The sequence below is a fragment of the Anarrhichthys ocellatus genome, unplaced genomic scaffold, assembly GCF_004355925.1.
Source record: "Anarrhichthys ocellatus isolate YVR2014 unplaced genomic scaffold, GSC_Weel_1.0 scaffold7, whole genome shotgun sequence".
Classification (NCBI taxonomy): domain Eukaryota; kingdom Metazoa; phylum Chordata; class Actinopteri; order Perciformes; family Anarhichadidae; genus Anarrhichthys; species Anarrhichthys ocellatus.
Window position 1 is genome coordinate 6,441,511 of NW_022280037.1, and position 68,417 is coordinate 6,509,927.

The 68,417-nt window shown below is 43.6% G+C and overlaps 3 protein-coding genes across 3 annotated transcripts in view; 1 reads left to right on the forward strand and 2 right to left on the reverse strand.

Moving 5' to 3' along the window:
- Positions 1–2,230: 2,230 nt before the first annotated feature.
- Positions 2,231–32,290, reverse strand: msrab (methionine sulfoxide reductase Ab). The gene is made up of 6 exons (XM_031846984.1): positions 31,920–32,290; positions 26,469–26,537; positions 26,184–26,303; positions 22,902–23,006; positions 12,317–12,423; positions 2,231–3,494 (listed from the first exon to the last, which is right to left on the reverse strand). Exons 1-6 carry the CDS (start codon positions 32,221–32,223, stop codon positions 3,321–3,323), a joined length of 879 nt encoding a protein of 292 aa, XP_031702844.1. The 5' UTR covers positions 32,224–32,290; the 3' UTR covers positions 2,231–3,320.
- A 17,183-nt stretch (positions 32,291–49,473) lies between these two features.
- ythdf2 (YTH N6-methyladenosine RNA binding protein F2) lies at positions 49,474–57,488 on the reverse strand. The gene is made up of 6 exons (XM_031847797.1): positions 57,285–57,488; positions 57,034–57,058; positions 55,808–55,887; positions 53,096–54,772; positions 51,374–51,439; positions 49,474–51,082 (listed from the first exon to the last, which is right to left on the reverse strand). The coding sequence occupies exons 1-6, from the start codon at positions 57,309–57,311 to the stop codon at positions 51,059–51,061; spliced, it is 1,899 nt and encodes a 632-aa protein (XP_031703657.1). The 5' UTR covers positions 57,312–57,488; the 3' UTR covers positions 49,474–51,058.
- A 6,937-nt stretch (positions 57,489–64,425) lies between these two features.
- Positions 64,426–68,417, forward strand: part of vgll2b (vestigial-like family member 2b) — a 5,433-nt gene continuing 1,441 nt past the window's right edge. The window contains exons 1-3 of the mRNA XM_031847743.1: positions 64,426–64,724; positions 65,147–65,492; positions 67,463–67,897. Of these exons, the coding sequence (XP_031703603.1) occupies positions 64,638–64,724; positions 65,147–65,492; positions 67,463–67,897 (868 nt within the window). The 5' untranslated portion in view covers positions 64,426–64,637. The remainder of the gene's footprint in view (positions 64,725–65,146; positions 65,493–67,462; positions 67,898–68,417) is intronic.

A 68,417-nucleotide genomic window follows, 5' to 3' on the forward strand; every position in this document is an offset into this window, starting at 1 on the left:
GTGATGCAAACACATCTGGCATCCGCAAAAACCCTGCACACAACTTTCATATCACCATGAGAGAAATGTAAAGGCCGTATAGAAAAGCAAGCTCAGTTTTGCCTGATGCTATCACACATGCAACAGAAGATGCACACACCCACACACACATATCCCATTGCGTGCCTACTACCTCTGCAATCTAGAAAAGTAATTATGTGAGGAACAGGACAAGAAGTCACAACAATTCTCCAGCTGGTAGGGCAGCACCAGAATACACCACTCTCTGCTATTGTTCCATTTATACAACTCACCAAATAATGCCGCGTTGGTGTCAAAAGAAACAAGTTATTTAGCGACATAGCAGCTATAGAGGAAAGGGTATTTAACAATGCTATTTCCAATGATGTTTACATACACGGTGCTTTATATACATATGGCAAGATCTATTAAAGACGTCAAGGGGAAGATAAATGAAAAGCTGTGAAAGGAGGACACAATAGAGAGCGTATCAGAGTGCAAGAAATTTGTGTGGGTGCACGTCTCTGCAAGGTGTCTTTGCGTGGGCGGTGCCTTTTGCATTAGGCGGCGGTACAGGACAGAGTTAGAGGTAGTGGTTGGGACGCGCGTGTGTGTGTGTGTGTGTGTGTGTGTGTGTGTGTGTGTGTGTGTGTGGGGGGGGGGGGGGGGGGTAAGAGTGCACAGTTCTTCTGATAAACAACCAACACCTCTTTCTCCATTTCAGCCGACTATTCCACAGTTCCAAGCGTTGTTCTCTCAAACCTATTCTCACATAGTTAGGCGAGAAAGGAAAACGCATGCTTGTAAGGGTATATAAGGTATCAAATGCATATACACAGTGGTGTTGGTGTGCCTGTGAGCTGCCTCCTCTCTTCAGGGTGACTGAGTATAGGCCAGTGAGAGGCATAGCAGCGAGCTGGAGCGGTATGCTCTTTGTGGCCAGCTGTGGGGCCATTAAAGGCCCATCTGCAGACAATAGGCTCTGTCTGAAGGGCACACACAGCCTGGTTCCTGTCCTGCCCTGCCTCACTGTGTTTGTGTATGGATGCGTATATGAGAGTACCATGCATTTCCATGCCCCATTTTAATCTATTACAAAGGAATACACAGAAAACATACACTTACTAGCCCATCTACTTAGCAGCTACTGCTAAATGTAAGTCTAATGGGTCTGCATTAAACATTGTAAAATGTCCACAGCAACTACATATAACAGACTCATAACCTTATAATTCTATAATGCTGTGCTTCACCGAGGCTGGCGTCTCTTGTTGAAGTCAAGACATAAACATATTTCACCGTGCGAGTCAAGCTTTCATACCATCCTCTTTTCAAAGCAGAGGAAATGAAGATCACTTTATTAAAAGGTTATCTCCTGTCACACACTTGCCAAAACACAACAGCATGCATATATATAGGCGGGCGCTGGAAAACAGCTAGCTGGCCCAACCACATACCACTCAGAGCGGTTCGATCAAGTAAGCCACAGCTTCACATGCCCTGACACATACACGCACGCACACACACACACACACGAGGCTGCTGCATGCAGACACATGCAAAAAATATCCGTCCCAATACTAAAATAGGCCTCGAGAGGTTGCACCTGCACCTGTGCCCTGGTCCACACCTACACACAGGTGTCAGGATGTGACACATACACACAGACAGAGAAAGAAAGATAGCAGAGAGGGAGGGGGAAAAACAAGAGCTGGGTGAATCACACGGCTGCGGTCGACCAAAAAGCTTTTTCTAGATACTATCTCCGTATTTTGGAGTCTAATGATGAGTGTGATTTTCATTTTTAAATAGACGTTCAGGCGTTTGATAATTTAAAAAAAAGTACAGCACACAATACGGTAATTCCTCAGTTCTCTCTGATATGTAATTATATAATGTATGACAGGACTTCTATACATAATTATGGGTTTGCGGGGAGTGGAGTGAGGGTTTAAGTAAAGTGTGTATCATATTGAATACTTGAGTGCCTCAAGTGTCTCATTCTGCAATCTAGAATGAGTGGAGTCTCTAATGGATGCAACTGTGTGTCACACTGAGTCATACCCATTTGTCCCTCAGTGGTATGGTCCATTCTCAAAACGGTCAGAAAAGGGGCGAGAAATAATCTAAACAGTGGCTTATCTTTAAAATATATATAAAGCTGCATTGGGCAGAAACATGCATGTTGGAACACAGCGTCACACACAAGCACATGCACGGTACATAAAGAAAAGGTTGAGATTGAATTTATTATTTCCAAAGTCAGACATTAACAAAATAAAGGCAGTATAAATTATTTTACATGGGCTAATCACTGTAAAATCTAAATAATAAGACTGCATTATTGTGCTTCACTTTTACTAAGCTACTGATTATAATAAGTAAGTAATAAGAAGTACTTTCACTCCGACAGTAAGTCTGGGCTCTGGCATAGTGTTCTGGTTTTAAAGGGATGTGAAAAGGTTGCTGAATAGTAAAACCATTAGGGTTGGTTGATTTTCTGCCAGTCAACCAACTTTGGAAGGCAAGAGTTTTTACATGATGAAAGAACACAATATACTACATGGAAGTGGATGCAACAAAAACATTCTACTGATGCTCTATGTTCTTTGAGAAACATTGCCACCTTGTGGCATCTGACTTTTGCTGCAGTCCAACAAGACACTGCAGCTCCAGCTGCACTACAACCTCAACTTTAATTCCCTTTTCATTCAATTTATTTAATTTTCCTTCCTGTCTTTTACAAATGGTTTTAATGCATTTTATGTCTTACGCAAAGCACTTTGTATTGCCTTTGTGTTTCACAGGTTCTATACAGAGAAAGTTGTTTTATATTCCAGATTATTGTCTTACGGTTTACAAATATTGTTTTTATAGATGTGTATTTTTTGAATATATGTACATATGTACATAGTAGTTATGTTCAGTCTTTGTCCAGGGGGTTGTCCTTGTTTTTAGCTGTATGTCTATTTGTATACACTGTTTATTTTCTATTTCATATGTACATACAGAGCAACGGCCGGAGTAAAATCCCTTTTATATGCACACACAGACTTGGCCAATAAAGCTAATTCTGACACTATATTCATTCTCCAGAGCTCACAGACAAATACACATATTGAAGCTTTGGTTATAAAAGTTTGCTAAAGCTTTGTAATGTATTTGCAATCTGACTAATATGTTATTGTGTCAGAAAATACTAATACACACCCTGAGTAATATAATTAACCAGTGTATCAAAAGGAAAAGATTAGGATTAGTCAAGGCCCAAATAACAGCCTTCAAAAATCCTCATCCTTTTCTTTCTCACCCCACATCCCTCACAGTTCCTCCTTCCTGGCTCCAATGGGACAAGAGACTCCGGTTCCTTTGAGGTTACAATAGCCATTAGGGACCTTCTTCAGATACTGCTGGTGATCGTCCTCAGCGTAGTAAAACAGCTGCCCCTCCCGGATCTCTGTGGTGATGCTACCGTAGCCTTTCTTATCCAGCTCCTAGAGACAAAATACAAAACACAACATCGTTTTTTAACCCATTTTTCAATGCATTTCATACACAGTGAAATGACAAAAGGTTATGAGATTAGATTTAAGGTGTGTTCACTTAAACTTGGAGATACAGAACTACTGGCCTCCTTAATCAACAGCAAAGCTGTTAAAGGTTGAAATCACTAAAACAGACCTATCTATGAGGAAAACATTCCACGTATGCAGTGTCTTCATATGCTCGGATGATTCTGCAGCCTGTCTCCGACCCCTCAGTCATGACATACATTCAGTACTACTTTCTCCGTTTTCTAAAACTTCCTAAAAAAGGTACACGCCTCTTTAAACGGTTGTTTTATTCTGTAGTGTATTGGATGTGAACTTTCAACTCACTAATACAGTAAAGAGTTTTTTCGCTCCACAGCTAGAAAGCAGGGTGATTGAGTGACAGAAGAAAGGAACATATTTTTCTTTCAGTAGTGCAGCTTGCCTCTGTGGCTGTCTCTGTGGGACAAAGCATCAAAGAGTATCCGCTCTCTTTGAGAACTCTTTAAGACACTTTCATACTTACACTTTTCTGAAATTCCTTGAGAAAAGGCTTCAAACACACAAAAAAAAGCACACTTGTACACATAGACAGACACACACACACACGCACATACACACACATTAATACCTCTGACAGATATATCGAATACCTGCTGAGCTGAGTGGTTTTCTCTATCTAATAACACAAGCACTCCTCTAGATCAGTGCTCCTGAGAGCTGACAAAACAACAAGTCTGAGGTGCACTGGGAGTATCTGAGGGCAACAAGTAACTTGCATGCAGCACTACATCTCAGAACTGTGTGCAGCACTGAGGAGCTGTGCTTTATGCGGGCGTCAATTGACAGGGTTCAGCAAGCACCATGAAATGTATCCAACCTTGGCTCAACCCGTTCTTATCAGCTTCTGCATAGGCACCCGTCTCTCTGCGTGATACTGTCATGGATGCTGCTGAAAACTTATGGATTCTTCATTCTTCTTGGGGTGATAAAACCTCAAAATGTATGGAGGTTAGCTTGAATTCCTGGAGGTGATGATGGAGGCGATTCAACGTTTTCAAGGCAGCAAAAAAGTATCAGAATGTCTTATCAAAGCTACTCAAAAGACTGCAGCATCGTCTGCATTTGCATTGCTGAAGGGTAATGTTCTTCATGTTCAAAATAAGTCTCATTCTTGTAAAATGTAGTGAAAGACACAGTTTTTATTTAAATCCTCGGGCATGGCAATGTAGGACTTGTGAAAAAAGCTCATGTTCCAATATGTACTCGTCACTTTTAAAGCTACATTAATCAATATTTAATATATTAAATGACTCAACTGGTGTGTAATGTAAAATGTGTTGCGTGTAGTGACGGAGCCACAGAATTATAACCCAACTTTGCAATTCTTCTGAGCAGGTTTTAGCTCATAGTTTTGGTTTTATGGAATCTCAATGTCACCGCTTTGGTCTACTCTCACTGCTCTCATTAACCCCGGTTCCAGCAGCAGCAGGCAGCTAATTTCAGTGAATAAGCTCTTATAAACCCACGGTATGCTACCTGCCCAGCACCAGATGGAAGACAGACAAATGTGGTGAACATAGTAGAACATAGTAGAACATTTAGCCATATATAGGATTGGATCAAGACCAGCCTCCAGGAAATCCCAGTGGTGTTCACCTGGTAACTGGAAATACCAGAGTATAATATTCACACCATGTTCCTACTTATTAAATTCAGTGACGCCTTGTGGCCTGTACGGATCACATCTGTATCAGTTGTTATGATTTTCCACTTATTTAATCAAGTTTTAAAGTTTAATTTGTCACCTACGTGTAACTATTAAATGTGAACCTTCCCATTCTTTAAATTTCAACTGTTGGTCAACCAGTCTCGAGCTGCAACCTACTTGATTACTTTTTAAAATGTATTAATCTACCAGTCATTTTGAATGGATTAGAGTTGATTATTGTCATCCTATAAAAATGTCAGAAAATAGAGAGAACTGCTCATCATAACTTCGTCATATTTGAGATGCTGCAAGCTATTTTTGTATTATTTTTGTAAAGGCAGTGTATAATTCTGTCCACATGGAGGCAGTGTGGTACAAGCAGTGTGTGTTTGTGCGAGTGTGTTGGAGGTGATGCAGTGGAGTCAGTAAATCAAAGCTCCGCGCCCCACAGAGAGGCTGAGGCAGCGGCTGACCTCCAAGTCCTCAGTGGCTGCCCGCTACAATGTGAGGGCTCTCATCTCCCTGCAGGAAGGACTCAACGTCCACTAACCAAACTACAGCCAGAACACCAACCTCACAAGCACGGACATATTTACCCCTTTCAAATGCACACTGTGTGCAGTCTGATACAGAAGAACCCATTTGTCCTGCCCACATCCAACAGCATTGTAGTGAACCAGCCAACACAAGCGTGGAATCTTTGTACATCGTGGCCTAATTAATCAGTCATCATCACAGAACCACTGTAGTAGCAAACCCTCCAGGGCAGAGGACGCTTCATGTGAGGAGAACACAACGTCCAAGAAAAGGTCTGCTATACCGAGCAAACGTACACCCCCGCCCTGACATCCCCGCACGGCTCCCTCGCTCTCCATCCAGCCCCTCTACAGCAGTCACAACACGGCGGCCATTTTAGATCTATAAATCAGAATGCATGGCGTCACACCACTGTGTATAACCTTATGTGGCTTCTCTCTCTCTCTCTCTCTCTCTCTCTCTCTCTCTCCCTCTCCCTCTCTCTCCCTCTCTCTCTCACACTGCAGCAGCAGCAGAGGAATGGAGGTAAGGATGTGGACTGTAAAAAATTCCAAAGATGGAGGAAAGAAAATTCTCGAGAGGAAGAGCAAACGGGATGTCCTCAAGTTGGGCATTTTGATGCTGGTGATGATGACGTTTAAATGACGGCTACATAGAGGGAGAGAAATGTGTTCCTCTGTGTTTGTGTATGCGTTTGTATGTATGAGTGAGTGTGTGTGAGGATTGAAATGAAGGGTCATGAATACAGAACACATAAGGTATAGTTCAGGGTGTGTGTGTGTGTGTGTGTGTGTGTGTGTGTGTAACTGTGGGGACACAAATCACGTCACGACATTTTGGGGAGTCACCTCCCATTTAGTGACAAAAAGTGGGACCCCCACAAGGTAAACCTTTACCTTATGGGGGTTAATACTTGGTTTTTGGTTACGGTTGGGATCAGTCATGAACTGCTTATGGTTAAATCGCCAGGGAATGAATGTAAGTCAATGCAATGTCCTCCTAAGTGACAAAAACGTGCGTGTGTGTGTGTGTGTGTGTTGTAAGGGCTGAGCTCACTCAGTCCAGTCAGCCCTTCCTTTCTTCACGCCTGTCGGAAAGACTCCCCTGTCAAAGGCATGGCTGAATGGGTGCATCTCTCTCTCTCTCCATCTCCCTCCATTGTTGACTCTCTTTCTTTCTTTCTTTCTTTCTTTCTTTCTTTCTCTCCCTCTCTCTCTCTCTCTCCCCCCCCCATCTGAGCACAGACCAAGGCTTCGTGCTACAAAGTCCTCCCTGCTCTCCAGCCAAGCGAGAGAGACCTCTCTCGCCATCACCATCGCCAGAGAGATGGCCTCGGGACACAAATAGGACGTGACACCCCGAGAGAGGGTGGAGGTGGAGGAGCAAGAGGAGGAGGAGGAAGAAAATGTACTCTCTCCTCTCATCCTACCCCACTGTCTTGTCTCTCTGTTTTTTCCCCTCGGAAGGCCTACGGCTGCAGAGTGGTGGGGAAGAGGCGCACATTGACATAGAGTTTGTGACACCCGATGACTCATGGTGAAGACATTTGAAGAGGAATATGACCTCAATTCAGTGATTTATGTAATCATCCCATCGTCCATTCCTGTTACTGATGTGTGTGTGTGGTTACCGCCTCATCGTCTATCTTATTATTCATTTTTTTCTTGGATTGAGATTGTTTATTGCAAGCAAAATTGCAATGCCTCGATATAAAAATATTACATCACATGCATTAAAATCCTACATTTGTAATTTTACTAGACTAGAAGAACAAAATGACCCATGAGGGAATTGAATGATGCCTATAAAAGTTATGTTGGAGAATTATTGGGAAATATCATTGCTGATGTATTAGTGTGTAAACAGCATTTCATATTGTAGTTTGTCTAAATTAAGCTAATTGTAGCCACATTATATACCGTTCTAATCTAGAATACTGCATAATATTTCATAAACTGATCACATGTATTGTATGTAAAATATTGATCCGACTACATCTGCCAAAGAAAGTAAAATTATGCAAAATATTCCCTGTGAAATGTATTAGAGTGTAAAGTACAAATTAAATTAAATGCATTAAGATCAAGTAGCTCAAAGTTGTACTTAAATAAAGCACTCAGAACTTAAATGTACTTCATTTTCAGAATACAAAGACAAGAAATGTGTGTAAATTACTACAAACTCTCAGTTGCACAGACCTAGAAACAATGTAAAAATCACTGCAGCTGCACACCTGAACGCTGGAGCACATGAAGCCCTTCAACATCTTAACAATTTAAATAGACTTTGAGTACTGCCAAAAGCAAAAGGTGCTCCGCGGAACAATGCCGGTAACAGATAAGACTGTGGCTCTGCCTGAACACACGTGAAGTAGGCTGACATGATACTTATCGACGAGTCACCACGCTTGCCCTCGATGACCTCACAGAGAGAGACGGAGCGATAGTGATGGAGAGAAGACGAAGGATCGGGACAGACGAGGAGAGAGGAAGAGACACAGAGATGGCGCAGAGACACGCAGGAAGAGATGAGGGAAGTAGAGGAGGGCAAGATAGATTATCCAGAGGCTGACGGAATGAAAACAGACCGTCGTGAGGCGATGAAAAAAAAATAGTCTGAAATAGAGACAAGATAACGCAGAGAAGTACATTGTGCTTCATGTTCCTGCAATGTTCTGTGAAATGCCATGTATGTAAAACATCCACGTACAGCACTGCGTGTGTGTGTGAGCCAAAGGATGCGTATTCCCTCTGTGTGTTCCGTCTGCACAGAGGATGAAGAGTTTATTTTTTTTTTCCCCGCCCTGCTCTGTTCATCGTTCTCTTTTTCAGCGCGGGTCAGGCATCCATTTTAGCTGGGCTCTAATCTTTAGTGAGCGCTCCTACATTTTGTGAGCGAGGAAGCCAACACTCCTACATTTTGAGAGGGTGAGAGCACGCGCGCACTTCGGCGCGTGTGCTCCTACATCGTTATTTTTTTGTTTTGTTTTATTTCAAGGGCAGACAACTAGTAGCTCAACATTTGAAGACTGTAAAAAAAAAAAAAAAATGCAGACTGCATTCTCGTGAAAAGCGATCGCCTTCAAACATTTCAGCTGCACTGTACTCGATATCTCAATACCAGCATCTCACTCAGGGATGGGCATTTACTTTCTGGCAATTAAAAAGTAATTTGTGAACAATATACATTTCACAATCTTCTATTAACGGTTAAATCTTAGCCAATACTACCGTGTAGTTTCGTGAGAAAGATGTCACGTTGCGATCGATCAGTTCGGCAAAAAGATTTCCGTGAAAAACACAGACAGACTTTAAAATGTGGGAGCTGGGGAAAAGCTGGATGGGTAAATCTGACGTTTGAAGACTTTTCAAAATGAAAGGACGTGAGCTTGTGTGACTTGAAGCCCGATTACAAAACCTGCTGATGCCGTGCCCCGTTTTAACAACCCCTGGGCTTCTCCTCAAGATTTGTAGCCCCAAACGACCCCCCCCCCCCCCCACTTCTTTTTTTTTTTCAGCCATCACCCCTGTGCACCCCCCTGCTTCCCCCTTTCAAGCTCATTAAGTTAGGATGCCTTATCAGAGGGCACACTCACCCCTCCAAGGCCCTACACATATGCATGTGCACTCACACACACGCAATATTCAAGCTGGCTGGATAAAAACTATTGTTCATACATGCACACACACTCATCTCTCTCTCACACACCCACATATACATATAAAGTATCTATATATATATATATATATATATATATATATAGAGCGAGAGAACCCCTGTTCCTCCATTTTTCTCTCCAAACCCTCACCCCCCTCCCCCCGCCCCCCACCGCCGCCCTGCACCCTCCACCCCCCTGCCCCCCCACCCCCCCCCCCCCGCCCCCCCCCCCCTTCCTCATCCAGCTCTGGGGAGACACATTTTAGCAGAGAAGGAAGGAGGGAGAGAAAGAGAGAAGGGGAAAAAGAGGAAGAGAGAGACGGGGGAGACAGAGGGAGAGAAAGAGATGCACTCCTCCTCTCTGCTCTGCTGCCACAGCGGCTTGGCTACAGAAGCCTTTGATGTTCTGCAAATTTCAAATTTCATTATAGAGAACCCCCTTCTCCTCTCCCCCCCTCCCTTTCCCCTCTCTCTCCTCCCCCTCTCTGCTCTCGCGCTTAAACAAGCTTTTCTGCCTGACTCTCCCACACCCCCACCCCCAATGCTGAAGTTAAGAAACTGAAAGCCCTGCAGAAGAGACTCTTCATATGGGTTAATTATTCATTGGGCTCTGCTTGTATGTGCCAAATGTATGTCTCCGTGTGTGTCTGTACGTACATGTGAGTGTGTGTGTGAGTCATGGGCTGGCAGTGGGGTGGAATCTGGATTTTGTGATGCCTGTCTTATCTGCGATCGTCTTGGATCGCCTCCACCCACGCTCTCTTGTCACTCTACCGAACATGCACTCACTTCTCCCGATAAGAGAGCACTGGCCTCTTAGGATAAAAACACACACAACCTCACGCGCACAGACGGACACACAGCAAGACCGTCCTCTGTAGAGATGCCATTTTCAAGCCCGGGCGTTCTTGAGACTCAGCATCAATGCGGCAAGGCAACCATTTCAGGGCAGGAAGCTGCCATTTTGGTTCAGAGCGTGTCAGCTGCTTTGAGAAGATATGTGTCCCAGTGGCCCTCAGATGAAACTGGGGTGCTACTGAAGTGGTTGACAGGTCGGTGGTGTCAGCAGCATTGGTGGGGAGAGAGAACGGGAGAACGAGGGAGAAGTCCGAGTGCTGTTTCGGCTTTGGATGTTCGTAAATGGGTGTGTTTTTTGAGTGTCTGCTGGAAACTGGGTTAAGATTCTCATTCTTTCTCTGGCATGGAGGTGAGAAGAAAATAATGCTTGATGAAAGACTTTTTTGAACCCGTGGCAGTTTATTCCGTATTCAGAGTTCAGCTATAGGGACGACGTACATTGTTATTTTCAGAAACGATTAGGCTACTAAATGAATACATTACATCAATTGTCAGTGAAACCATAAATATTAGAGGACAGTATTGTGATTCAAATGTTTTCAACACATGTACTGTATATGTACATCGATAGATATGTTTACCAGGGATTTAAGGGCATTGCACACTGTATTTCAGTTAAATATTGTAAGCTAATTAAATGATAATTGTAACATTCAATAATTAACAAATATTACATATCATATTATAATGTGTGTGTGTGTGTGTGTGTGTATGTGTCTGTGTGTGTGGTCAGTTGATAACCTGTCAGTTTCTCTGATCTGATTGCCTCCCTCTTTTTCCTTTTCTTTCCTCCATTCACCACCTTCCTGGTCTCAGCTGCCACTCCTCTTTCACCTCTGACCCCGGCCCAAGGCCAAGGTTGGGAGGTTGTCGCCATGGTAACACGAACAGCCCCGTGGCCCATGACTGCTGACCCCGGGATCCCTAAGTAACCGTGACGATCATAATTTGCTCCCCCTCCCCTCCCCGCCAGCTCGTCCATGGATTCCATTCAGAGAGGGGAGAGATGAACAAACGAAAGTGATGCAGGGATCAATGGATAGATGGACTAATGGAGGGACGGACGGACGGACAGATGGACGGACGAACAAAAGGGAGACGCGTGTGCCGCTGAAAGGACGAGCTTTGGAAATGAGTTTGGACAACCTATCGACCCTCTTCGTCTCATGCAGTTTAAGAAAGAGGGTGTCACCGATTGGATGGAGATCAACTTAACAGAGGTGGCTTTGCTTCACTAAACAGCATCAAACTCTAAGAGGTCACCACTCCAGAGACTGCTCTTTTATCCTTATTCAAATAAACTGGGACAACTTCAAACTACAGCTTAGCCTTGCTTAATGGCAAAGAAAAAACTTTGGTTTTTGGCCGTCACAAACTTGTTTTTTTTGGGGGTTTTTAGCAACCAAAAGTGACATGAGAGGGTGGAGAGGAGTACAACTGAATGCCGAAAAACATTTTCAAGCAACAAAACGGTTACAATTTAGTTCCATGAACTGAAAACACACTGTGAAAGGGTTAAAGTAGTATAAACAAGCGCGGACTGGACAACGTTGAGGCAGCGATCTGTCAATCATAAAGTAGCCACGCCCTAAAGGATATCCTTTACAGTCTATTTTACTCTAAATGGGATGATGATTTACTAAATGAACATCATACTGTATTGAACAAAACTTGTAACTAGCTACTTGCAATGCTGACTGAGGTAATAAAGTGAGAAGTAGGGTCATTTCTTCTCATAGACTTCTGTACGATCAGACTTCAGGAGTTGCTCCCTGATGGCTATCAGAAGGAATGCACTTCAAGGCACATGCGCATCGGCTTCACTTTTCAGAACCAGAGTTTGCCAACTGGTACCTCAACACTGAAGAGAATATTATGAAAAATGTTGCAATATTCATTATTATATTAACACTCTTTCAACAGATGCTAAAAGTTACTCTCCACTTGGTTTGGTTATATGCAACACCATGCTTGAGTAAGTGTCGTATTGAAACCTTCTGATGTGTATATGTGGGTATTATACCTGCTGGAAGGCTACTTTGCTCTTCAATGCAAGCTCCTGTTGAGTGGGGTTGGATGTGTAAATGGCTGAACGATACGGAGTACCACGGTCATTCTGCTGCCTCATTCCTGCGTAAACACACAAACATAAAGGGACAATCAGACACCACACAAATAAGCATAAGTACCACAACCACTACGGCAAAAAGTGTCATTTGCATTTAAAAGGTTTTCACAATTATGTCATCACCCTGCATCTTAAATTCATGAAGCCAAATGAATGTAAAGATCACAGCAGATTTGGGCTTTCATTAGGAAGGCCTGCGGTGTGTAGGTGTATGGGCTCATGTAGGTGGGTGTATTTTCTTCTTCTACGCATCCATGTGGCACTGTGAGAATTTTCATCAGCTTTACATCAGTGTGTTTGGAGGAGGCCCAGGCTCAGTGTACCTTGATTAGAAGGCCAAACAGCTGCCATTACTCCTGTGCTTTTCAGAGTCGACAATCCTGAGCTTTTTTTGGCATCCATGGACTCCTGTCTGTCTCTTACTCTCTCTCTCCCACTCAGCCTTTGTTTCTTCTCTTTACTGAAGACAAATCCTTGTCCTTCCTTGTCCAATCTTTGGCCTCCTGTTATGGGCTGGGGAGAGTGTCATGTGTGTGTGTGTTCCTCTGCTTCTGTCATGTGTGTGTGTGTGTTCTTCGATTTTTACAGCTTTGTCTTTCAGCCTGCAGGCAGCGACAGTGGCTTAGTTAATTTGAAGAACAGACCCCTCAAACTTTGCTTATTGGTCAGTGATTGCTGCAGATCAGTGGTTTATATCAAAGGCTCCGAAGTTAGCAACTGGTTTAAAACAGCTGTCGTGCTGCAACTGGAAAAGGGTTCCGAATACCGGTGAGAGTGAACCAAAATATGTTGATAACTGTAAAATAAAACCAAAACATTGGGCTGAACGATGCTAAAATGCTTCACAGAGCTGTGGGGTAAAACAGGGACTCCCTAAATTGCAATGTGCGGTTAGGGAGTTTGTGTGATGAAATGCTCTAACAGGAAAGGGAATTATGTCAAGCCTAACTATAAGAAGCTCAGATGACATGATGACAGATGATGAACAAAAACAACACTATTAACCAATCTGATGTGGCCACTGCCATGCCAGTTTAAGCTCGCCACATCTCTAGTGCTCAACCCCAAAGGATTTCCTCATGAGATAAGGTCTGTTGCCCATATAAGCATTAACATGTTTTACATTAACCACATAATGTGAGTGACACCTGTTAATATCTCTCTCTATGTTGTTTTCTATTTATATTGTGGGAGTAAACAGATTTTCACTGAACGTGCTGACAAGCTGAGGGCCACAATATTCTTGCATCTCCCTGACACAGCATATCTTTAGATTAAATGTTACCTTACATCATTGAGTGTCACAATCCGTGACAGTCTGTTCAAATATAATGGCTATAAGTATTCATCTGGTCTTCATTCAAATCAGTGTAGACAAGCAGACGTCGCCCGCTCTCCGACACACACTGAATGCCTCAGAGAATTTGCTCCACTGAAAGTGATAAAACAGTGCGTTTTGGAAATTACCCTGTTAAACGATATGTGTGCATATTAGTCTTTGTTCTGTGTAGAGCTTATTCTCTATCAAAAATACAATGTATTTTACATTTAAAATATTTCATATTTTGGTCTCACAGCATCGTGCCCCATTTGACAAACAGAAATACAGATTATAAAGACAACAAACATAAAGGCAACATCTGGGGAAGTATAGTTGTGATGGTGAGTAGCCGATAAAAGAGGGGTAAACATACTTTGTGGACAAGGTAAGGCATAGAGAACCATTCATTTCCAAGTGCATTAGCTTACATTATGCTATGAACATTATACGTGTCAGTAAATATATGAAGTCTTTGTGAAAGGTACACTATAAAACCTGAGCATACATTATAAGAGATGGAATCAATTAGGCCTATTATGATTATATTTAGCAGCATATGAGGGCACTTTGCTTGAGACATCCACGAGCCCTGGTATTATAAGGTGACCATTATTACCTGACCATTAGGACTTGCATTGAAGGCCATGTATCACATATGATAAACACAGATAGTCTCTGTTCACACATAAATGATGAAAACCAGTGCAATGAAGGTCATCGTAAACACTCGTTACAATAACACGCTTCCTTGGTGCCACCCATAGGACATGCAACCACAACTTTTCTACAAAGTGTAAAATACTTTGAATAACAAGCCCGCCTCCAAGTGTGGGTTGTGTGAGTTGAGTATGGGTCTATTAGAGAAAAAACAAAAAACGACAACGATGATCGTGTGACCGGTGGAATGCACGGAACTTGAATATTCGTGACGGCATGGTGGGAAAGGTTTGAACACGAAAAAAAATCATCAATGAATTTTCCCCTTTTCCACGAGTTGAAAAAGCATTTAGAGAAAAAAACCCAAAAAGAGAACATTTGCCTCTTTGCAGATTTTAAACGGTTTACAGCCGAACAACTTTTTCTCTCAAGAGGTCAGACATCAAATTTCACCAGTCACCATGACACAATCATTTTCTATTTAGTACTAATCAAAGAGTGGAAGCTGGTGGGAATGTCAATAGTTTTGCAGGTATTTGGTCACGAAAGTATTGAACAAAATGGAGATTGGGTGAGCCCGCTCGATGAGGAGTTGGTACTGCCAAAATGATTACAACTCATCACGAACGTCTGTACACAATTTCACGAGGATCTATCCAATGGCTATTGAGATATTACAGTCTGAACCAAAGCAGTGGACTGACCAACAATGCCATCCATAGCCACACGCTATGTGTGGCTAAAAACACCCCCGATATTCTACTATTTCGTAAACATACATTTTCCAATGTAAATTATTTCCATAAATGTTATCTTTATTGTGTCATTCACAAATCAACCCACTCTCTCATTAGTCTCCCTCTGCATCCATCTCTACCCTCACCCTCTTTCTCTCCATCTCTGCAGTGTTGGATGTCGGCCATCTTGCCCCCAGCGCTGTTGTTCAGTGACGAAGCTAATGGTGGCCCCTCCATCAAAGGCCACCGTGCCACTCTGCCATTGGCTTTCCACCAGAGCCTTTACTCTGATTGGCTGTCTGGCAGGGGTCTTGTAGCTTTGCTGCTCCCAATGACCTTCTATGCTGACCCAGAGGTTCTGACCATCTCAAACACACACAGACACACTAACTATGCTTGTGTATACCTGTGCAAGACGATGTATGGATAAAACATGCATTCATCTTGGGGGGGGGGGAATGTATATGATACAAACAATTGACTGCTGTAATTTGATTGACGCTATTTTACAGCAGAACAGAATAGAATTGATTTTTTACCTGGCAGGAAAGGTAGCTATATAGACAGTAAAGACGATAAAGGCTTTTCATCACAATGAAACGGTTAATGATATGGAATATCAAAGAAAAGTCAAGAGACAAACACCCTTGAGTGGTAGTAGCTGCTTCCCACACAAAGACAATTAACATTCATCACATCTTCAGAGATCCCTCCTCCATCGGACGAGGAGTTACTCCCCAATCAAAATATTAACACTATCCAAAATATCAGCCTAGGTTTTGACTGTAGTAAGTCCAAATTCATCCCCATAAGCATAGAGTCCTCAAAGAACTACAACGGCAACAAATACCACCCAAAGAAATCCCCCCCACCTGCCTTCAACGTCTCTCTCTTGCTCTCTCCATTTTTAACAGCCCCCTCCGTTATTTTCTCCATCCATCAAAGACGGCAGTAATTATTAATGAGAGCCTCCCTGTTCTTTCTGCATTATGCATGAGAGCCTTGCGTCTGAAAGCAGAGGGTAAAGGGGGGGTTGACAGAAGGGGAGGGTTTTGGGTCACACACGTGCACACACACATACATACACACGCCACCTCTCAGGGTCACTGACCTACGCCCACGAAGCCAAAACTATTAATTATACTATATACCCCCCCCCCCCCCCTAAATAAGAACATTTAAAAGTAGTCCCTTTAATACAAAAGCCAAAATCTGACAAAATGGGAGGGTTGTGGGTTATTTCAAGTTTAAGAGGGAGTAGCTGGTCTTTCCAACAGACATTCACGTACAAACCTGTGCACACAAACGTACATGCATACACTTTTTGGGCTTGCTGTGTTTAAATCCACTGAGATTTCTGGCAACTCTGTAAAATCTCTTCCAGTGTTTACCTTTGCATGCAAAAACAAAAATGGCACCGCTCAGCTTGTCCCTGCTAGCTGTTGATAAAAGCCTGCGATTTCTCCACTTCACCTTCACTCCTTCCTTCTGCAAATTGTGCTCATTCACCTTTTGTCTTTGACTCTTTCCTTATTACCCTCACTCATTTCCCTCCACCTTCCATTCCCTTTTCTCTTTAACCAGGTTCAACCCAAGTTCATATAGCTTGTGTGCATACGTGTGGTCGAGGGCCGGTAAGAAGGTACGATAATCAGATTAAAGGGATGCTGGTGAAGAAGTGTTACGGAGGGAGGAGAAGATGACAGAGGTAGACATTACTGTAACAATGCGTGTAACTACAGAACCGGTGGCCTGACCCCGACTTATTCTCCTGGTGTCTTTTTACACAACGATGCTTCATCCTTTAACCATTGTACGAGCTGAGATTAGCCTCACCTCTCCACCTCCTTATGTACCGTCCCTCCTTTCCCTCTATAGTCTTTCAGCTTTCTCACTCCCTCTGTATTTCAGGATTACTCAAATAGATGTAAAACAAGAAAAGATTGCAAATGAGGCAAAAAAAAACCTTTTAATTATAGAGACAAAAGAATAAACATTTCATCAGTCAAGCTATTGTCAGTGCCCGCAATTAAGAAATGTTTCTGCGTAATTGGTGACTTTTTGTATCCTTCTGAGCAAGGAGTAGAAACATTTGAAGTTCATTTCGGAATTATTGCACTTGGCAGTGCGTGCTAATTAGACCGCAGCAGAGTGAGCACTAATGAACAATCTGATGTTTCTTCTCCTTCTTTTACTTCTTCATGGCTACCCCCCTACCTGTATCTCCCCACACGGTCACACAATGTTATACTTGTCCACCCCCTTCAGGTCTAGAGAGAGAATCCTATCACTGCCCCTGTGCCCAAGCCGAAACATCAAGGATTATTTGGGGGTTTTGTTCCACGCTGATAGAGTCTAATCAGCTAACGCTATTTCTACTATTCTGTCAAAAAAAAAAAAAAGTACACAGCAAATAAAAAAAGAACAAATGCAGTCTTCCCTGTGTGTGTGTATGTGTGTGCGTGCGTGATAGTACTCAGAGCTGTGCTGTACCCCGCGGTCCCGTTACGACTCTGTGCGTGCCAGCAGAGCCCTCTCCCCCTCTCAGCTGCTATTTTTGCCCTGTTCTTATGTAAGCTGCTCCTGACGCGCTGGAGACAGAGGCAGAGTACGGAGTTGGGATGGTGAGAGCATCCCCAGCGGACACACATATACACTCGCCTGCACGTGCAAATCCACACACACAAACAGAATATATATATATATATATATATACACAGACACACTAAGGGGACTGAATATGTGACACATGCAAACATACCGAGCAAAACCTAAAGTGAAGCTCTGCTGGCTGTCAGATGGGGGCACTACACATTCAGAGGGAAACTTAAACCAATAGTGGAACTGTGTTTGCCTTGGCAATGGTACCGTGTATATGCGTGTATATATGGCTGTAAGGCGCACATCATGTAGATTACTGCAGTAACTTTCATCATGCCTTTTAAAAATCTGTTATATCTCTTCCTCCGTTTTTTCTCTCTCGACTGGAGCGGTGCTCTCTAACGTGATCACTTCATGGTTCTGGGCATGTTGTCAGAGCACTGTGACTCTGGCCCTTGCGCTGTTTATTTTTAGCTACATCTAAATCGAACAAGTAGAACTTGTTCTACCGTTGTACTCAAATCAGTCCAGAGATGAGAGAATAAGTTACATTCCTCTTATTTAAATCTGTGATATCGCGTGTGAAAGTACTCTATGCATGTATGTTTCTATCATAATGTTCCGTCACTTCATCAAATAAAATTTAAAAATATTCAAATTGAAATAAACTTAAATATTATCCAATGAGCATTGCTGCAAATACATTTTAAATGTATTTTCACTTCCCTGCATGCAATATATTTGTAGGACGGTACTGATTTTTCAAATGCTGCACATCTTATTTCAGAGCAAAAAAAATTATTTCGATTACAGTTAATATGATTTTGCTCAATTTTCCAACACTTAAGTTAACGCAAATATTTAGGCTCCGTGTGCATTTGTCTGTGTTATTTGGTGTCATTATCATGCAGAACACTGATGCTGAGGTCTTCGTCTCTAATAAACAATTACAGATCAGGTTGGCATCTAATGTTTTTTAAGTTGTAACCATCTTTGTATTTGGCTCTTTCTTCCTCATCACTATCCCCGCCCCTCCTTTTTAGTTTTATTTCTCCCATATTGTTTCAATTACGCTCTTATCTGTGGGAGTATTTCTATTTCCATGAAAGGTGAACAAGTGCACAACAAATGCGGAGAGATTTTATTTATCAAAACCAAACAGACTTATGAAACAAGACAATACGAACAACCAATACGTATGTCTTCAGCCTACTCAAATGGACACACATAACTCAACCCCCACAGCGTGCACACACGTGCCGCAATCTCCATAAATTAGGACTGTCAGCGTGTGTGAGGGTGTAATAACTGACACCCGGTAATGAGCACGCCATTTTCAGCCAACCAGTGCAGAGGGAAGGGGTTGGGTGAGAAGTGTGGGGGTGGCAAAGGTCACAGGTCAGGGGTCACGGTCTCATTCTGCAGGGTTTTGGCTTTAGATGGCTGTGGCAACCCTAAATTGAGGGATGTGGTGACACAGGGGGACACGGGGGTACCCCAACAGGGAATTGGCGTGTGTCGCAGCCAGCTGGGGTGAAGATATTATATAAGGGAATATTCATGCTCATTTTAATTATCAGAAAGTAACTGCCACCAGTGTGACTTGGCAGATGGAAGACAGCTTGATCTATGTCCATGTTTGACCCTATGTGTGCCTGTGTGTTTGCGTGATAAGCCATATTGTACTCTTTTTGATAAGCTATTTTTATAGCTTAAGACATGTAAAATATATACCCTATACAGCGATTAGACAACGCAGCTCCCAAAATAAAAAAAGGAAAAGCTCAAGTGGATGTAAATGGCCACCATCATAGATTTTTTAAACTGCACTTGTTTATTTAAAAAAAACTTTAATACATCTCTTTGTTACCGTGTGGCACGGGTGAGTGTGCATGTACATGAAGACGTTATCAAATGAGGACAGACGGCTCGGCCATCTTAGCTGTGCGTTCGTGTTTTTGAGTCTATCGCTGTTCACTGACGCAGCATCAGCAGTCCACTCCATAAATACTGCATGGCTTCAAAAAATAGAGAGGATGGAGGGAACGAGGTAAGAGCAAGGAAAGGAGAGGAAAAGAGATGAGGAGGAAACAAAGAAGAGGGGAAAAGCCTCGGCTGTTAAGAAGAAGGGCAGCGGGGAGGGGAACGGAGGGAGAGATGGAAGAACGGGGAAAGTGTGGGGGGGGGGGGAGGGAGGAGAGAGTGACTAAGAGATAAAAGTGGAGTGAGTGGATGAGAGTGTGTTTGTGTGATGAGCGGATGGCCTCGGGGAGCGGTCGACTCACTGCGCTGCTCTGCGGATGTGCTGACGGGCTCCAGGCCGTTTGCTCACTCGCCCCTTCACTCTGCTCGCTGCAAAGAGGACAGGGGGGGGGGGGGGGGGGGGGGGGGGGGGGGGGGGGGGTATGAGGGAGGATGAGAGCGGGAAACTGGGAAAGAATGTGCAAAATGGATGGGGGAAAGAACTGAAAGGCGGAAGAGAAAAGAGGCATAAGAAATCCCAGAAAAAGAGAGAAGAGTAGCGGAGGTGACCTTATGTTTGAATAGGTTAAGGAGCAAAAAAGGATGGCAATGCAACTATGAGAGTAGCAGTAGAGTAACAAAGAGGGATGAGTTGACAGGTTGACAGGGTAAAGTACTGGCCAAATAAGATGCTTCTTTCCTCCGCTGGGATATAACGGGACAGGGGATACAGGGTGCGAAACAGGGCCTATGTTCCGTAACAAGTGTTCCGTAACAAGCAAACACACACACACACACACACAGTGTGTGTGTGTGTGTGTGTGTGTTTGCCTATCCGCATGTACGCACAAATGGAGAAAAGCTGTCTGTGAGTAGGCATAATGAGCACTTGTGCACAATGTGAAGTGAACAGTATGCTCGAGTATGGAAATGTGTGCGCAATTGATCTGCGGTGTGTGAAAGAACAGCAAGATGTGTTTGCGTCTCACCAGTGATCATTCGAAATACATCAAATCAAGTGTTCAAGTCCCTCGAGCCTCTGTTGCTCTCCGACATGAAGGTGTGACTTTGACTGTTTGGAGTTCATTTGTGCTCGAGTGTTTCCATGCACACACGTGTGAAGGTATGTTACTAAAGAGTTGCGGACATAAGAAACTTATAATATGGGAGCGTGTTGAATGGGGGGGGGGGAATCTTTATGCAACATCCCAGGGAAGCCAGCAGATTGAGACTAGTGTTGCTGAATATGGAAAGAGGGCACACAGCAAAGGCTGCTGGGAGTTTCTGATTGGCTGCTAATGTTGCTATCCAGGCTGGGATTGGTGGAGTTTACGCAGCCCAACATCACGTTGTTGGGACTAAACCCTTTTGAACTGAAGCAAAGCAGAGAGGCACAGATCTCAAAACACATACACACACGTATGTGCATACACACTTTCAGCTACACACCCACGCATTAAAAGGAAGTATTGCATGCAAGTGAATATGCATCTGTACATGATAATTCCACAAGCACTCCGACATAGAGTGCATCTATAAACCAGGATGGGCTGTGTTGATCGTGTTAGGAAAAACAGAATTCGTAATGTTCCTGGGCTCGTCTCCTTCTATGATGATCTCTAGTGAATCTGTGCAGTTTAAAGCAAAAAGGGCGAACTTCCTTAATTTCTCCATTCTCTTTTAAGCCAGACTCAAAGGTGGACAGAATAAATTGGAGCTTAAGCATGCGTGAAGGCACAGCCAGCGGGCCCCTTTCCACCACATTTGTCAAATCAGAGGAATTTCTGCTACACGTGAACCCAGACTCGGAAAAAGATGGACACGGAGGGGATTTACATTGAAGTCACGCACAAGGAGTAACACTCCTAGAAAAAGAAAAAGTATACTCGTATACCACTATACTTGTGGTTATTATGTCGCCTGGTCTTAACTGTAACAAAAAAAAAAAAATTGTTCATAGTCAGTAAGCTGCATGCTATTAAATAAAACATGAGATGAGACAAGGGAGTGAGTCAGGGGAAATGCATGACTACTCTTCTGGCCTCACTGCCTTCGCCCCGTGGCGTGTTGCCTCGACCTGTACCTTTGCCTGTAGTAAGACGTGTCTCTGCCTTTGGCGACAGTGAAAAGGAGAATCTCCTCTGATCGGGATGATGTGGTTCATGGATGAACCCCAATAGTTACTTCCGCTGCTGCCTCTTTTTTGTCTAGTTGATCAGGTGAAGTGGAATGTGAAGAACATATGAAAACATGCAGTTTTATGTGGTAGATGCACCAACATGGCCGGTGTCTGAGAAAACAACCATGACGGATGCAAAAGAACACGTTACTGAGTGTGCATGTGTGTGTGTGTGTGCCTGTATGAGCTTGTTTTAAGGCTGAAGGTCGGGCTTATGAATCCTTGATCCATCTCTTCCCAACTTGTCATGCCCCTCCCTACATTCAATATGAGTGAACAGAGTACCTCTTTGCCTGTCCTTTCTCTCTCTCGCTCACACACACATACACACACATACACACCATCCCTGTGCCCTCCTGGTGCATTAATGTTCTTACATCACCTCCTCCAGTGAGCAGAGAAAACAAGAGAGCAAGACATTCGAAGAGATGAAGTGATGAGAGATGGGGTTCTTGTCGCCGCTGGAAGGAAAGGTTGGGGGGGGGGGGGGTGGGGAGACGGGTGGGGAAGAGACGTGTGTCATTAAAGAGGAGAGAGGTGAGGAGTCCAGTGTTCAAATAGCTATTTGCAAAGATTCACCAGTTTCCATTGATTAACATCTTAAGGATTTCTGTCAAGGGATTAAAGCCGCCCAAGAAGCACATGCACAATAAGACAGAAATTCACAATATTCGAGCTAGAAAGGAACAAATTTAGTATCATAATCAGTCGGAAGCCCTTATGTGATGTGGATGACAAAAGGCTGGTTTACGTTCGATAAAGTACATGCCATGCACACAGACAGGGTTCATTTTGCAGTTAGGGCTTGAACATGCCCCACACTGGTGTGCCTCTCCATGGATGGCTGGATCTCAGACACATTAACACTGTCTGGCATTGACTTACACCCATGAGACCTCCCCCCCATCACACGCAGGCACACGTCTGGGCATCATCCTTCTGCTCTAATACACCCTGTGACCCTTGGGATGGGTCTTACTTGAGGGCGAAGTTTTGGGTTTGTGTGCACGTGCATGTTGCTACCTTGTGTAGGATCATGGCTTTCCCAAAAGCGCTTGAGCAGCTCCTCGAGGCCAACGTCTTCAGGGGAGAAGACCACCCTCACCACCTCGGCGTGACCCGTCAGACCTAAACACAAAACCTTCGTCATTAAAAATTGAAGTTGAATGAAATGTACACTCATTGCTTCCTCCTGAAAATGTTGAACATAACAATTGACTATCACCAAAATCTTTATGTCTGCATGTCTTGTCAAACCGGAAAAAATTGCATGTTGAAGATTGCAAAGCCGATATTTTCAGTAGCATTCGTTTGTGGTGTAGGTGACATTGAGTGCATGTGCCCGGGTAGGTTGAATCCGCACTTATGGCACAATGGGATAGTAATAGATAAGAAAGATAAAGAGAGGTGCAGATAGAGAGAGAAAGAGAAGGCACAGTATAGGTTAAGGCTTATGGTGAAAGTAGCCAAAAGCACACAGACACTCGCTCCTGTGTGCAGCTGCCAGGACCCCAAAGCTTCAACAAGCTGCCTGCAGGCATTTTCTAACTGGGGAAGGCTTTAGGTCTCACATGCAGGCGTATGGGCACAGACACACACACACACACACAGCAGAAAAGGTATACTCACACACCTCAACGACAATATATACCTTTGCTGAATGTAAATACAGAAGCGTTAGGATTGTATCAATAGCCATTCCCCACTCTCACACATTACACAGACACGCACGCACACACACACAGAGAGTATAACACACACACAAAGACATGCCCACACAGATAGATGCATCAGGTTCATTGCAGACAATAGGAGAAAGGCTGCCAAATTCATGCATATGGCCTGAGACCCACTTTCTGTCATGAAATGAACAAAGGATCATCTCATGCCAAATGAATATGGAAGACTTCACCTCTTGTAACAGTTACCTAATGCACACTTTTTAGTGGATGCTAGCAGTCTGTCATGAGTATTTGACAATATATAAGTCAGTGTTTGCTGGAGCCGTTCATCTTTTTTAATAATAAAAATGCCGACATGTAAAAAAAAGTCTACCTTTTTTACTAGGTACATTATGTCACAAACTGGCTCAAAGAATGTGGCGAGAAGGTTATCCACAAATGATCCAAAAGGAATTTATTACAACTAAGGTTAACACATATGAACAATAGGGGAGTGGAAGTCCACGATGTTAGCCTTAAAGTAATGCATAGATGCACGTGGACTGTGGAGGTGTTGAATGTGCAAAAACAAAGAGAGGAGGCTGTAGGGTGGACCTCAGCTGCAGGAAGGGAGAGGCAAGAGGAAGTGATGTGCCACGTATATATAGCCAAAGGCCCAGGTGAGCTGTCAACCAATTGTCTACTGAGGTTGGCAAGGACAGCCTTCACAATACACAGACTCACCATATGCATATATTCTGCTGTGGTTAAAGCCAACATTGATTTTGGTTGTAGGCTAGCAGTCATGCTGAAGGACAGTCAAGACCTGCTGGAAAAGAAAATAACACGCACTGTGATTTTCCACGCTTGTCCCATCTGAAGGGGGTGAAAGGCATGAAGAAGTGATGCCACTAAAGCTGCTAGAGATTCAATGTTTTGCTGAAGGACACTTCAGCAGGGTGAACAGCCTTCTGGGTCAGAATGGCCTCCCAAATCACCATGACATCCTGTTGCCCTTTTTTGTTTAATTATTCTCTGTTGTTGGATACGGTAGAACTGGATTTCATCAAAAGAATGAAATTTACCAGAAAAACGACAGCACTTGCCGCTTGTTTTAACATTTAAAATGACCTATGTTTAAGTTTTGCTTACAAAGCTCTTGTGGTTGTGAGAGTAGTTACTGTTCTCTCTAAGTAGGAGAGACAGAAGTAGCATGGTGTTGTTATATCTGTCTGTGGGGTCAACAAAACAGGTGACATTGACAAAAGGGTCTGCAGTCCACCGCAGTGGAAGAGTCCTCAGCAACCTATTTTGTCCATTAGGCATGATGATTGTTGGATATGCCACACTGACGAGCTTAAGCACAACAGGTAACAAAATCAACTCTTGATTCTATATTGCAAAAGCTGTGAATTAGTCGAGATAAAATATGCTGATTGGTAAAAACATCTCCTTCAATCCGTCTCTCAGCTGTCTCTGTTGTCTGTCCTCCCGAGACAAATTTGACTGCAACTCAACCTCTCCCATTTGTGTCCGTCAGACCATCCACCTATCTATCTGCCTGTCCTTCCATCCTTCCCTGGCTCTGCTGACAGTTCCATCAGCCCCTTCTTTCTGTCCGGCTGTCTGTCCGTCCAGCTGTCTGTCCTGCCCCGGCTGTGTTGACAGCTCCTCGGTCTCATGGCCTCGCAGTGTTCTGCTCCGTCATGGCCACTGGAGCGACGCCTGCACTCTCTCAGCCGATGGACAGGCAACCATTCTCTCTTCTGCTTCTTTCTCACATTTTCTTTCCCCTCAAAAGTTTATTTTACCCGTTTCCTCACTTGCTGCAGCTCTCAGTCTCTCTCTTTTTCTGTCATCCGCCTCCATCTCCATCCACGGTAGACTGAGAGAGAGAGACAGATAGGAAGCCCAAAGCGTCTCACCCCTCCTCCCCATGTCCCCCCTGCTGCACCTGCACCTAGACTCCATGCCTACATGTAATAATGCGCCCTCGGAAATGGAGGATCCCCAAACTAACAGTTCACGACTCCTGATACACAAGACGGTCACGCAGAATAAGAGCGAGCTAGACATCTTCCTCTGAATTACATATCGCCCTGTATGAATGTATTTGAATCTCACAATGATGGAAAACGAACAGAAACTAATTTGGACGTAGAGCCAAATATTTTGAAGGGCTTTTGATCGCAAATTCACCGAATTCAAGCTTGTTTCTCCAACATCATGTTCGCCATGGAAAAGAAGCCCGTTTATGGCGCTTCACACACAATAACCTCTGTTGGCAAAAAACGCCGCAGTACAGCACAGTACAGAGCCCAATCCTTACAAGTAGGTCATGGGGGGGATGGTGGGGGTGGGGGGGTGCAGCCCATCTGGAGCAGTGCATTCTGAGTAGTTGACTGCAGATGAATGGGAAGGCGGCGAGAGGATGAGCGCTGTACTTAAAACGCGACTCTGTATCTTTTTCCTTTGCAATTTTTGGTCTCTTGAACCCTGACTGATTTCACAGAGAAATGTCCTGCCAACCCACTTCCCCTCCTCACAGGGATGGAGCACGATCAGGTAACATATATCAAAGTGTTGAAGGGCGTGCATATGTGAAAATGTGCACATTCGCACACGAGGTGCCCGAGTGTATCACCTGAGCAGACCTCGTGGTAATTGGGGTTGGGTGTAAAGCCGCCGGCAAAGCCCACCTGTGTGGTGTAGACACCTGGAAGCCGCCAGAAAAGTCTCTCCGCTCCCCAGAAACAGCCTAAACCTGGACATAAAGACAGCATGCAAACACACACCAACAGCATTAGTGCTTCTTGTCTACCATACCATCCACACATTTGATCAAAATGTGTCAATGACTACAAATTGGTAACAGGATTCCATATTGGGTTCATTGTGATTACACAAATTGGGGATTATGCAGTCTTACCAAGCATGATGGTCTCCATGCCTTCTGGAAAAGGCTCCACAGTGGGATTCCCATTGGCTGCATGTTTGTCTGTAAAGTGAAATCCGTGTGAAATCAAATCTCGACACCGTATTTGAACAGCACAACTCACAGCATGTGTGTGCGGGGGCCCACTGGCGGCCTCGGCTAGGCCTCATAGGTCTGCACTTCGTTATAGGCTAACCCAGGCCAGCGGATCAAAGGCTTCTGTGCTGGAAGACAGTTAAGAGATTACACGGCTTTGACCGCCATTCTACCCCTGCTGTCCTCTCCTCAATGCCCACAATTAAGCACTATCACAGTTATTTCCTGATATGTCTCTTACTCTACTATACGCCTTCAAATGTGAGTGTATTAAGTGCTAGGCTTGGCACCAGTGGGTGTCCACAAAGCAAACCAATGACGACGCTTCAGGGGCACGTGCCTGCCTGACCTAACGAGCAGGGGACAGCCTCGCGTGTAGACCCGTTGCCCTCCTAATCTTCACCACGTTAAAAATACCCGATAAGTAAAACAAACTGGAGTGCTGAGAGATGGCAGGGGAGGGGGGGGCACTCTACTGCCAACTATGGTGCATGGAATTAAAGCGCTAAAAAGGAAGTGAGCGCGCGCGTGTGTGTGTGTGTGTGTGTGTAGCCCACAGATATGTGAGGAGGATTAGGGTTTAAGAAGACTGAGTTGACTTAGCGTGCAAATCTCCACTAAGCAAGGCTGGTTTGTACTGCAACTACTAATATTAGTCTCCAGATAAATAGGCCACAGGGTACACTAAGAGCTTAGGCACATACTTCCAATGGATGCTTGCTCCGAGTTCAATGTGTGAGTGCTCTCTGGCCGATGAGAGATGTGATGTGTGACATTGACCTGAATACCAACAATCTCTAATCTGTCATAATAGTTCATTTCCTAGAGAGGCCCGGGATGATCTATAACTGTTAAAACAGGCCAAAGACCAGATACCTGCAGTTTATTTCAGACTGAGTGATTACTGTGAAGCCAGATAGCACAGAAGCATTGAAAAGAGTGAAACGCCTTGACCTTAAAGATTAACAAGCATTTTGAAGAATACAGGAAGCAAAAGAAGCAGCACAGCACTTCAGCTGATAACACCTATCTTGGTGTGCCACCTTAAGGACACTTTTGGATATTAGACTAAACTCTTTGGTTTTCCTGTGCAGTACCAGATTGCAGAAGCATGAATGACTTCTAAAATGTCACAGAGGCCTGGGCTGCCTTCAGGCAGTCACTTCCTGCCCTCCTGTTGAGCGACAGTTCTGTCTTTCAGCACCAGGTTGTTTGACGCTGCCAGGTCATGTTCACAGGCACAGTCGGCTGCAATCAAAGTATATCTGTGTCAGTGAGTGTAGTGGCTACATATTCTCAGTCCACAAGGGTGACTTTAAGGTGGTAGGCGTACAGGAGAAATCTGCATCCTTCTTCTGTGAATTTGTTTAGTCTTCATCCTCTGCTCACTCTCACCCTCTTGTCCGGCATATTTTGGCCACAGAGACAAAAAGTACTGAAGTTGCCAAATGACGGAGAGAGAAAATGTGAGAGTGAGAGAGAGAGAGAGACAAGTGTGCGATAGAGGAGGAGGAGGAGTGGGAGGACGAGAGATCAGCCTGCCAAGACAATAAAAGGAGTAAATAGCCAGTGAGAAGCAACAGATGAGGGTAGCGGAGAGGCAGCGAAGGATTCTTTTGGCTCTCAGACCACCATGCCTTTGGGCGCTATATAAAAAGACCAAGCACTTCATCCAAGAGAGAACACAGAGAAAACAAACAAGCAAACAAATAAACAAACAAAAAAAAAGAGAGGTGAAAATGAAGACGGCCAAGAACACGCCGACACAGCACTGACCAGAGGAGCCAACTCCGATTGCCTGCCTGCCTGCCTGCCTGCCCCCCCTCCCCTCCCCCGCCCTCCCGTCTATCTCAGCCGCTCCTCATCTTCGCTTCACACCCTCACAACACCTTCCCATCATCCCTCACTCTCCACTTACAAACACGTGCACACCCTCCTGCACGCACGCACGCAAGCGCGCAATCAGCCGCACAATCCCTCGCACGCCGGCCTCTGCTGTGGGTATTTCTCCCATGGAGCAGCTGGCAGAGGTCCAGGTGGTGCCAGGCTGGCTCCTTTCACTCTGCTTAGCCCAGCATTCCCCCCTGCCCGCCCAGCGCCCACACCCCATTCTGCCAGAATTACCCCACCTAACAGAGAAAGAACTGGCTGAATACCCTCACTACGCTGCCTCACTACGCCAGCAAAAGAAAGAACAGAGGACGACAAAAAAACAAGCAGGGAGGGTGACTGACTGAGTTTACAAAAGAAGAAAAACAGGCTGAATATGGGGGAAGGATTCAGGAAAAGGATTTTTTTTCCCAACTTGGATGAGATATGGGCGTAATTTCTTTTGTGCGCCTTTGTTTTTGAGGATATCTGGAAAGCGCAGTGCAGGCTATACAGTACAGCGGGACTGAAGCGGAATACTTTGGTCAGCTTTTGATGCCTTTAGCTTGGTGGTTGTAGGTGGCAGGACCCGAACCAAAACATCGGACCCGACCGATCTGCTTGTATCATGGTTACCATCAGTCAAGGGCACAACAATCTGTTGCTTAGCGGATAACAACGTCCAGTTTGAACTGTTTCGGATTGGTATTTAGTCTTTGTTACCCTTCGACTCTACCCCTGGTCCTGTGTTTCTCACCCGCAAAACTGAAGTCCAAGCGCTGCTGCCCCCTCATGCAGAGACACGGGAGAGGTACTATCGCTGGATGCCAAAACTGGTGACGGAGAGGTCGATTTCCAGGCTGCTCTGTTTATTTCCTTCCAAAAATCCATTCTCTCTCTTTCCCTTTCCCCTCTCTCTCTTCCTCTTCCCTCCCTCTCGCTATTCCTCTTTCTAGCTTCACACAGGTTGGCAGAGAGTCAGGCACGAGTTGTCGGAGGAGGCTGAAGCTTTATACTGGTGCCAACTACCCTCTGCTGTATGGGAGCATGGGTAGGGGCGAGACAGAGTGGGGGCAAATGAGGGGAGGGGGGTGGGGGGAAGGAAAGAGGCAAGGCTGGTTAGAGGTGGTCGCTTTTTAAGAACAGTAAAAAGGTGAGTAAAACAAACGATTTAGCTGTGGCCTAAAAACAACCCAACTGTAATAAGAACTTACATACACTGATAGCTGTTCAGGGGGGTAAAACGGTCTCTGAGGAGCACAACTTTGAAGCCATCCATGCATCCATACGTACTGTATCCTAGCAACGGAAACAGTTGCTATGGAGAAGACTACCTACTATACCACTGGCTCCATTATCCCCTGCAAGCAAGATGGAGGCACATCCTGTTGGTGCCTGCACGGATATCTTTACTCAAACATCGATCTGACGAGGAAAGACAAGGATGGCATCCACCTGGTCAGCACGAATGAAAAAATGAATCTCGCTTTTTAACTGCTTAAAAGTAAAAGGGACATCATACTAAAAACAACCTTTTACGTGTCTGTTTGCAGAGATACCAGAGCAACATTTTCTATACCACTTATACTTTCCAGTGTCGCAGGGGGCCAGAGTCAATCCCAGCATGCAATGGGCAAGATGCAGGATACACTATTCAGGGTCTTCAATTTACCTTACTGACTGCGGTATGGAAGCGAAGCCGCTGAAGGAAACCAATGCAGACATGGGGTGAACATACACAATCCCAAAACAATCCACATTTTAGGTTGGGTAACAACGCAGGATGTTTTTGCACTAAACAGTACTTATCATTTAGCAACAGCGCTGTGCCAGCAGAGCACATCTCTATCTATTTATCTACTGATTGTATGCATAAGTAGCACACTTTCCAAATTTCCACATAGTTTTCTTCCCCTCTGAGCTTATTGCAAAAGCCCAAAAAACAAGGGCATCTTGAGACAGTAGAGATGGGAAAACAACAGAGAGATAATGCCAGATATATATCTTCACCATGAACCTGCTTTGAAGAGTTATAGTGAAGCACGTTACAGAGATTGATTTTGGTCAACTGACCTCCCCCATCCTGTTTGGAAGAAATATTGGCAGTCTATCCTGCACTGACTCAAAATAATAGCCACTGTGCCCCTACCATGGAGCAATCTGCCACTGGATCATTCTCGCCAAGGTCATAGAGTACATTATACAGCATGCAGCGAGGGAGGGAGCGCAAGGCATCGGGAAGTCTGAACAAGGAGCTTCTTTAAAGAGGCTGGAGGGGTAGAGGCAACTTTCAAAATGAGTGATCTTCATGTAGAGAGAGGACAAATGTGTGCACTCACACACAAGGCTGGGACCGCACAGGGCATATGTGGAGACAGTCCTTGCAATCCCTAAATTACTCATGCTTACTCCAACACACACACACACACACACACGAACAAGCCCACCTAAGCTGCCCCCCACGGTGTAAGGGGAGGAACAGATTTCTGCCATGCGGTGTCTCCGAGCTGCTTCGACAGACGGAGCAGGAACTTACGACGGGGCGGAGCCTTCATGCGCATAATGCCCAGATGGGCCCCTGGACGCTGCGGCACTGCTTCCTCCTATGCAATCACAGCCAGCTCCCACAATGCACTTTGTGGACGTCCTCAGTCCGAGCAGGTGAAAACAGGGGCCAAGGTTCGAATCGCACCATGTTTCGCCACGGCCCGGCTGACCCTAACTAGGACGATGAAAAGCAGAAATGACTCGGTGCTACATCGCAAGTACGGATCAAAACCAAGAAAATGGCAATCCAATCTTTCTTAAGACAACACTTTATAAACATTGAGCACCAGTGTATTTCTAAGAGTGCTGAGAACTGCTTTGGGCATACTTGAAAAGGTTAAGTATGCAGCTCTATTAAGTTCACATACCCATAACTTAATGGGAGAAATCGCTGTTCATAAAGGAAGTAAACTTTGATTATCATTCTGCCACTAAAGCTACAGTGTATATTCACTACTTAATCCAACGTCAGGTAATAACAGTACAGCACAACGAACATATTGAACGCAAACCCAAATATGTGCAGGCGGAGAGTTATAGCCCCTTTATGCCACACACACATTCAACATAGATGCAAATATTAAAATTGAATAAAACATACTTTGTAATGTTATTCCCAATATAAATGAATAACATAGGCCTACACATACACACAGACATTATGTAGGTTATGTGCAATGCTCAGTGTAATGAGTAGCCTCTTTCAAATACCTCCGTCTTAAATTAATAATCACAACTGAACATATTAACACCACTTAATGCAATTATTATATCCCTGAATAAAACAGGAGGCAATTTCCCCTGCCATTATCTTTTTACGTTAAGTCTTCTGAGGTCACTCGGCTGCGTTTATGACACGTGGACAGTTCACCAGCTGTCAGCTCGGGACAACTCCATCATTTTGGATACAACTTGTCACCGCGCGTTATTTACCTGCCACGACCATTTTCTCCTCCCTTCCTTTCAGAGCGCGGTCTCTGCTCGGCAGCTGAGTCTGATCTGCCATTGAGTCAGCGGCAGCGAGCGACACAGACACGAGAAGGAACCAAACAGTTTGTGTTTGTGGGAACAACTGTGAAAATGTCTTCCAGGATGCCGCCATCGGTTTTACGGCGGGGGGACGGGGGGGGGGAGAGAGAGAGAGAGAGAGAGAGAGGGAGGGAGGGGTGGAGAGACGGCGGCGAAAGCGCCACTGATATGAATATTCATCGTGCGTGGGCAACGTCGTGCGCTGCATATTAACTAATCAAGGGGTTAATATGACTTTGGCACAAAAGCCTACAGTGCACTGTGTGCGGGAACGAAATTAAATTGAAATAAATATCCACGCCGTTCCGCATGCAAATGAGCTCGCGCCAATTATGAGCTCTCGTTCGGTGGGAGGTGCTCCTGGTAGATGGGGTTGGAGTATGGCTGGATGTATGGATGGATGGATGGGTGGGTCTCGCTTTGTGGTTCATTTTACTTCAAGGAATGTGTGTGTAGGGTTAAACCTGAAGGGTAACCGCTGCATGAGTCCTCTGTTAATAGCCTACAAAATGGCTTAAGAGCCCTGCATGTGTTAAATTGTGAAAAAAATAGAGAGTGCTCAGTCTGCCTGTATATGATAGCTGCCACTCACTACTGACCATGCTTTTTTAAGAGCATCCGTTTGATGTATTATCCGTTTAAAACTATACCATATAAGTTATTTAAGCACATCTTAAAATATTCTTTTGGCTATATATACCATTCAATGTAGCCTGCATTTGTCTTTTGTAACTTAAACCTGAACCGTATGTAGCTACACCTGTATGGTGTGGTATGATGAAAGAGCGTAAAAGGCACATTTATTATGTTTGTAGAGATGTTCTGCTCTTTACTAATCCTTTTCAGGTTGGTTGTGTCGTATCCGTTGACAAATGCCAAAGTCATACAACTTTAATAACATGATATGTTTCCCTTTGAGTGAGCTGGTCAGTCAATATGTTCAATTACAGTAAGGCATACCAACCGCATTGAGGTAAAAAACAAATCACAACACTTTGCTGTAAAAGTGTAAAAAAAAGTCCAAAGTCTTCAAAAAAGTCGGAATGTTGATGATGTGCCTCAGTCATCAAAAGCAAGATATGCTCCACATTCTGTTATAGATGGAACCAGACCAGTAATGTGAACGTCACAAGGGCAATTATTTACGCGTGGGAACATCTTGTGCATGCTTTGAACCAGCCAATTTACCAGTAACAAAGAGTCCAGGGCATTGTTCCTATATATCCTGCAAGCCAGAATAAAAATCACACCCTGCTGCAATACCCCCTTTCCCCCTCTCTCTTCCTCTCTCTTCTCCTTTCTCGCTCACTTATCTGCTGGGGGAATGAAGCTCAATCACCTGCGGAGGAGCTGAGGGCGGCACAGGGGACTTTGCAATGCAAATGCCAGGTAATTACCCGAAAGCTAGGAGAGTGGAAGCACACAGATGAAAATAGAGCAGGCACAGAGAGAGAGAGAGAGAGAGAGAGAGAGAGAGAGAGAGAGAGAGAGATGAACCGAACACTGGGTTCACATGCCTGTTGATGCAGGATGATTGGGGTGTTTTGGGGATGTGTGGGGATGTAGGAAGTGGAAAGGGGAAAGGGGAGGAGGGGACAAAAAGGTGATGAGAGACACAGGGATGGATGGGAACCACGGTGTGCGTAATAATTTCCTCCCTGTGCGTGCATCTGTGAATGCATATGTGAGTTCCTTTAACAAATTAATACATTTAGTATTTCCCCCATGTCTCTGCGGTGTGCTGTGATTAAGGACTTTTAATTCAGAAGAATATCTGCACTGAATAAAGTCGTCTTTTTGCATGAGTGCGGTAGCAGTTTGAGTAGAAGTGTGTGTGTGTGTGTGTGTGTGTGTACACTCGCATGCATAAGTGATTGCGTCTGGGTGATCGTGCGCATGTAGGCATGTGAGTATATGAGCTTGTGGGCACCATTGTCTGCATGCTTTCTAATGGGCCCTGGTGTATGTGTGTGTATGTGGTGGGTGATTGCATATGTTTGTGTGTATGTGTGTGTGTGTGTGTGTGTGTGTGTGTGGTTTGTGTGCTGCACCAGAGGATTTAGTGAGTATGCCAGCTTGCAGCTGTTTGATTGTCAGTGAGTGAGAGCGAAGAGATGTGCAGATGTGAGTGAGTATCAAAGAGATTATGAAATGACCTGGAATTAAACACCGCAGTGGATTTTAACCGGGTATCGTGGCACGTTAAGCCCTCTGTGTGATTGAAGGATGGTCAGAAAGCTGTATGTTCATGTTGGTTTAGACAGTTAACTGCAATTTCATTTAATAAGCCCAAATGATTGTTTGCAATTCAAAACAGGACTCGAGCGTTTGTTTGTTTGTGGAAGATATTACAAAGCAATAGTGTGACTCACATGCGGTTTGCACCGTGACTCAATAGCTGCCTCTGATTAACATCTGAACAAAACAGGAGCCAGCCAACCAGAAAACTGTTTTGGCGATTTAGTGTAATTGTGGCTTTGCTAAAGTCTCACTTCGCCTAATTAGAATAATAAATCATGCCGCCTCGTTGTTTTCAAAGGGCCCTCCATCGTCTCGCCGAAGCAGGTGGGATTGTGGGATGGTGTGAAAAAAACAAAGGGTTTGATTGCTCGGCTGAAGCTCCAGTCAGTTAAAAGCAACGCGGCGCACTCTGGGGATTCATATTCAAAACTGAGCCGTATCAATTCATAGACCTGAGTAGGAAAAGCCAACTTGACAAATTTTGATTCATATGCTGGCCCATGCTTGACTTCACTTGACATAAATCACTTGGCTCATTGGAAAATGGAGAGAGGAGATGGGGAGGGGGGGGGGGGGTGCACGGGGGGGGCGGGGGGGGGGGGGTTGTTTGGCATGGAAGGCTGAGAGGGGATTGCATGGTGGTGCCGCTCCAAGATGGTTGTTGTGTCTCTCAGTTGCTTTCCACAAGGGAAGGAAATGCACATTCTGTGTAGGCCATCAGGATGAGCTTCAATGGCCAACTGTGAACGCATACGAGGAATTTGACTCAGGTATGTTGTTGCTCTCAAGGTACATGCATACTGTATATTAAACAACACCACAGTGACATTTGTAAACTGTAATACAGAAGTGTAGTGGTTCTGAGAACGTATATGACAGTGTAGGGTATGTTATACCAGGGGACATGCAATATAACATTCTCTCTCTAATTTCAATGAACTTTGTTTACACAAAGTACAAAATCAATAGCAATAACCTTGATTGTCCCTCCTAAGACCAAATAAATCATCAAATATTCACTCACATCTTAGAAGCTACTGATCGGCCTTTTTGCTTCAAAACTGACTTCTAGACCAAGTGATTATTTAAATAGTTGCAGATTTATTTTCCGTCGATCAGGTAATCGATTAATCCTTTAAGCTCTAGAAGCCTCAATTTCTTTCTTATCTTATAATCACAGAAGCTTATAGTGGCAGCAAAACAGAAAATATTGCATTTATTCATAGATATTCTCAGCCATGACAGTTTACTATATATTGTGTTCTTTCAACCAACGAAGTGCATCTGTTTCTCAACCATTTCCTGTTCAGCAGTGATTACAAACATTAGGCACTCCTGTTTCGATGGCCATTTCTTTTTGTGTCTTCCTGTCATTTGACGAGTAGATACTCGGGTGGGATGCACTTCCACTTCTGAAGAGACAGTCTGCTAATTGTTAGTGTAGCAGCACATTGTTTTCTCTAAGTATTGGATTTGCTATTTCAGTGGTTCAAATAATTAGTGATTTTTGTTCATTGTACAATGTTTGCAGTGTAAGGGGTGCTTAGGTTGTACATCTGGAGAGCTCCTGCTTTAAACAGTATTGCAGGTTGTTAAGGACTAGATTTGAAGTTTAATAGAAGCTCTGCTAGGCATGGTTTTTTTGGGACTCTTTCTCACGAACCCTCGCCTGCACTCTTCCGACTTTATTATATTGGATCTCTGTTTGATGTTTGTACCTTCAATAAAATTTAATAAACTTGTTGAGTCGTGCTCTTCGGCTCAATATACAGTTGCGTTGTTGGGAAAATTACACAATTTTTGTATTACCCAGTTTTGTCTAATTTAGTCAAATATCAGACGCATTTTCTTCAGAACTATTTGCTTTCATACCAATCATTTTCTCCAGAAGTTCTGAAGACGTTGTAAACATAAATACCAGGCAGAGGAAGAATAATTTAACAGCTTTATATGCTGTTGGGTATAGTTTACCTACTGCGGTATGTGATTAAATGTGATTGTTTTCCGTGTAAAATCTCTCTGACTCTTCTCTATTGTCCTTCAAAATCATCATCATGACTCATTTGCACATTAGTTGTTGCATTTATATCATAGGTTGCCCGATGCAGGTACAAGTAGCGGGAGAGGAAAGATACAGATGAACACAAAGAAAACAAGAGGTGATTAGAGCGAGCTAAGTGCAGCTATGTAACACCAGTCCACTTCCTCTCCCTCTCGCTCTGCCGCTCCAGCCGTGCTAAGAGTGGCTGGGCTAAGCCACTCTTGCCCTACATACAGCCTAAACAGCAGATTACTGACTGTCCCTCTAATCCCATGCACCAGGGCATGTGCCACTGTCACCATGCACCAACCACCCAATCACCCTGCAGCCACCGTCACAGTGCCGGCTGTTCTGCTATAGCTGTGCAATGCCCCCACCCCGATTCCCTAACATTGTCCCTGTTTCTGATTCTTTGGTCGGTCACTTTGGATTTGGGGTTTTATTTCTATCCGAATAAAGCACGCTGAAAGCCGAGTTACCGAAATACTTCTTTCGTCTCGCATCTCTTTCTCCCTCTGTCTGTCTCTCTCTCTCTCTCTCTCTCTCTGTCTTCCCTAGTGACACCCTGTCCTGTCCTCATCCTACCAGTGACCCCCACCCTCTCACAGTTTCAACCTCCTCATGACCACCTGGCATGGGACAGCTTCCTCAGTCCCTCAGCCTCACCTAAACCACCAGGCCTGAGATTAGGGTTAATCTGGACCTGGTGTCATCCTGTATCTATCCACCGCCCCCACAGCCCCATTCTTTCCTCCCTCCCTCCCTCCTCTTTACCAAAGAGGCTTTGGTTTAAAATCCTTTATTGTGAACCCCCCGCTCCCCTTGCAGTGTCTTTCTGCCTGCTGCCAACTGCAACTTTTCCTCCCGCACCACATCCTCAGCCAATCCTTAAACAGATACTGGTAGAACCTGTCCCCAAGCTATGTTGGTTAAGAGATGTGAGAAAAGGATTTCTGCATTGTCTTTCTCTTTAGAATAAATTTGGAATTAGGCAGGCACAGGCACTATGCTAAAATGAAATGCTTGCTTGTATGTGTGTGCACATGAGCATGCTGTAATACATGACGATACTTACAAAGTGTTCATACTGTATGAGGACTTGCCATAATGGTGTGCATGCAATGGTGTGATGTGTGCATTTTCATGCAAGTTTTTAAAAATCAACCTTGACTCCGCTGTCCCAATCACCCAACCACCCCGAGAGCATATAGCCGGCTCTCCCGCTAGTTTCACCCTGAGGGCAGACTAAAGGCACTGAGGCACGAGTTGGATGAAGAGACTCCACAATGGTGCGGAGAGCAAAGATGCATAGAGAATGAAGACAAAAAGGGGAAAAGACAGAGTGCCGAAGCCCCTTTTCATTTTTTTTGTCTCCAGAAATAAATGGCAGATTCTCCCTCAAGCAAAGTCTCCTTTCTTGAGTTGAAAAGCCAGCAAAAAGCACTTGGCAGACAGAAACTGGTAGAATGGAGAGAGTGAGAGGTAGAGAGGCACAAGAGATGTAGGCCAGCAATAAAGTGTCTTATCGTAAGGGGCAGAGAGGGAGAGAGAGAGAGAGAGAGAGAGACCCTTGAGCGTAAGAACCTGCATGAGTTGCGTGCTTTAATGAGAAAACGGCATGGAGGATCCGTTGAAATGATCACAAGATGCTGAGCTTATGATGTTAATGTTAAACTCCTCGCACAATCATAGTCAGCCAATTTGTTGAACACTATTTAATTTGTTCCGATTACACAGATAGTCTGTTCACTTATTAAAAAGTCTGAGTACATGTAACATAATGATTATTTATAGGGTTCACTCATCAAATCCCAGCCAGCCGAAGGTTCCTCATGCCTTCTACACTCACACACACACACACACACACACACACACACACACACACACACACACCACATGAACACAAACAAAAATGCTGGTAATATGAACTTGATGACATTATCGTTTATGTGGCAGACCTTAATGCATAGAGGTAGGACGGGATGCTAAAGATCTTCTAACTGGATTAGGAATATGGAATCACAGAAGCAAAAAGAACAGCGAGATGCAGGGATGACTGGTAGAGCGAGAGTGACTGATTAAAGGCGGGAAAGCGACAGAACATGCTGAGAAAGGAAAAAAGTCGGAGAGTCAGGGGCGAAACAAAAGATGTTCAACGTGATTGTGCAAGAGTGCGAAATGTCCACAGAGAGCAAGAGAGAGAGAGCGAGCGATGTAGTTAATGGATGTAAATTAATTGCTGTCATGTGGATTCTGATCCCAATAAATCAGGGTCAGTGTGGTCTCCGGTGCCCTCACATGCATGGTTGTGAAAAGGCAGGAGGGAGCCTCGATCTGCCCGACACACACTCACACACATATGTGTGTAAGTATACACACATACTGTTATTCCAATGTGAATGTCATACAGTAAATATGAGAACTGGGACGATCCTTGTGCCTTTTTTGATATCGGATGGAACTTTGTGCATGAATATGTGCAAATGTAATGTATCTGCTACATTCTGAAATCAAATCAAATCTTTTGAACCCCAAAAAAAGTTGTTTCATACATGAAATGATGTAAATAAAAATAAATGAAACAGCAATATAAAACAAATTCACCGCGGCACTCCACTAACACCGCCATATAATCTGTGTGATCACATGTGATGTTTTGGATGCAGCGTACCACGCCATAACATCGCCTTCATCATGAGGAGCTTTTTAAAAATGCACCTCAAGTCCAAACATAACAGTGGATGCCAATTAGTGCAGAGCTAACTTGGTTATAAATGCAATGTGGTCCAATGAATTAGCCATGCTTGTTTCTGAAAATTACCACTGCTCTTTCTGCTTAACTAGGCTGCAAAATTGATTTACCTTATTTCCCCAGTCTATGACCATCACAAAGATATCCTGTTATTACGAGGGCCGTAAGTATTGTTGTATGTGTTAATCTCAAAATATGTGAAGCATGTATTTTAATTACAAATCATACAAGGGCAATTAAAAAAAACAAAAGGCTTTAAAAAAAATGATTAAAAGAAGCTGCCACGCTGCAACACCAAATCGTATGTTCGGGGTAAAAGAAACAGTCAATTCTGATGTGAACGTTTTCCATATTTTTTGAAGCACATTTAAGTCATTACACTTTACAGTATAGTATGCCCCATATTATATACACAATGTTTTCTTTGATACTGTTTGCCCCAAAGCAAATCACTCATGTTTAAACAATAATATCTGAACATGACAGAAATGGTGCAAAATGGGAAGTAGGTCACATCGCAATTTATTTGACAAAAAGGGATGGGGGTGGGGAACTGGGGCATGGTGTATGCAGCGGCAGCAGCAAAGGGAAGGTTTTTGGGAACGCAGATCAGATAGTGCGTGTGTGTGTGTGTGTGTGTGTGTGTGTGTGTGTGTGTGTGTGTGTGTGTGAGAGAGAGAGTGGGTGCTTAGATTCGACCTGAAAGTAAAGTTACAAGCTCATTCAAGAACTGCTTGGTCAGTGACGAATTACAAAAAAACAATGTATTTTTGCTGACACATGATCATATAAGCTACACCTATATTTTTGGGGTATTTAGTAAATATTACAAACTATACACAGAGACACACACTCATCAGAGGCTCCATTGCTCACTTTAATGAAATTGAAACTGATATTGCAGCCACTGTGGACTGTATCAGCACATCTGACACAGAGAGCATAACAGCATTGATCAGCTGTCAATGAACAGCCCAGCTGGCCCCAACCTCTGACACCACTAGACACACACACACAGACACACACACTGTTGAGCTGTGTGTATCACCGCTGATATTTACAGAGTAAATACCCAACATCCACATAACCATTACTGTAAATACAGGTATTCCCCTGCACAGACATCCGCGCACTCGTAAGCTCTCTGGCTTCCTCCTGATCCTGTTTAAATCCCGCCATCACTGAAAATCACAGCTGTATGATATGCAAGTGCACAAAGGCCACGCATCTCTGTATTCTCCACTGAGCTACGGCGCTAAATGCTATATTTCATCTGGCTATACCGTTATACACACAGTGCTGATGCAGAGACTCCTTCATTTGTCTTCAGGTTCACCTACCGCGAGGCCAGAATGTGTGTGTCATTGCTGAGAACTCTGGTAATGTTATGTTTGGGGTAAAAAAAAAAACAACAACAAAAAAACTTTCAATAAAAATGCTAAGTAGTATTTTACATATAAAATAACCTGATGATATGTTGTGAATGGCAAATTCTAAGAACAAAAAAAAGCACCTCTCCCAGAAAAAAAACATTTTCTGGGAGATTTTGACTGAGTTGAGATTTGACTGATGCAAAAATAAAATTTATACTGACTAGTTTCACTGACATATAGGGGACATCTCTGTGTGTGACACTTATTAATTCTGCTATAAACACTTCTGCAACATTTTAATGTGGAAGTTCCTCAAACAAAGAAGGAAAAACAAATTTACTTTCCTTGTTTTATTTGAAAATAATTAAAATAATAATAATTAAAAAAAATAGAACACCGGTCATCAACATTTGTGTATTTCATAAGCCACCCAAATAATTACTGTATACACGAAAACAAATCACTGCATGGGGCATTAGGTTTATGTGGCCCTATTTACATATTGAAAGACTATACTCTATATACTTTCATCACAATCTCGACAATCTGCGCAGACTGCACTGAGGATCTGTAAAGCCACATTAACACATCAGAGAGGCTCTGGAGCACCAGTCTTTTCTAATGACTCGATAATCCGACCCAAATGCTGCCTGCTTGCTAATCTCTCCACCAGATTACCGAACTAGGGACGAGCACTGTCTATTTGTCTCGTCCTGTCTCTCTGCCTGTCTGTCTCTCCCGGCTTGTGTCTTTGTATAACTTGCTTGCATCTTTCCCTTGTTTTTCTCTGTATGATAAAAAGAAAAAAAATCTTTGCTTGCCTCTCTGTGATCGTCCGAGCTGTCTGCTAGGAGGGTTGCATCCCCGTTCGCCCCCTCTCATCCTCACATGTACGCGCTTATTAAAATGGAGAACGGGGTAGCAGGACATCAAAACGCAGTAACAACTCTCCTTCCTCTTTTCATGCTAACATGTGCGAGGACTAAACATAACTAAACCCAAACATATAAACATATACAGGATAAAATGCATACAATTCATGCCATGTAATTTATGCCCATAAATAATAAGTGTTCTGTCTTCTCCAAGAAATAGACAAAAAAAAATTGAAAGAGTGGACAAGTGTATTCCTCAAAAACAGATAAAGGAAAAGGGAATTAACTGTCTTTCCATTCAAACTGCCTTCACTCACATTCTCTCTTAAAATCCATCTCTCTATCCCTCAGAAAAGGAAGGCCAAGCTGTCTTTATTGTTCCACCCCTGAGCGCTGCTGCAATGTTATTGTGCATTTCATGTAAACAAATCTAAACTAATGTCATATTTGTCATACATCAACCATGTCCGATTCTATATATTTACTATAAAACACTGCCGCTGTTTTTTTGCCTGCGAGGCCGAACAAAATGTCTCTTTGATTTAACAGAAATCACTCTATGTCTGCCTCTGTGTGTGTGCGTGTGTGTGTGTGTGTGTGTGTGTGTGTGTGTGTGTGTGTGTGCATCTGTGGCATCTTGGCATGTATGCATGATTTTGTGTTTGTGTGTGTTTGGAATAAGCCGCATCTCTGTCTTATATACTGTAGCTCAAACTGCTGTTGACAGTCTGCAAAAACTTTTGACATTTAACTTTTCACAAAATAACACTTGAGGCAACTAATACTAAGTGAAAGTGTCTCTGAATTATCCTGCTCTACCTGTGCAGTTTTGTCAGATTTGGTGAGAGACGAGAGACAGATCGTATATATATTCCCCCAAAAATAATATATCAAATTCTAGGACATTTTATCCCATCGAGGTATGTAATTCTGCATGATATTGAAATAGATATTTTACACTTTTTTACTAAAATGGAGATCAAAGGGTGTGAAGTAAACGTGTGTCAAATTGCTACTGGGCAGACATGCAGCCGTTACACCTGCATGGTTTTGGTAAAGACAGAAAAAATATCATACAACCAGCAGCGTCTGAACCACACGACTCAAACTTCCAACATTGCTGCACTATTACAGATAAACTGAACATAATAAAATGATCACAATCAGTCTGTATAGTACACGCAAAAAAACCAGAGCGATACTAGATTATTTGACATTACTGAAAAAAATAGTAATCACCTCAACAGCTGGTATGTTTGCTAAAATATGCTTTGAGTGTTCATGTTCATAAAACCATTGCTGCACTAATTTTCAAGCACATAAATGTATTCGAAATATTCATTTGTGAAATGTCATTGCCCCAACTCCTACATGGAGGAGTGAAGATGTAATATGGAAGCACTGTGGCATACGGTAGGTCGAAACAGTTCTAGAAACAAATGGTAAAACTAAGACTGACAGGCAATATAAGCAAAAGAAATGTGGAATACAGTGGGATCAGTCAAAGCATGAACACATAAGAAATACCCTCATACAGAATGGATCTCTTCCTGCATAGATATGACAGTTGGAGGTGTCGACACATTTCAAAATAATGAGAAAGGTTAGGAGCGGGGATATAGGGACGAGCTAATTGGTGAAGTGAGGCATGAGACGGGAAAGAGCAATGGAGGGCTAGAGGGAGCGAGAGAGAGAAAAGGATTGGTGAAAAAATAAAAAAAGGTGATTTATGCCCCAGTGGACTCAGCGCCGTTTGTGAACGAGAGTGTGTGCATGTGTGTGTTTGAGTGTGTATAAGAGGGGATGAGAGAAGAAGAGGAGGGGGTGTTTCTGCGGCTGTCCATTTCCCGGGATCAGCTGATGGCCGCGGATGATGGAGCGGAGAGGGGTCAAAGGTCAAAGCCTTGCATTGTCAGCCTGGCCCCGCTCTCCCGTGGGTCTCCCTCCCTATCTCAACTCCCTCCTCCACCCCCCCCCCCCCCCGTCTCCTGCACATTTACATACATTTATCAGCACCGTGCGTCGCCGTGGCTCGCCGAGCGAGAGGATGCGCCGCATGCATTACTGCCCGGCTACCCCTGCAATCTGCGCCGCTGCAGCTCGTGCATTCACTGCAAAGCCGTATTTGTATTTCATATGGCGGAACCGGTGCATGACACATATGTGCATCTGAATAAAATGTGCATGTGTCACACATGCGAACACATTTGTGTGTCTACATGCACATCTGTGTGTGTGTGTGTGTGTGTGTGTGTGTGTGTGCAGGACAAGACAGGGCCTCCCATCCCCCCCAGTTTTAGGCCTACCCTCCTCACCCCTTATCCCCCCTCCCATTCCCACCACCCCCCACACTCACCTCCCCCACTTTGCCTGTGTAATCCCTGCCAGCTGGCCCCGTTGGCTAATCCCTCTGCACTGATCAGCTGGGCCACGCATCCAGTACGGGACAGGACAGGGACAGGGGCAGATAGGGGCGGGACGCTCCGTGTGTGTGTGTGTGTGTGTGTGTGTGTGTGTCTCTGCATGTGCATGTGCGTGCGAGGTGGGGGGTGGTGTCGACCAGAAAGCATAAATTGAAGCCCGAGCCTTCGCCTGGGCGCAGTGTGTCTGTGTGTGAGCCAGTTGCCTGTTCCTCCTCATCCGTCCATCCCTTATCTCCTGTCCTTCTCCTCCTTCTCCCTTGGATCCTTATACATATATACCTTCATGGCTTATATATGTATATTTTATATCTTGGGCTTTTTTTTGTCTTCGTTTTTGGTTTTGTCTTGTGCAGATCCAAATGGATTTTTCGAATGGTGGTGACTGGGTAGAATTTAGCTGAGTTTTTATTTTTCCTGCTACCCTCTCTCCTCTTTCCCCTGACTGCATGCGTTGACACCTGCCTGCTTCCCATCCCTTCAGCCCCCTTGTCCGCCATCCCACCAACCCCTGCGTGCCTGCTCCCCTACTCTTCCCATCCACCAAGGACCTTCACAGGATGGAGCTGCGCAGCAGTCACAGCTACAACTACAGCAACAATAACAACAAAACCAGGACCAAGGACCCGAAGGAGGAAATACTCTGCAGCTCCTCTGCTATTTTTTGCCTTGTCTTTAGAGAGGAAGGATGTCTTTGATCTGACAAAACCCTATTCTGTCTGTGCTACATAGTCTTAATTCTAGAGGCAAATATAGACGGGAATTGAGCACAGTGGTCAAGAGTTTAAAAAGAAAGGGATTTTGAATGTAACATGCAGTTTTTTTCTGGATGTAAGAGTCTTGTGTAGTGGAAAAGAAGCTAAATTCCTCCTTTTTTTGCTTTTTGCTATACATCAATATTTACTCTTTGCTTAATTATTATATAGTATAGTTATTAATCAGAGGAGGAAGACTGTTGTTATTTAGAGCTTGTTTTCCAGTCCGTACATAGTTACATGCGCAGAGTGCACATAGAGAGAGCGAGAGAGAGAGAGAACAGTAGAGAAGAGATGGAGAGTAGGTGGGAGGGAGAGAGGGAGGGCAAGGGGGGAGATAACGACACAGCTTTACCAACTGTAATGAAGAACTGCTTGGTCTTATTAAACCGTACCAAGCTCTTAACCAGGAACAGCGGAGGCAGTGCAATGGTGAGGATAAAGCATAGCGACGCATCGCAGTGTGTGCTCATAAGAATCTAGTCGTCATCCTTTGTTTTGCTCTGAGGGGAAGATGGTCTGCAGGAATGGTAGCAATCAGGTAGCTGGGCTGCTGCTCTCTTTATGGTGCAACAAAGGTAGCTTTGCACTCTCGCTGTCTCACTCCCTGTCTCTCTGTGCTTCTCCCTCTCTCTGTGGTGCTTTTTTTAATGATGTTGTGTATGTATACAGAAAATGCCTTAATGGTGCGAATGCTGCTTTGATGATCACTAGATGTATATGTTTTTTTTGTATTTCATTGCTGGAAATCCTTTCTTGCACATCCACAAGCGCATGCATGCATTTACACACTCCGGGCTGTTCAGTCTGAGGAATCACAATGTCATTGGTTTGTATCATATGTGGGGGTTTTTTTTTCTACTGTATTGTCTGTATAGAAAACCTGTTTTCATTGCTAAGGGAGAAAGCATGCTGGTGTGGGATTAGCATGCAATGTACTTTGACGTGTGAAAGGACCGCATAGCCGCCTTTTGGCTCACAGGGAGGAGAGATCACAGGTGAGGCGAGAGGAACAAGAAAGTCAAACAGGGATGGATCGACAAAGTACAACATCGGGATGTACTTTTTAAGATTGAGAAAGTGACAGCGTTCGGCAAATAGCGTTCACGTTGAAAATTGCTGTAGAAGGTGAACGCAAAGGAGGGAAGGTGCTGCTAAAAGCTCGGTAAGTGGCAGAGGAGAACAGGATATGAGGAGGAACTGAGAACCTTTTGGGAAGTTTGGGCTTGAGCTCTTTGTGTTCACAGTGGACCTTGATTTAATTTCAATACAATTAAGGCACGCGGTGAATGCCAAGAGAGAAGCCACAGTCTTCGCTCACCTGAGAAACCAGCACACGGCCGCTACAGGACAGGAGAGCGGCTCTGATAACGACACAGATGGATGTCCGCTACAATGCTACGAGATTACCAAGCAGCGACATTAAACAGTCACAGAGAAGCAAGGAGGCAAAGAGGTTACAGAGCCGTGACCTAAGGCATGTGAATAGATCAGTTAATGCAAAGCCAGAGAAATCTGAAGAGACAAACAAAAAAGCATAAAGAGAAATACACCAGAATCACTGGGCACCAATCAAAGTAATGTACTGGTTTCCATAATGACAGAACAGCCTACCAGTGTCGGTCCTGTGGCCAAATGGACAGAGGGATCACACCGGGGGGATTTGCCATGTGGTGACAGAGGGCCACTTCAAAGGTCTCTTTACGCATGAGAGTACACTTGCCCTGTTTGAGAGGAAGATGAGAATGCTATAATGGCATGATGGGCTATTGTAGGAGAATTATTTTTTATCATAAAAGGCAGTAACCTCCTCTATCATTCTCATGCACGCTACTTTATTTTACAATACTTCCATGACCATCCACAGTCTGAAAATACGGCTTTGCACTTTATTTTAAATTATGAAATATATTACCTTTCTTGTTTGTCGGTTTCAATATCATGCCTTTGTTTGTGTTTTTATTCTGCAAAAAGTCAAAATAAAGAAGTCATTTCATGGACTAAATTCTCTATTTGTACTGTTTAGTGTCTCTTTTCAAAGTACAAAGGCCCAAAGCACTTCATGTGATTTAAATAATGAGCTTCATTCCTACTCCTATAATCACAGCGCTGCATCAAATGCTTCAAGCTGTAAACCTCTGTAGGCAATAGAGATGTGAGTTGACCTACATTTCAGATGTTGGAGGCGGAATATGCAAAAAAAAAAAAAAAAAAACAGAAGAAAGAAAGAAATCGTGAATTTTTGGTCAGATTTCATTTGATGTATTTAACTTATCGTTGTAGCTTTAATTCTGCATTTTGGGGTTTAAGGTGATAGGCTATTCAAAAATAGCATCATAGTAAGTACAAAATTTAGAAAGCAAAAATGAAAGAGAGATTTTTAAGATAAACGCAAAAGGCATAGCTGCATCACTATGAGGCCTGTATGCTTCTTTATGTTGTGTTGTACCGGCGGATGACATTTCTTTATTGCCTGTCGTCTCACACAATGAGAGTGCGCAGAGGGCATGCGTGCCACATATGTTGAGACAGAGGTCATCAACTCTTTTCAGGCCCCTTCGCCTGTCTACACATTATGCATTTACAAAACTCTCAATAGAATTGGCCCACTAGGAGAAATGAGGGGGTAATACTCAATACGTCAACAGTGCAGGCCCCCCCCCCCCATATGTGCTAAAATCACTCATCATGCCATATTCTGATTTCTCAATAGTTTAGTTTTTTGTTGCAAAAATAATGCTGATCAATTGGTGACAGCTGTGGAATTATATGCCTACAATTTGGGGAGGCTATTTATGTCCATGTTGAAAAGTAAATTTTAAAAAAGTACAAAAAACCCCATAAAACAACATTGTGATATACAGTGAACTTGTAATAGCTGTTTGTAGTAAAATGTAAAATACAAGTAAAATATTCTGAAGGTACATCTTTTTTTATTATTCAAAATAAAGCAGTCAAAAGCTATTGTCCTATACGTCTGCGTTATTTTCATCTTCCCTGTGTTCTTCTTTTAGAGGCAGTCTCTCCGAAAACAAAACGAAAAGAGAGAAGAAATCTAATTTAGTCATGTAAATAGAGGTCGGGTTGGCGACATGGTGAAGCGTCACTAATGGAAGAAAGAGATGGATGCCTTATGATAATGAGGGGGAAATAAAGCAGAACCATGACCTTGCAGTGTGATATCAGCCCACAGACACAACGCACCTAACGTGTAGCTCTCTGACTGAACAATAGTTCCTACACAGGACAAAATACAATAGAGAAATATTTCATTTTGTTTCCTTATGTAATTGAAGGAATGCAAGGTCGCAGAGTGTAATATTAGAAATGCTAAACAACTTATATATCTCTTGAATTAGTCAAGAATCAAATAGTCTGTCCAGTGAATATAGCCACTTTACGTTGCTTATATAATTTCTATTTATGTCAGAATTACAGCCTGACTGCACACGACAAAGAAACAAGTCCTCACTACACACACAGACACACGCGCGCGTGCATACACAGTCATGCTAACAGGGAGGAATGTCTCCTGTCACCACTGCAGGGCAACTTATTTTGTTTCTCCATCTCCTCTTTAGCTTGATGTGCGCTCCGAGATGTGAGTGCTGACCTGCTCCCTCCTCTTCCTCGCCCCCCCCCCCCCCCTCTCCACCACTTTCTCCCCATGGTCCCATTTCCCTTTCTTCTCCTCCATCGTCTCGGTGGCTGTATCTGCCTCTCTTTTATGGCCGTTCATTTGCATCCCAGGAGGGGCTAAAAGGCGTCCCCAGAGACGCGCAGATAAGGGTCACAGGAGATCCCCTCGAGGCAGCGTGTTTGCCACGCAGCCTCAACGCACACGCGACACGTGCCGTCCACCCCCCTCTCGACACCCGCACAATGCAAGAAAAACACACACAGACACTTCTCTTCCCGAGACCTGCACGTCTTCAGCCTCAAAAAGCTGACTGATACCCGCTATACCATCACCAGCTGAAGCTGAGCGGCTATAGACCCGTATACCTTTAAACATTTATTTTTTTTAAACAGTCTATTATTATATTACGGTCATCGGTGTGCAGGCTCTGGTTGACTGCAGGCCTACAACTCCATCAGTGTCGTATAGTGGGCTGCACCAGGCTGAGGGGCAACAAAAAGAACAAATACATGTTCGGAGTGCGATGCTCTGTGTAACCTTTAACAATGTCGTGCGAATGTAAGTCATTATTTTTTGATAATAGAGATTCACAGATGCGTTAGGGTAGCGCTTAATCCCCAAACCTTTGACATGTCGATTAAAAGCATGGGATGGATTTGCATTCATTTATAAATGTACAGCCTAGGCTATATAATATGATCTTTAATGTTTGCAAATTGTAAATAAACCCATAACCTACTTTATTTTTTTTGTCAGTAACTAAAATGATTGATGATTTCGCTGGTTTACACGTTTATTTATGGGATACGATTGCATGGCTCAGGTTAATCTGAATGTTAGTAAACTGAATCCGTGTGTATTAATAGCTCCTGCACTTAAAGGCCACACAGACACAAGAAACCTCAAGAATGTAAAACCACATAATCTAAAGTGTTCATACTAAAACAATTGTGAGGCAGCTGTTATGGTATTTGAAAACAAAACAATAAAACACACAGCCGTACTACTCGTCGCATGTACAGAAGGCCTCGATGTCGACCCCCGGCTGAGGAGCGCGTCCTGCAGTCTGGATGGGAAACGATCAGCAGTAACTGATGCTGCGTCTCCCTCTTGTGGCCGCTACGGTTAGTACAACGTAACGCACTGACGACAGAAAATGGCGGATTGCAGATCATTTCTCCCAAGTCATTAATCGGCCAACACACGCAGGTATACATGACTGGGAAGACATTTAAAACATTTTCTCTGGACATCACATTTTCACCAGCGGGGATATTACCGTAAAACACATGATAGTCCCTCTTGCAAAAATAAGTCAAATTTCAGAGGTGGTGTACTGCCACGAAACAAATGAAGTGCAGCACGGTTAAGAGAGATTTTACTCATTCGGAACATCCAGACAGGTGTTACTTCCAAGGCCTGCTGTAAGGAAAAGGACACATCAAGAGTAGACTGGTACAACAGGCCACCCATGTGACTACAGAAACACCCACACACCACTTTGTGGAGCATCTTTATTATGCCACAAATAAAAGCCAGTAGTTCTGAAAGAGGACCTTGCATTTTTTTTTTTGTGTGTTTTTTTTTTTTTTTTTTTTTAAACTCACCAACAATGACATTCTGAAAATGGTGGAAGCTGATTGTGATATCATAGTACGTAAAGTTGGCTGAGCAGTCAGAAATGGAAGTGTGGAGGACAAGGTGGGTTAGGAGAATAGAGGGAAGAAATGCAAAGGGGAAAAGTCAGGATGGGGGAGTGGACGGTTAGCAGAGAAACAAAAAACAAAAACATTCATTCATTCATATACCCATCAGGGAAAAGAACAACAGATGAAAAGAATGCACAGACACACTGCATGACAAAATTGCTTTACACAGTCAAACAAGGGGAATGCACACCAGTTCTGCTGAATATACCACATTTATTACTTTTGAACTGATTAATAGAAAGAGTGGGGCAAAGCCACTCGCATCACTGTCTTTAGAAAACGGAGGCAGGAGAGAAAAAAAACAAAAAATAAGAAAGCAGGCCATAGCAACGATGAATAAACGTGTCCAAGAGAAAGAAAAAGAGGTTAAACAAAGTCCACTGAAGACTGTTAACAGAGGGACCCCAATTTTTTTTTTTTTTAGACCATAAAATTATACATTGAGCAAGGCTCAACTTAACATTTCTTCTGCTTTCAAACTCCCCCTTCCCCCTACTCTCCCTCTCTCCAGATCCTCCACACCCGACCTTCCCCACACACTCCATCCAACACATGCGAAAAACAAAATAGAGGGCCGTTCTGAATCTGCAGTCCTCTCAAACAAGACGGGGCAAGCGTGTACAAAATAGGTTGTGAGCGCAGTCGACACCCGTCTACGATGAAAATCCACTGAGGAGGAAACTCCAGCGGGGGTCCTGGTTGAAGGTGCGAGCATCCTCAGAAGACAAGGGTGTGAGTTGGGGGTGGGGTGGGGGGTGGGGGGGGTTACAAAGAAAATGAGACAAACGACCCATTCTTGACTTTGGGACACTATTACAAGCCAACACTACAATTTCTATTGGATGCGTGTGTTCGTTTGGAGAATTACAGACTTGCTCTTGGACCATAAAAACAGGAGATGATCCTTTAATTTAAAAAAAAAAAGGAAAAAGCAGCATACAAAGGAAAAGCATATGTAGTGGAATGGGGTGGGGCAAAAAAAAAAAAAAAAAAAAAAGATTTCACCTAAGCATTTAGTTGTAGTCTTATGAATAATTGTTTCCTTTTCTTTTTACTACAAGTTCGAAGTAAGTCTTTAAAGTCAAAAGAAATCAAGAAAGTCTTCATTTAGTTTTTTTGTCCTCGGTTAATTCTTCACCCCTATTAGAATTTCTTAGAGATCTGGATGTAATGATGTAATGGGGTGGACAGGGCTTTAGGGGGGGCCATTGCAGTCTTTTGACCAAAGCACCAGCTGTTACTTGACTCGTCCTTGGCGCTCCTAGAACACAAAGAAAGAAAAGTTACAAATACAACATTTTCAAACTACAGTTGACACGCATCCCTTTTTTTCTGGTTCATTCTTTGAAGCCACATGCGCACATCCCCTCCTCGCTTCCATTTACTCATTATGAATGAAACTACTATGTAGAACAGTTCAGATATAGTTATATAGGATATGGACGCTTGATTTAACATTTATGAACTCCCAAAAACTCGATATGAACCCCGAGAAGATTTGGAGCAGCACCCATGAAGTGCTTCTGCATGTAGTGACAGATGAACAAGTTACCTGAAGCCTGTAATGACTCCTGTTGCTTGGGTTGCTGGGATATGGCTCGCTGCCTTGGACCTCCACCTGTCACAGAGAGTGGAAACTGAGCTTAACTGGAACAGACAAGTCACTTTACATACATTACATCTTCGTCACAAAATAAACAAAAGATCTTGACGTCTCTAAATCCTCTGGAACTCTAGTTCAATACAATATCGATTACAAATACGCCTACAGACATCACACAGGCATTGATTTAGGTACAAATGCCAAATCTAAAACATAACTTTTTATATTAACCAATTATTAATCTAAAACAACCACGTATGACTTAAAACAACAATGTGTGCTCTGAAGAGTTATTGCAAGTTTCATATATTGCCAAAGCTCATCTCTTGTGTCCACCACTATGCCGTCAACAACATGGTCACTTGGGTGTCGATAATAAAACTCCTAAAATACATTATTCACTGCTGGTCCTCACTTATTAAGATGTCTTTACATTACATACATAAGCCTCAGTTTCGGACACATTTCTGGAATGAATACCTGAAAAGAACAAAGAGCTGTATAACTATAAGAACAGAAATACGTAATAGCTGTATAACTCAGTTGCTACATTATGTACAGATGTCGTTCTTGCCTACAACGGTGAGAAAGCAAGGAGCAAGTCAAGTGTTTCTAACAGAATCTGCAAAGTGAACTCAAATATTATAAAAACTCTGATTATAAATCTCATGTATGCTTTTCAGCATCAACCTTTAAGCAACACGGTGATGCGGGCTTAACAGGCTGTACATTACGTATTTCAAGCATACAAAGATACAGAGGAGGAAATATAAAGATACAACTAAACCCTCCTAACATTTATACATCTACAGAATAAACAGGCATTTCTACAGCAAATTGAAAATGGTTTAAATTCTGTTATTAGACTGTTTTATGAAGGAAGGTAAAACATGTTGTCTTGGCAAACATAGCCCTTAATTTGCCCCTTTGTCAGGTAAAAAGATGATAGAATGTGTAATACAGATGTGCATCACACCAAGCCCGAGTATTAAACAGGAACCAAGAAATGCAAACAAGTATTATGTCATTAAATCAGCTGCAATACACATTTGGTCTATTTTTTGTTCCCCATGTTGATATTAACAGTTCAACACAAAATAAGCCAAACAGGTTTCACTCAACACCAAACTGTGTTCAGACACAAGGCATGAAAAGACATTTCACGAATCATCAGGAGGCTGCACAACCGAGTGCGTGTTGATGTTCGGAACAGATACCGAATCAACCAAACTACAATACAAACACTCATTTCCATTTTTGCAGATGTTCTCATGTAATCTACTGCACATCATTACATTAGCTTCAAGCTTCAGGAGGTAAAATTATTCCTGGTGTTCTGTTCTGTTGTTGTCCTTTTTGAAGCAGAGCAATTAACCAGGTAAAACACCACAGTGAAGAACTGAAGAGAAAGAAAACTCAAAATATCCTAATGTGCATAATACCGCCGACTTCTGACAAAGATCTTAATCCAGCTGTGAATCATCGAGTTGTTCCTGAATTCCTTTGTACTGCAAAAGGAAAGGTTGCACATGCACACGGAGCGATAGAAACAAATGCACACGCACATCCAAACCATATATTGCACCTAATTGAACATAAGGTGAAGCAGAGCACTCTTTTTTTTCATTCATCCGTTTTATCATTCACATTATTCAACAGTAACGTCGTTACCTTTTTCACACACTCTTCCTCCTCCTGACGCTTCTCGTAGTGAGAAAAGTCATCGAAGATGGACGTGGTGTGTTTATATCCAGCGATGATCTTAAGCACCTGCCTGGCCTTGTCCAGCGGTACCTCCTGTGTGTCCCGAGAGTTGGTCACCGGCTTGTTTTCGTTGTTCTCCAGTCGAATGTGCCGTAGCTGACTGTTGGGAACGTCCTTAACAAAGATCCAGCGCACATCAAACCGACCCTTCCACTTGTCCTGTGACCACACGCCAGCAGACGTGTTGTAGTCCACGGGTGAGCGCATCTCTGCTACGCCACAGAAGTGACCACTCCCGTTGACACTGAACAGAAGATAGAGTGGCCCTTTGCCACCCAACGAACGGTAAGCCGCATCAAGCCTCTTGTTGCCGTGCTCCGTGCTGCACCAGATGTTATACTTGATGGAGCGGTGGATGTCATCCTCGGAGTAGCTCTTGATGATAAACACCCTGCCCTGCTTGGGATTCCAGTCAAAGTCCTTGGGGTTATAATTGTTGACCATGCGCAACTTCTCTAAGACCGGGTGGGGCTCGGAGGGGACTCCAGGAACCACACCCACACCAGACGAAGTTGGAGGTGACTGGCCTGTACCACTCCCATCCCCAAATCCATTAGCCCGGTTCCGTGGAGGGACCCAACGAGTAGGTTGAGAAGGTTGCTGTTGTTGGTTAGGAGGACCACCCTGGGAGAGAGGAGGCTGCGGCATCTGAGCCATACCTGGTTGCCCACCAGGTGGAAGCTGATGCTGCCCCATCTGGGAAACCATCTGTCCATTGCTGAGGGGCATTTGTGGGTTCCCTACAGCAGTAGCTCCGGGCTGTGGGGAAGCCTGATTGGGCGGCTGCCCGTTGCTGGGAATAGTGGGCACCTGCTGAGGGGTGGCAGCTTTAGGCATGTTGCCCTTGTTGTCCCAAGTGCCGATGTCCATGTTGTGTTTAATGGGCGGAGGAGGCAAATTGGCACCGGCCATGCCACCCTTGGTTTTCAGCTTGGGTTGAGGCTTGGCTGGCTTGCTGGCAATATCGGCCCAGGAGGCGGGCTTGGCAGGGGCAATCGAGACAGGAGGCATGCTTGGAGGTCCTACAGATGATACAGGGCCAAGGGGACCCCCGCCAGGTAAGCCAGAGCCAACCACCTTAGGAGCCATGTCCCCATTACCACCAGGAGCGGCACCACCAATCTTAAGCCCCGCCATGCCCTGGTCAAGGCTGTTCATACCAGGTGCCTTGTTCAGGGGCTCGTTTGCAGCAGGTGCAAACGGGGACTGTCCATCGATCATGGCACCCCCAAGTGAGCTGGGAGCGTAGGCATAGCTGCTGCTGTAGCCAGAGCTCTGCGGTGTCGCTGACTGTCCCTGAGAGCTATTATTGCCCCATGCAGAGAAGTCGATGCCACTGGGAAAGAAGTTGAAACCGTGCTGGCCCAGGAACGGATTGCTGCCCAGGGGACCTGGTTGGCCAAACATAGCGTCCGGGAGGTAGTGGGGCTCCCCATTGCTCAACTGTCCATAGGAGGCCAGGTAAGGCATAGGAGGGTCCCCACCTGTGGACCATGCCGCCTCGTTCAAGGAGTAGGAAAATCCTATGGAGGGGCTGTAGTAGCTGGGCATGTACGAGTCCGACATGGCCGTATAGGCATTGCTCTACATAGAAGGAAAAGACAATTGGTTTTAGTGACAAGGGCAAAAATAAATTACATTTTTTTGCACCAACATACTCAAACTTAACATAAATGTTTAACTTAGCATTTTTTTAAAATATGTTTATACCTCGGTCTTGTAGATCCAAAAAGTCAGATCAAGATAAAAGATGAGGAAATATATTGAATTATCATTTTATTACTATTACAAACCAAGGCTTCATGACACAATAATAATATTGCTTTCTTAGTATCCCTCCTCAGGCCCGATGTGTAAATGCAGAGCACTGAACTATGTGTTAAGAAAAGAAGTCTCTTTAACAAAAGGGTGGCGCATTCTTCTCTACAGCCCACTCCCCAGACAGCGTCTGTTACAACACAGGGGAAATTCATCAACCAAAATAAATTCCAAAGCCACTGAAAAGTTGGTAATCAACAAAAGCGCCAATACCTGCTGTTCATCCTTGAGTCTTTCTGTTTTGCTCATAATGCAAAAAAGCACAGCTGTGCGCACCCACATAAAAAGATGCCTTAAGGCTACTGATAAAAAGTGTGTTTGTGTTTATCTTCTGGGAGAGAAATGTGGTGAAGTTGTTACCAACCAGTCACACCGATAAAATTCTTCTCTCTTAACTTCCAAGGCATCCGTTTACTAATCTTAGTAACGCATGTAGCAGTAGCATGTAACAAGTCAATATTAGGGATGTTCTGACCCAAACTAAGAGGCCAGTATTGGGATCAATCAAGGCATTTAGACATTGACCCAGGAGAAGGCCATCATTACCGTTGACCCGAGATTCTTGACAACTAATTTCATGGTTTAAGCTTCATTTTTACTTCGATACACTTAAATCAAAACTCTTACAATAAAAAGCCAACCATGGAAGTTCAGGTTGAAGTCACAACCTGCCGATTTTATCTCCGAATTCCTCTTAAATCGCTTCATAACTCGAGGGTACACACGTTTTTTGATAATAAAAAAGGGGGTTTAACTGAAAAAGCAGCACCTGTTAGCAAACACTGGTCAATAAAAGCTTACCTGTCTGGCCTGAGTATTCAGGTAAGGCTCAAACTCATCGTCATTCAAAGTATCCTTTTGGGTCACAGCTCCGTTTTGCACTGAAAAGAACAACACCACCGATGTAAACAGAGAGTACACGAGTCGTGAGACGTCTTATCTGGTATTTTCACATCAGAATCACCACCGCTTGTTACATAATCAAACCACTCCTTGTCATTGTTGATGAGTGACACAGGAAATTTCACCAAGACATCACATGCTGTAGTAATCTGATTACACAGAATAATGTTGCACATCATATAAACCAGCTCCAGAGAAGAAGTGAATGCTCTTTAGCACTGATTAGGCTACATTTTTGGACACAAATCACTTAAAACAATCAAAATATCTCTTAAAAATAGACAAATTAAAACTCAAAAACACTAGAGCAGATTAACCTATTTGTAATGCAAGTGGACCAGTGTCCTCTGGTTTGTTTTCATAAGTTTCAAAGTTTTCTGTTGATGTCACGGTGATGGGCGACATGGGACTCTTAGCGAGCTTTTCAGCACATGGAAAAGTAAAATTATAATCACAAACAGGTTAATAAATGGGACGCGCGAGGCCCATTTGGACACTGGAAAAAGCATGTCGGAAGACGTGTCATTTTTGGGTTAACTTAGCAACTCAGCTAACAGTTAGCCCGCTATCTGTGTGGTTAGCTGAATGGAGTGCGCAGCGTCTCCATGTTAACGAGCGCCAAGAGTCCCTTTCAACATGACGGACTTGGCTAACATTAGCCAGCGTGATAGGATGGCACCTGTAGCTTAACGCTGCGAAAACGGTGTGCAGACAGCAACGTAAAGAGAGTCTGCGTGTTATGAGTGCACTCTCGCACCTGTCAGTGCAATAAAAAGCGTTGCAAGTGCAACCAGGAAAAGGATGCTGATGTGTATCATGTTGCCATTTAACGTTAGCTAGCCGAGGCTAATGCTAACTGTGGGAACGTTACAATCTCACTTCAGGGATGTTAACGGCTAGTTTAGGGCCAACAACAGTCAGGAAACACAACGTAGTTCTGCGTTACATTTAACAGGCAAATCTAACGCAATAAATATTTACAGTTGAAACAGACAGGCCTGTTTGTAGGTAGCTAGGCGGAAAGCTATCGCATCCGCGCAACGTAAGATTTTCACCGCACGTAAAAAGATCCGCATTCACTCAACCCCCCCGAGTCGATAATGTGGGACACTATTTGTGCTTACCTTTATTAGCTTGGCCTTTCGGTCTCTGGATTGGGTCCAGGTGATTCATGAAGGTTTGATTTATGAGAAGAGAGGAAGGGGAAAAATAGATGAAGAGATATATTTTCAGCAGTCAGTTCCTTTTAGCAGGTGGTCAGGCCTACTGCACTACTGAGCCACAGCCGCTGCCTCGGAGCTAAGCTATCCTCGCTAGCCGTCGCGATGCTGAGAAATTTGGCCCTCGTAAATGTTCAGAAAATACCTATCTTTACCTGTTCAAGAAGGCTGCTGGCTGACATGTCTTTCCCCCCGGAGCCTGTATTGCTATATTTACTCCTAAATAAAAGCGGCAGGGTGCGGAATTTGTCTAACTAGTGAAGAGTTTCACCCAAGCGCCCCTATCTCTCTATAGAGCCTGGTTTCTACACAATGGCGGGCTGCAGTTTGCTTGACAGACTCCTCAACATGGCTGGGCGGCCCTCGTCAACCCACGATGATATTTATTTACAGCGGACACGCGCCCCCCAATGGCGCGGAGGAGCAAGGCCTTAACCCCACGACCTGTCAACCACACTAATACAAGTATTTAATATCAAATATCAAATAAATAAATGCGTAAATAAGGTCATTGATCAAATAGATCTAAATAAATAAACAACTTAGTGAAACTTAACTCACTGTTATATTATATTTCATAATATGTATTCATTTTATTGGAGAAATTATGTACAAACAGTTTCACATTTCATTGCCTCTTCAGATGTTATGGCGTGTTATAGTGCAGATGTCATGTACATAATGACAATATGATTTACGTCATACAACTCATACATAAACAATTCATCCCGTAGTAAGCATAATATTAAATAACCAATAGGCGCTTTACCATACAGCCAAAGGTTTCTGATGATATTTTGTTGGATTTAGCATTGTCAAAGAGACCTGCTGTTGTAACACAGTGGTGATACAAATAGGTGGAATCACAAGGTAATTTATTGGGGTTGAAAAATACATATTTCTCAAACGAAAAACAATTTTCTTTTTTTTAAAGTTGTTCCAATTTTTAACATGACATGGAGCCAGATGGGCCTCACTTATCTTTAAAGGACTAAGCACTCTAGACCAGAACCTTTTAAATTAGTTCTTAAATTGGCTGGTATTCCCTTTCAATTTTAAGTCAACATCTTTTCACTTAAATTGGGCTTGTTGATTACAGATTATGTTTATTTATGGTCATGTTTGTCTTTTTTCAAAGGAGAAAAGATTTCTACTCAATTTGATTCAGAAAAGCGGTTTAAAAAAGAGGTCAATGTTTGTGATTTTGTTAAACTTTCTTCTTAATTGGGTACCGAGAGTGTATATATGGTTTTGCCCAAAAATCTACAGTCTGCTTCACAGCCTGAATGTATTGACTGGTGTTAAATTATTATTGTGAAAATATTACTGTTAACAGTACAAGAAAAGGTAATTATGTTTTTGTTACATCAGTGAGGGATCACAAAGAACAAACTCTTTTGGAAAAAACATTTTTCACAGTTTTTATAATTAAGATCTTGAGGTATGGAAAACAATATTGATTACCACAATATGAAAGTATTCCTAAAAAAACAAAACAGTGTTTTGTCTGTGTTAACCATTGCCTTTAATTTCCAACCTTTAGCACCTACTAGCGTTGTTTCACAGAAAAAGCCTAATTTTCAGGAACTCTCTTAAAAAAGAGCTGTACTGGCAATAGCATGCCCTGCCACAAGGTGGCCTCCAAGTCACTGTCTTACATTTGTAATTAAAGCGAGGCACTAAGGTCAAAATAAGCTTCTGTGTGGTGTGCAATTATCAAACATGACCATTCAGGACTCCTCCTCCATTCCTCTTCCTATGAATTACACTGAAATGTATTCAACTCACTCACGCATCCTTTCATGGGTGTTACATGGGTGTTACATTTTGGTTTACAGACCATTCATTTGTGAAGTGCTCGTGTTGGTGTCCATACAAGCTCAGGCGATTCTCACTCTAATTAGAAGTGTCTCTATACAGTGTGATACTGTCTCACTTTGTGAATCATCCTTTATAAATGCACAAAATCTATACTTGCTCATTAAAAACCCTTACAAATATCAAAATAGAATACATTAGACTCTCAAAGTCTCATTTATTTTTGATATTGAAACCTTTGTATGGTTCTGTAAGCAGGCAATAATGCTAGTGTAGTATCTAGTATGAAACAGTCTTCTAATACCTTCTTTTTCAACACTTGACATTTTCATATATTTCAATGTGTTCTCTAATTTACAGTCACGTCATGTATGTGTTTATACCTTGAGTATCAGTTTAAACCTCCCCTAACTTGCTCATACAGGGCAGTGGGGGCTGGTTATGTGATGCCCCCCTCTAGTGTACTTATCATTTTTCAGGGCCAAGGGTTGGTTAGAGGGCATGTGACTAAATTGCACCTCAGAACACACAACACAAGGACAGGAATAACCCCACCTTGGAGTCTCTCTCTCTCTCTCACACACACACACACACACACACACACACACACACACACACACACACACACACACACACACACAAGTCTAAAGCCTGCAGGGGAAAACAAGGGGCACAGAACATGTTGTAGATCACAAGGCCTCCTAAACAGAGGTATTTTATTTTAAATTCACATGCAAACCCCAAAAGAATGTATGTGGGAAACCAAAATATACATTAGGCCGACACTGGATAACTGTTTGTATGAGAGTTTAATTAGGAAACTCAGTACGGGATAGCATTGACTTGTGAAACATGCCTAGGACAGTAGCATGGCATGCATGTATCATGTTCCGCCTTTCAACTCTCAATCATTTTTGGGTGCTTGACTTTTTTCTCCCAGGGGCTTGTTGACTGGTGCGGATTGGACAGGTGGCATAGCATGGAGAAGAGCTGGCCATTTACCAGCCAATAAAAATAGCTGTGGTCTCCATGATGTCACCGGTGAGTAAATCATAGCTCCTGACGACAGAGAGCGAAAGACAATGTGAGAAAGAAAACAAGGCAGTATTTTTTTTTCCATTTTGAACAGTTTCATGTTTCAACTAATTTCACAATACACAGTTTCTTTGGCTTCTTGCTTTCACTCCAAATCCATATCAGTTTTCTGCATGTGCAGGTGCTCCCGCCTATTTCTCTATACGTCTAATCTGTACAACCAGGAAGATGTAAAAGAGCAGACAGTGAGAGAGCACATTCCTCACGCCAAACCCCAATAACACTGCCGTCGTCAGCCAGTCACACTGGCTGCAGTTGCCAGAAAGGGTGTACAGTCTAAAGCCGGAGTCTGATCTCACTCCCATACCTGGCATTCTGAAGCCACAACACCACGCTGCCGATGTGGAACCTGATCAGTGGCAAATCTTCTCTGTTTGACCATGTGACATGCCAAATTTGTGATTCTGCCCTCTCGTCCATCCTCCACACCTCTTTACTTCCACCCCTAGTGCCCTTCTAACTCCAGCCCCCTCTGGCCCAATGGAATGTCAAGCAGGAAGGTGACAATCCCACATGCCCAGATCGGTGTTTCTGTGTGCATCTTTTTATGTGTTTGTATGTGTTCCTTTGGCTTTATATCTGTGTGTGAATATGTGATTGTGTGTGCATAACTCCAGTGACCCAGTGGCAGCAGGGCACTCTCGGTAATAAGATGTTAGGAATGTAGCACTTGTCAGCCTCTCCGAGGATGCTGTTAATTCACATTCTGTCAGTTTCAGAGGGTTAGCCCTTAATAGACAGTCAACATTCAGGGTATTTACCTGCGCACAAGCTCTCTCTCTCTCTCTCTCCCTCTGTGTGTGTGTGTGTGTGTAAATTTAGGGGTTCAAACTGCTTGCTTACATTAATGAAATTTGAGGTTCTGTCAATGTGCTGCAACTCTGTATATTACACATTTTCTCAGACAACTTGCATCTTCCGCAGCCACCATAAAGGAATCATAACCACGAGAACACAGTAGAAGCAGAACAGTGTTATTTCATGTTTAAGCCGATTCATTACAAAGCCACATATAATACTGCTCACCTCTTTTCAAAGCATTTGAGATTTATGAAAGTGTTTTCAACTATTCTCAACAGAACTGTTCATTTCAGGCCGACATGAAAATGAACGTGCTTGAGAAAATATCTGAGTTAAAGGCAAATCAATCAACAATCAACTAGGGATGGGTGACATAATAAAACATCAGCATACTACTCCTAAAAAATATAATATGATGAGAAAATATGTATGTGGGGATGATTTCAGGTATTTTCTTTATATATTTCAAGAAATATTTGTGAAAAGAAAAATTGCTGCATTAACTGAACTGTAATGTAACATTTAAGACCATGAAAAGAGCCATCAATCACAATATTTCCAGCATCCGAAATCCCACATGATATCATCTTCACAAAAAATATACATAGAGATACATTGGTGGTCATGTGGTTATAAAACGATGCTGCCTTTAGCTGATACTGATGACTCGGGAGGTAGTAAAAAGCATTAAACAATGTAAATATTTAGGCCTAGGTATGCTGAGGAAAATAGTTGTCACCAATGTAAAAGTGTACATGGTTTCTAATGAATGGGCTAAAACAAATATGATCCTTAAAATTCTTTAAATCATGTTTAAGCTCTGGTGTCCTGGTGGTCGGTGAGGACACAATGAGGGAGTTGTTTTAGGAAGAAAATAGCTGCACACTTGCACATTCTATCACAGAAGATTTATCACCAACATTTGTGTAAATGGATGAATGAGCCGGACCTGTCCATATGTGGCCCTTTGTGTGTGTGTGTGTCCGAGTGTGTGTGTGTGTGTCTGAGTGTGTGTGTGCCAAAGTGTCTATGTTTCCAATGACACTTGATGATTTTGAGCAGCTGAGATGAGTTTGTGTGGAACTGGACAACGGGGCAGCTGTACATCTCTGTCTTGGACATATATACATATACACACAGAGGCACGTACACACTGAGACATATAAAACAACAGTGGAATCCTGAGGTCCGACCCCCTTGGGACCAAGCCAGACTGGGACCTTAATAAAGGCCTTGTTGTTTCAGGAGGTAGCTTATGTGGTTTCAGGTTCTCAACAGGCCCCATTTTACAGACATCTGCCATAATCTTACTGATTGCATTGTCCTGAATTGCATTTACATTAATGATTGTACAATTTTTTACACTTTGACAATTTCTCTTTAAAGGTCTATTGTGTAGGACCTGGCAGTATCTAACAGTGAGTTTGCAAATTGCAACAAACGGAAACGTCTCCCGTGTGCCAAGCGCATATGCTGAACTATGCTGTTTGGTAAAAAAAACACGAATGGCCCAATCTAGAGTGTTTGGTTTGTCTGTTCTGGGCTACTGTAGAAACATGGCGGTCGTCTCCATGAAGAGGACCCGCTTCATGTAGATATAAACAGCTCATTCGAAGTAATGAGTAATGTAAAGGGTTAATAAAAGTACACGTGTGCACTCTTTTCTGTAATGTACTCATTGTATTTGTAGCATAGAGTATAAACTATTAATGGTGGTGTTGCAATGTGAATAGTTGTCTAAATAAAACCAGGTTGCCATTAATACCTCAACAGGCCCTGCAACATCTCAGCCAATGAGAGACTTTGCTTAATCAGTCCTCTTTTAAAAGAGGCGGGGCTGGATATGCTGCAGGGTCACAAGGAGTGATGTAACCTGTGTTTATTTTCAGCATTTAATAGTGAGATTAAATAGTGTGTGTATCACTAGGCAAGACAAGTTGGAGGGAGAGGCAGGGACAGAAAGAGACACAGAGAGAAATTTAGTCATAGCCATTAATAATAATAGTGGTCTCCCTTTCCCTCTGTCAGCTGCAGCTGTTGATCACGCTGGTGCAACACTGAGCTTTCTAGCATTGCATCACTCTCTTTCTCTCTGACTCCAATGCTGTCCTGTGTTACCCTGCATGTATATGGATCTAGTGGGTCATATTGCACATCATGCTGCGAGGAATGGACTGAAATAAGATTATTACCCCAATAATGTTAAGACTGATCAGTTTGAAAAGTGGATTTACAAATTCCAATCTATTTATTAATTAGATTTAAAAACAGACACACTTTGCTAATACTTTAATTGCAGTAACATACTGTCAAATTTACAGTATTATATTGCAGTGCTAAGCTGTAAAACCATTTAATCAAAACAGTGATGCAAGACAAGTGAGAACTTAAGTGTTTCATGTCTGCTTTATCCACTGCTATTTAAGAGCATGTTCAATTCATTAGCATGCCAATAACCCGCCACTATAGTTATTCATACTATGTGTGATGTATACATAGCGAGATGTTGGTCATGTTCTCCATCTAGAGAACGCAGCAGAGGGACGATGTAACTTCCCGAGGAGCTCGTCCACTCGCATACATCAGAGACATTCCACCTCATCTGACACTCGTCCATGGAATTCTGCAAATTTTCCACACTATTCTACGAGGCATTCTGAAGTGCTCGTCAAAAAGACTGGCATGCCCAAACATCAGGCACCTGTAAAAACCTTAAAACAGGAGAAAGGGACTACACTTTCTGGAGAATGTATCCAACCTGTTGTTAATGATTTCAAGATGTATTTTTAGTCATTTTGTACATGGGCGCATGATAAATTCTCTGCTCCTAGGTCTGGTTGTGATTGTCATTGGGTGTGTTTGTGTGTGTGTGTGAAAATATCTTTTTGTTTGCACTGCTGATAGGTGATAATTTGTCATAGATTTGTGCAGAGTCCCTTACTCCTCTATGTTAGTATGGCCAGTGTATGCAACCTATAGTCAACACGTATGTGCCATTCTGGGAACACACTAAATACTTCCGATGACTTGAAGGTTTACTTGGCAACCGATGGCTGTTTTAAGACCACGGATACACTTTCAGCTTGGACTGAGTGCAACGTTTTTAAGTATCCAGTACATGGAAATAAATAAAATGTCACTTAATCACATGCACATGTGCTCATTGTCGTGTGGCTAGCTATTAAGCTCAATGACTTCATCCAACTCTATTTGTGTAACTGGATGACATTCTATTTAACCTTTATTTTACACCAGGATTAAGAAATTGTGGAGCCATTATTAGTCACAGATTGTTTCCAACTTGAATGGAAATGTTGCAGTCTCTGACTTTGACATGATTTACATCTATACTTTTGACACCTCTCATATGCATAGATTACAACTTGTTGCCAATTAATTATTGGTGTCAAAAGGAAACATTCACTTGTGCAACCAATGATCTGCTGGTAGTGGGAGTGTTGGTGGTGTTGAAGTGTGTGTGTGTGTGTGTGCGTGTGTGTGGGCTGGTAAAGGTGGGAGGGGTTGACACAGAGATGTACAGGACTGGACACCCTCATGCTTGCTCCATAAACCTCACCACATTTTGCTGCCGCAGCTGTTGTGGCGCACACAGTGAACAGAGAGGTGTGCTTCTTCTGGGGTGATTATGTCGAGTCCGGTAACGGCTTTTTCACACTGATCAGCGATTACCGAGCCCGTTTCTCTTCGGCAAAAAAACAACAACAGGAATGTTGTCACTCTCTCTGTCAGCAAGGTCGGTTTACACAGAGCAGTGAAGACGCCGCTCGTTTACCATGAGCTGTTTGGATGTTATCTACCCAGCCTATGGACATTACGCACCGTACGCCCCGACTGTTCCTGCTTTAATCAATAGCTTTCAGGTAGGAAGTGAGCAAATATTTATATGTTCACGTAACATTTTTATTTTCAGAGTTAGCGGGGAATGAGTTATTGATTAAGGGGTGTTTGAGGTGAGGAATGCATGCAGCTAGTGCGTAAAAGCAAGTCACTTGATGGATCGTTGAGAGTGTTTTATATGTTTGTGTTGCGAGTATCCGTTTAATTAAATTAGTCATTTACGAACACCCAGATTAGCGGTGTTGTTTTTTCTACATCCACAACATTTACATCTTGACACACGCACGCCTGTGCGCGCACATGCACACACATGCCAGCGCTGCCACACACAAAGAAAAACATTATGTCAAAACGTGTCATAGACAGCTCCAAAACTGTCCTGTGTAACACCTGTCTTAACTCGCTCCTCCCCCGCCTCTTCTCTAACCCCCCCCCCCCCTGGCAGGCTCCCACAGGTCTGAGCAACACTTCTCCTCTCTGCCGGGATTTTATGGATACTCTCAGGGGTCCCGAGGGGATGTCTGGGGGCCCAGGCGCTGGAGGATCAACTTCCTCTTCATCTTCATCCAACTCTTCCACTTCCTCCTACACGCCTGCAGCTTTAAGGCCAGAGGAGGGCCCCAAGGAGAAGCAGGAGGCCCCTGAGGCAGAGTACCTGACTTCTCGCTGTGTCCTCTTCAGCTACTACCAGGGAGACATCAGCAGCGTGGTGGACGAGCACTTCTCCAGGGCACTCAGCTCCTACTTGGACGGGGAGGGCAAACGGCGGGCACCAGACCAACAGGGCACAGGTATACCACCTTGTAAAGACTAGTCAAATAAAGGCACACACAACTGTCTACGTATGTCGGTAATGCAAAACCTACTTAAATGTAGTGATAATGGACATATAAAGTACTTTTCATGTCCATAATTACAGAACAGTATGGATCCAACAAATCAACAGAGTTGGTTTGGCTACTCTCCTTGGAAAACACAAACTCCAGTAAATCCTATGCCCAGTGTCTGAATATGAAGAAAACAGCACCATTGTATTTCGCAAAACCATGAATCAATTATCTTTTCATGAAATTAATTAGGACCCTGTCTGAATGTTATTGCACCAGTTAATCTGACTCACTGCAATGTTACAACACATTTATTTCAGTCATGCAAATCTAAAAAAAGTTGTGTAAACTGAGTTTAGGTGGCTTTTGCCCTGCACTATATCCCTGCGGTCTCATACTTTCCATTTATTTCTGTGAGCTCCGGTGCCACAGTTGTCTGTGTGGTGTCTTGCGCTTGTTTTTGAGGCCACACATGGGGTGAGTGGACAGTTCTGCAGAGCACAGCAGAGCGCCAAACAGGTGATATGATCAGGTGACAGGACTGAAAAGCTGCTTGTTGAGACTGTGGTCCCTGGAGAGATCGGGTCGTAAGGTTCAGAGGTCATGAAGGTCAGGAGCTGTTCAGTGTCCAAAGATGGAATCCAGAAATGATATCGGCAGCTTTTTGATGCCAGGCTCTGAGTTTAAGCATTACATGGTCTTGTTCATGTTGTGTGGGTTTTGGCAACCTTGCCCCAAAAGACACTGATGGGATTCATGTGTGTTATAAAGCTTTCGTACATTTTCTTAAAGGCAAAGAACATTCACAAATTCCACAAGTATTACTCTGAAAAGCATGAGATTTTTTATTTTTAAATAGCAACATTATTAGTTTTTTGCTTTCATGAGGATTGCACCAAAATGCAAAGTACAAACATAGTCATTTTCAAATCTTTTGTGCCAGCAGCCTGCAGATTTTCTTTGAATATCCATATAGGGCCTATAAGCCTCTACTCTCTCCGCTATCGGCGTTAGTCTCTTTCCTAGTTCAGTTGGACGTCTTCGTTTCGGCACTAACACACGCTTCCTGCCTCACAACAGATGCTATGTTTATACATGGCCGTAAGCGCACAGCCTCGTCGCCGTATCCCCTTCAAACGTCTCCGCGGCTGCCATTCTGACTATCGCTCCAGCTCTTGCCCCACAATGGCTGCTCAGTCAGTTGCCTGCCTGCTGGTCAGATTTATATATGCTGTGGTCAGTGTGATAGGGGCAGAGAGAAACATTACCTCTCAGGATGCTGCATGGTGTCTTTTTTGAGAGGAATATCTATATATATATATACACACATATATATATATATACATATATATATATATATACACACAAGTATACTGTAAAAACATATAATGGCTCGCTGACATTCTGTCAAGGGCGAGGAGAGGGGGGAGCAGAGAAAACAACAGGTGGGGGTGCAGAAGACAGAAGAGAGGGGCAGCAGGCGTGAGTACAGGGCCAGTTTTGTGTGTGTGTGTGTGTGTGTGTGTGTGTGTGTGTGTGTGTGTGTGTGCATGAGTGTGTTGCGAGACTTTCAGAAGTACTCGGCTGACATGAGAGTGAGAGATGTCACCACAGCGAGTGATTTAAGGCTCTGTGAGCCTTGGCCTCCCTCCAGGTCAGAGCGTCTACCTTATATAGAATCCTAGGATATAGGGACCTCTCTCTCTCGCCCTCTCTCTCGCTCTCTCTCTGAACATGGTTGTGTTTATTTTTGTGTCTTGTTGGGGTTAGGACTGTGTGACAGCATGATCCGATGGGGAAGATATCTATGTTTTAGCACAGGTAGCTCCTGTTGATCAGCTCCAGCCTTTTCCATTTGTCTCTATTAATAAAGATTCATGACTCGTCCTAAATTTCCCTCCTCTTTCCCCCTCTCTGCCTCCCTCTCCCATTAGATACCCCTTCACCTAGCAGTCGACGGAGCTTTCCCCCATCCTTTTGGGACAGTAACTACTCCTCGCCACAGAGCCGCTCCCACTGTGAGACGGGTGTGCCTTCCTATTCCATGGACCCATACGCATCAGCATTGCACCCGGGCCTGCCGCACCCACACGCTCATCCTCACTCCCACCCTCACCCTCACCCACCAGAGAGCTGGGGATATCCCCAGGCCCCAGCCTACGGCCACCCACGGCCTCTCCACGAACTGTATTCACCGTCAGCTTTGGAGCAACATTACGGGCCCCTGCTCATGCCCACGGTGAGGCCACCTCATCCCTTAACCTTGCCAAGCCACTATGATGTGAGCAAGCTGGAGCCCACTGCCTCCTGGCCCGGCCTGCTTCCACCAGGAGACGTCAGCCAGACGCTGGCACTCAACATGGATGCAGGTAGCCACCACAGCACTGTGTCAGGCTTTCACAAATACTGTCCAGAAAAAGTGTTCCTTTATAAAATATCTCTAATCAGACCAGATAGGAAAACCCAAAAGTGCAAAGAAACACACTCAGTCATGGCAAGTTCTGATTATTTATGGCTACAAGAAACAAATGTATCTTTTCATGTATCAACTTGAGCAAATGAGAGCGCACTTGAAATTCTGGAGTGTATCGATTTGGCTGTTTTTGTGCCATTAATTGCTAAAAACATTTTACCTCAGGTATTGAACATTGATTTCAATTAATGAACACAGAAGAAAACACACATTCTAACAACCATTCACACAAACGCACACCCCCCCTCATGCACCTGTATCAACTTTCAACCCTCGTGATACCCTCTGTAGGGAAACGCATGCACAGATGAAACTGCATTTGTGATGTTGAATAAACTAGGCCCTGCCATAGACACTACCATGTGTGCTCACACACACACACACACACACACACACACACACACACACACACACAC

What these genes read in the sequence shown, in the direction of transcription:
- msrab (XM_031846984.1), bottom strand. Translation starts at nt 32,223, where the DNA reads ATGCAGCGCACGACGTTGCCCACGCACGATGAATATTCATATCAGTGG. An exon ending in CATGGAGACCATCATGCTTG is followed by an intron (nt 26,304 to 26,468) that starts GTAAGACTGCAT and finishes CTTTATGTCCAG; the next exon opens with GTTTAGGCTGTTTCTGGGGA. An exon ending in GCAAAGTAGCCTTCCAGCAG is followed by an intron (nt 3,495 to 12,316) that starts GTATAATACCCA and finishes TTTTGTCTCTAG; the next exon opens with GAGCTGGATAAGAAAGGCTA.
- ythdf2 (XM_031847797.1), bottom strand. Translation starts at nt 57,311, where the DNA reads ATGTCAGCCAGCAGCCTTCTTGAACAG. An exon ending in TGAATACTCAGGCCAGACAG is followed by an intron (nt 54,773 to 55,807) that starts GTAAGCTTTTAT and finishes CCTTCTATGTAG; the next exon opens with AGCAATGCCTATACGGCCAT. An exon ending in AGGAAGAGTGTGTGAAAAAG is followed by an intron (nt 51,440 to 53,095) that starts GTAACGACGTTA and finishes TCTCTGTGACAG; the next exon opens with GTGGAGGTCCAAGGCAGCGA.